This window comes from Carassius carassius, chromosome 46, assembly GCF_963082965.1.
Source record: "Carassius carassius chromosome 46, fCarCar2.1, whole genome shotgun sequence".
Taxonomy (NCBI): Eukaryota; Metazoa; Chordata; class Actinopteri; order Cypriniformes; family Cyprinidae; genus Carassius; species Carassius carassius.
The window spans coordinates 10,191,300-10,263,388 of NC_081800.1; the positions used below are offsets into that span (position 1 = coordinate 10,191,300).

General features: G+C 39.4%; 1 protein-coding gene across 1 annotated transcript; it reads left to right on the top strand.

Annotated features, from left to right (window-relative positions):
- Positions 1 to 16,996: 16,996 nt before the first annotated feature.
- LOC132129611 (delta-type opioid receptor-like) lies at positions 16,997 to 56,700 on the top strand. Its single transcript, XM_059541250.1, has 4 exons — positions 16,997 to 17,244; positions 18,375 to 18,591; positions 44,428 to 44,780; positions 55,337 to 56,700. The coding sequence occupies exons 2-4, from the start codon at positions 18,383 to 18,385 to the stop codon at positions 55,858 to 55,860; spliced, it is 1,086 nt and encodes a 361-aa protein (XP_059397233.1). The 5' UTR covers positions 16,997 to 17,244; positions 18,375 to 18,382; the 3' UTR covers positions 55,861 to 56,700.
- Positions 56,701 to 72,089: the final 15,389 nt, after the last annotated feature.

Below are 72,089 nucleotides of genomic sequence, written 5' to 3' on the forward strand. Positions count from 1 at the left end.
TCAACCGGGAGAAGAGCAAGCTCTCCCCTGTGCAGAAAATATCTTATCTCGGTATGGAGTTAGACTCGGTGAGTATGACGGCACGTCTCACCAGCGAGCGTGCCCAGTCAGTGCTGAACTGCCTGAGTTCCTTCAGAGGCAGGACAGTGGTACCACTGAAACACTTTCAGAGGCTCCTGGGGCATATGGCATCCGCAGCCGCAGTCACGCCGCTCGGGTTGCTTCATATGAGGCAACTTCAGCACTGGTTGCACTCCCGAGTCCCGAGATGGGCATGGCGCCGCGGTACACATCGTGTCAGCATCACACCGATGTGTCGCTGCCTATTCAGCCCCTGGTCGGACCTTGCCTTTCTACGGGCCGGCGTGCCCTTAGAACAAGTGTCCCGGCACGTTGTTGTCACAACAGATGCCTCCAACTCGGGCTGGGGCGCGACATGCAAAGGGCAGGCAGCTTCGGGGTCCTGGACAGGACCTCGACTGCTTTGGCACATCAACTGTCTGGAGTTGCTGGCAGTGCATCTAGCTTTACAACGGTTTCGTCCGCTGTTGCTGGACAAGCACGTGTTGGTCCGCACGGACAACACTGCGGCTGTTTCGTACATCAACCGACAGGGCGGTCTACGATCACGTCGCATGTCTCAATTCGCCCGCCATCTCCTCCTCTGGAGTGGGACTTCTTCTGGATGGGACGCGGCAGACCTAAGTGATCTGCCCCCAGCGGTGGTAGACACTATCACTCAGGCTAGAGCCCCTTCTACGAGGCAGGCCTATGCTCTGAAGTGGAGTCTGTTCACGAATTGGTGTTCTTCTCACCGAGAAGACCCCCGGAGATGCCCGGTCAGAGTCGTGCTTTCTTTCCTGCAAGAAAGGTTGGGGCGTGGGCTGTCACCCTCCACCCTGAAATTGTATGTGGCTGCCATAGCCCATCACGATGCAGTGGACGGCCGGTCCCTGGGGAGGCATGACCTGATCGTTAGGTTCCTGAGGGGTGCCAGAAGGTTACATCCTCCTAGGACACCCCTGATTCCCTCCTGGGACCTCTCTATTGTCCTGGCGGGACTTCAGAGGGGTCCCTTTGAGCCGCTGGATTCAGTCGAGCTTAAGTTCCTGTCTCTCAAGACAGCGCTCCTGATCGCGCTCACTTCCATCAAGAGGGTCGGGGACCTCCAAGCATTTTCGGTAAGTGAAGAGTGCCTTGTGTTCGGGCCGGCCTACTCTCACGTTGTCCTGAGACCCCGGCCTGGATACGTGCCCAAGGTTCCCACCACTCCCTTCCGAGACCAGGTGGTGAACCTGCAAGCGCTGCCCCTGGAGGAGGCAGATCCAGCCTTGGCGTTGCTGTGTCCCGTAAGAGCGCTTCGCATATACGTGGACCGCACCCAGAGCTTTAGAAGCTCTGAGCAGCTCCTGGTCTGCTTTGGAGGTCAGCAGAAGGGGAAGGCTGTCTCTAAGCAGAGGTTGGCCCACTGGATAGTGGATGCCATCGCCTTGGCTTACCATTCCCAAGGCGAGCCGTGCCCCCTGGGGGTGAGGGCCCACTCCACACGGAGTGTGGCCTCCTCCTATGCACTGGCACACGGCGCCTCTCTGGCAGACATCTGTCGAGCTGCGGGCTGGGCGACACCTAACACCTTTGCGAGGTTTTACAACCTCCGTGTGGAGCCAGTTTCTTCCCGTGTGTTGGGTAACAGGTAATTGGCGGGAAGGGCTGGCCGGGTGTCACGCTTGCTGCGCCATTCCCACTAACACGGGGATATGAGCGCCTTTCTTCTCCCAGTAGAGTTCCCCGGTTTGCGTACCCTGGTCGAGCATCCTCCAGCACCCTCGGCAGTCAGACTTGGCGGAGCAGTCTGTCGCCAGGCCCAGTACTGGTGTTAGCATGCCCGGAGTTCCGGTCAGCCCCTGTACTGGGCTAGGTGTTCATATGGCTTGGTTCCCTACGGGTAATCCCATATGGGTATTCTTCCACGGTAAGGTTTCCCTCTTGGCAAACCCGTGTCTTCCCTTGACAGACCCGTTCTGTCAGTCTCTTCTGGCAGCCGTTCCATCCCTACTCCAAGGTAGGACCTGCCTCAGAGACCCCTTCCATATGTAGTACTGCCCCCTGGGTCAGTCCATATCGGTATATCCACATGTCACCTCCCTACGGGTAGGATGTGGTCTCCGTAGCGACCTTTTCCTAGGCTCGCTTCCCCATTGTCTTGCCAAAGCTGAAAGAACAAATAGGGAAGATTTGAAGCAATCTTTCTCTGAAGGTTGAAATCCCTTCCATTAACTTATGTGGGCGGAACAGCAGCGTGGCCTTCTCCAGCAGCGATGTACTCACCCTTTGGCCCCTTCGGTACCAAGGTCAGTGAATTTGCGCTGGGGCTTTGGGAAGGTTACGACCTTAAGCGTAGCTTTTGTGGCACGCCAGGGCTTGTCGACAATTGCAGCGCCACAGGGTTGTGACGATGTTCAGGTTGTGGCGTTTTCCATAGGACCCCATATGTCGTTCGACATAACTCGTAGTGACCGACAGATAGGGAACATCTCGGTTACGTACGTAACCCTCGTTCCCTGATGGAGGAAACAGAGACGTTATGTCCCCATGCCACAACCTTGAACCGTTCGCTGTTGCCAGGACACGTTCTCGGCTCCTCAGCGTAAAACCTAATGAGTGGATGCACCTGTCGCACTATTTATACCCGTGGCTCGGGGAGTGGGTCAGGTGTGTTAATCCACTAGCCAATTTTCATTGGCGTTTTCTCTTAAATTCAGAGATGATTGGCCTCCCAAGTGAGACCCCATATGTCGTTCGACATAACGTCTCCGTTCCCTCCATCAGGGAACGAGGGTTACGTACGTAACCAAGACGTTATAAGTTCATAGATAATGTCTTTTAGGGTGAAGCTGACCAGATAACGTTGGGTAAAGCCAGTCATAAATGTCAGACCATAAAGCATCCACATACTTACAATGAAAAAACAGATGATCTGTAGTTTTGATGTCATCACAAAATATACATTTATTAGAATCAAATCCAAATCCAAAGTCTTAAGTACTCACTGGATGGATATATCCCATATAACATTTTAAAATGAACTTTATTAATCTTAGGAGATATAGGAAATTGTATGTATTTAGTTCTAAGAATATGAATGGTATCTTTTTGGAAATTATAAGAAATTGAATTTCTGTAGACTACGATAGGATAAGAAATGTTGTTAAACCTATTTCTAATAATTTTGTTGGAAAGTTGACCTCCTTTAAATTCACAGCCTTCAATTAACAGTGGAGGTAAACACACGGTCATGGGGTTCGAATAAAAGAGAGTTTCTTTGATCAAACAAATAATAAAGTTATGGATAGCTTTAACAATAGATTCAAATTTAGCCTGACTTGCAACTTAAATATTTAACACAGAAATTCTACCACTATTCTCCATTAAATTGGACACTGACCAGATACCCTTTTCCATCCAATCCTTGTCATACAATGATGACAAGAGATCTTGGAATATGAAACCAAAAATGTTTGTTAGTTAAAAGTGATTTCGACCAATTATTTTTAACGGTCCCATATATAGATTCAAAATCTTTATATTGTTTTATCATCTCTACTGTTTTCATATGATGAGTCTTCTTTTTCCAGATGTAGTCAAAGTTAATTTGATAGATTTTTTTAATAGCTCTATTTGAAATAGCTATTGTGTATGCTGGATAGATTAACCTTGAAATACTTTCCATCTTAGTCAAAAATACACTACCTAATAAACTTATATCTCTCAATAACCAAGAGCTGAGTTTAATTTGATATTTATCTATTGCAGTGTTTCCCAACTTTTTCAACTCGCGGCCCACACAACCAAACATACGTTTGCGCGGCCCACTGCAATAAAAATTACTGACCCCACTATTATTAAGTTAATAATTTAGTACTCAAAAGCTAGATTGTTAACTGTTTTGGTACACACATTTTTTTCGTATTGCTTGGCGGGAAAGTAACATATCCTACAGAAAAGCATTAAAAACTGCTAGATCCGATTACTTTTCTTCTCTTTTAGAAGAAAACAAACATAACCCCAGGTATTTATTCAATACAGTGGCTAAATTAACGAAAAATAAAGCCTCAACAAGTGTTGACATTTCCCAACACCACAGCAGTAATGACTTTATGAACTACTTTACTTCTAAAATCGATAATATTAGAGATAAAATTGCAACCATTCAGCCGTCAGTTACAGTATCACATCAGACAGTGCACTATAGACCCCCTGAGGAACAGTTCCACTCATTCTCTACTGTAGGAGAGGAAGAATTGTATAAACTTGTTAAATCATCTAAACCAACAACATGTATGTTAGACCCTATACCATCTAAGCTCCTAAAAGAGGTGCTTCCAGAAGTCATAGATCCTCTTCTGACTATTATTAATTCCTCATTGTCATTAGGATATGTCCCCAAAACCTTCAAACTGGCTGTTATTAAGCCTCTCATCAAAAAACCACAACTTGACCCCAAAGAACTAGTTAATTATAGACCAATCTCGAATCTCCCTTTTCTGTCCAAGATACTAGAAAAGGTGGTATCCTCACAATTATATTCCTTCTTAGAGAAAAATGGTATATGTGAGGATTTCCAGTCAGGATTTAGACCGATCATAGTACTGAGACTGCTCTCTTTAGAGTTACAAATGATCTGCTCTTATCATCTGATCGTGGGTGTATCTCTCTATTAGTTTTATTGGATCTTAGTGCTGCGTTTGACACAATTGACCACAACATTCTTTTGCATAGACTTGAACACTTTGTTGGCATCAGTGGAAGTGCATTAGCATGGTTTAAATCATACTTATATGACCGCCATCAGTTCGTAGCAGTGAATGAAGATGTATCCTATCGATCACAAGTGCAGTATGGAGTACCTCAAGGCTCAGTACTAGGGCCGCTACTCTTCACGCTTTATATGTTACCCTTAGGAGATATCATCACGAAACATGGTGTTAGCTTTCACTGTTATGCTGATGATACTCAGCTCTATATTTCTTCGCAGCCCGGTGAAACACACCAATTTGAAAAACTAATGGATTGCATAGTCGATATAAAAAACTGGATGACGAGTAATTTCTTACTGCTAAATTCTGAAAAAACAGAGATGTTAATTATAGGACCTAAAAACTCCGCTTGTAATAACCTAGAACACTGTCTAAGACTTGATGGTTGCTCTGTCAATTCTTCGTCATCAGTTAGGAACCTAGGTGTGCTATTTGATCGCAATCTTTCCTTAGAAAGCCACGTTTCTAGCATTTGTAAAACTGCATTTTTCCATCTCAAAAATATATCTAAATTACGGCCTATGCTCTCAATGTCAAATGCAGAAATGTTAATCCATGCATTTATGACCTCAAGGTTAGATTATTGTAATGCTTTATTGGGTGGTTGTTCTGCACGCTTAGTAAACAAACTACAGCTAGTCCAAAATGCAGCAGCAAGAGTTCTTACTAGAACCAGGAAGTATGACCATATTAGCCCGGTCCTGTCAACACTGCACTGGCTCCCTATCAAGCATCGTATAGATTTTAAAATATTGCTTATTACTTATAAAGCCCTGAATGGTTTAGCACCTCAGTATTTGAATGAGCTCCTTTTACATTATAATCCTCCACGTCCGCTACGTTCTCAAAACTCAATTTGATAATACCTAGAATATCAAAATCAACTGCGGGCGGCAGATCCTTTTCCTATTTGGCGCCCAAACTCTGGAATAACCTACCTAACATTGTTCGGGAGGCAGACACACTCTTGCAGTTTAAATCTAGATTAAAGACCCATCTCTTTAACCTGGCATACACATAACATACTAATATGCTTTTATTATCCAAATCCGTTAAAGGATTTTTAGGCTGCATTAATTATTCCGGAACCGGAAACACTTCCCATAACACCCTATGTACTAGCTACATCATTAGAAGAATGGCATCTACGCTAATATTTTTCTGTTTCTCTCTTGTTCCGAGGTCACCGTGGCCACCAGATCCAGTCTGTGTCCAGATCAGAGGGTCACTACAGTCACCCGGATCCAGTACGTATCCAGACCAGATGGTGGATCAGCACCTAGAAAGGACCTCTACATCCCTGAAAGACAGCGGAGACCAGGACAACTAGAGCCCCAGATACAGATCCCCTGTAAAGACCTTGTCTCAGAGGAGCACCAGGACAAGACCACAGGAAACAGATGATTCTTCTGCACAATCTGACTTTGCTGCAGCCTGGAATTGAACTACTGGTTTCGTCTGGTCAGAGGAGAACTGGCCCCCCAACTGAGCCTGGTTTCTTCCAAGGTTTTTTTCTCCATTCTGTCACCGATGGAGTTTCGGTTCCTTGCCGCTGTCGCCTCTGGCTTGCTTAGTTGGGGACACTTCATCTACAGCGATATCGTTGACCTGATTGCAAATAATTGCACAGACACTATTTAACTGAACAGAGATGACATAACTGAATCCATGATGAACTGTCTTTAACTATCATTTTTGCATTATTGACACTGTTTTCCTAATGAATGTTGTTCAGTTGCTTTGACGCAATGTATTTTTTTATAGCGCTATATAAATAAAGGTGACTTTGACTTTGACACATATATGCTAAATGCATTCAGGATGAATTTGAAACATATTTCCAAAGAAAAAACAATTAGAGCTTTCTCAAAAAGTTGTAATGTCTCTAGAACAGACATAAGTCAAAATTATCACTATAGTAAAGGTGTAACAAAATTTAAAGACTTATGGCAAAAAACATAAATAAATAAATCCCGTGTCCAGGGATTTTTTTGCCATGCATTGTTCATAGAGCTCATTAATTGTAGCGGTGCCTCAGGTGTTGAAATAGATTTGTTATACATTATACAGGTTCACACATACTCCGTTTGCAGTACGTATACAGTATGTGTAAGCGGTGCAGAAGCAGCAGCGAGGTATTGTAATGCGAAAGCACATTAAAATAATGCACAAGCGCGAATCTCAGAAAAAAGCGCATCACAGACAGTGTGTGAACCTGGAGTTAGGCATATGCCCAGTCTGTTCTGTTCTCGCGCTAGGTGCGCTGCATTCTGATTGGATCATCGGATAGTATACTGTGGGAGGTCAGGGCAGTGGAAAAGCGTGCTATAAAATGATTTAGAGATCGCGCACGCTCAAATCGTGATTTTATGGCGATTTCGATTTATCACTCAGCCCTAGAATGGACTGGAAATGAACAAAAAATAACTCGAGCTGGTACCGCTCAGCAAAATGGGAAAACCAGATCCAGACAGAGCTCAGCAGTGGGTAGTGAGTCAGCGGAGCAAGCAGTCAGAAGGGAAAATGCTGAAAGCCATTTATGCATGTTTGAATTTGTTGTTTGTGTAGCATATGCAGCAAAAATATCTAAGATAAATTGGCGGTTTATTCTTAAACCAATCAGCGAGCTCAAATAGTAGAAGCATAGTTACAGTTTAGTATTTATTTTTTGTTATTTTGTTATATATATATATATATATATATTATGAAATGTTGTTATGACTTAGACATTTTTACATATATTAACAATATTATTATTTATTTTAAAAGTAATTGGCGGCCCACCTGCAATACCTCCACGACCCACTAGGGGGCCGCGGATCACAGGTTGAAAACCACTGATCTATTATTCATAAGTTCGTTTTCAGTGGAATCTTTTGAAATAATCATACCTTATTTTTTAACTTTAGATCTTATAGAGATGTTATAAGCCTCAGTTAATTGACATTGATGGATTGGCATTAATTCACACTTGTTCAAATGTATTTTTAAACCAGAGACTTTAGAAAAAAATGTGAATAGATTGAAGTATTTTGGGGACTTCTGATAATTGCTTTATAAAAAGGCAGTATCATCTGCAAATTGACTGATGATTAGTGTCTGACCAAGTACCTCTAGTGGGGCTGTCGTTGAGTTTTTGATAAAGATGGAAAGCAGTTCTGTTGTTATAATAAAAAGAAATGTGGAAATAGGACAACCCTGCTTTAGGACTGTTGGAAAATCTGGGTGATGTACCTCCTGGTAAGCAAAACAGAACTATTAGAATTTTTATACAAATATTTTATAATGTTTCAAAATTATTTATGACACTTTATTCGTCTGGAAGAACACCTCCGTACTTTCCAGTTTCAGTTTTCAATTCGATCTAGTGTTTACATGTCCTCTTGCTCGGATTACAAAAGGAATGAACCACCCTTACAATCCCAAATTTTAGCCAATTCAATCCGATTGACATGTTTATATGTGACTTTTTTATTCTGATTGTGCTTCTAGTTCTATTACGATCAGATTAGTAGGGTCCATGTAAACGCAGCTATTGAAAAATTTGCTCAAATTATTATTATTATTATTATTATTATTATTTGTAAAGGAACAAAAATCTGTAATTGAATTGTTCACTCAACAAACTTGTTTAAAAATATTGATTAATATAGGAACGAAACAGCCATGGCTTTGTTTTAAACTGTTTTATTTGCTGGAGCAAAAATAGACAACTAGCAATACTGTGTCTAAAATTGAAGTCACTTAATATTAGCTAATTGTTCATTAAACTTGGTGTGGTGGTCTTCTGAATATCACCTTCTGTGATTACCATATTCTGGGAAACTGCGTTTCTGCTTTTCAAAGTTAATTAATGTAATTTGATTAAGATAAATGAATGTGAATCAAAACATTTAATGTGAAAAGTACAAACTTGTTGGGCTAGCATTATATAATCAATAAAAGGTAGTTTAGAACTTTAAATGAAGATAAAAATCAATAAGCACATAATTTGTTAGGAAATAGAGTCGGAATAATTTTAATGATTTGTCTCACTCAATCTTGTTCTGTCTCTCTGTGCTTCCACTTCTTTTGTCTGATAATTGAATTTAAATGGAATTGATCCCATGCTGATATTCTCTGAACTCCATCTGCGGATTCAGTGTGCAGTTCTGAAGAAATGCAGTCATACTCCTTCTGTCTTCCTCAATCAATGTCACACAGCTCCATTCTCCTTGTTCTTTTATGATGTCCTTCATATTCACTTGGCTTTGATCAATAGGTCTTATGTGTGCGTTTCATGTTCGTGGGTTTTCCCACAGGACATTTCACTTCCTTGCAAATCATTAGGGCATATTGTAGGACGTTTATAGACATGCTTAGTGCCCAATGACAACATGACAGACTGCTGAAAAATTCATGTACAACAATGACGTTGATAGACAAGTGTCAAGAATGGCTTTGACAACCTTACAACTCATTTAAAGATCTCTTGAGGAATAAATGGCATTTTGAAGGACTGTGAGTTGCACAATTATCTGCTCATGGGAAGTAAATCCACTTATATAATGCTTTTGTGATTATTATTTTGCGGTACTGTGATAAAAGAGATATAAGGGCTTTGATAATTGGGCAGTCTTCCACGAAGAGAATCCTGAAACCCCATCAGCTAATAGATATGAATAGACTAAAAAGATTGTTTTGTTGCTGTGAAGAGATTTCTTCAAGTGCGTTGTTGAAACAGTGGAAAGATGGACGGGAGTGAGCCAGGCTGGAGGGTTTGAAGGGTGAGATGAAGCATTTCTGTCTTTGAGGATGGATGGCTGAAGGAGATGATACTGCATCTCTATTTCAGGGTCATCATTTCACCACTAATTACCTCTTACTTGCCTCTGTAAGCCCTCCATAACACCCTTCTACATTTTATCCCCCCTAATAACCAGAAATTGCTGACGCAACCACCCACATCTCCATTCCAAACACATCCTTCTTTTTAAAATTACATTATTGCAAGATGAAATATTTGTGGAAGAGTAGACTGACTCCTCAAGGCCTTTTTACTTTTACTAATGCATGTCCCTGCTGTTATTATGAACAATTTATTGGTGCATGTTATTCCAAAGGAAAAATAAATAAATATATGTTTTTTTTTTTTTCATTAAAATGTAATAACTTGCTCTGCCTCCAAAATCGTCCACACCCTTTTATTGATTTTCAGATCCTGACCTCCAAGTACCTGTGATATAAAAACCACGTTTCACAATCCAGACAATTCCAGATGGATGAATAAGTCCTCACTGGAAAAATTGTTTTGTCAGGTATCCTAAAACAATGTGTGGTAACATCTAAATCGATATTCATTTTTTTATTGTTGTTGTTGTACTTTATATACATTGGTACATGTATATATAAAAAGGATATTTAAAATAATCTGCATGTTGATTTCTGAAGGATCATGTGACCCTGAACACTGGAGTAATGACTGCTGAAAATTAAGTCTTGCATCACAGAAATATATGTATGTAATTTTTAATATGTTAGAATTACAAAAAATTCTTTCAAGTTGCAATAATATTTCACAGTATTAAAGTTTGTGCTGTAATTTTTAATCAATATCTTTATATATATACAGTACAGACCAAAAGTTTGGATACACCTTCTCATTCAAAGAGTTTTCTTTATTTTCATGACTATGAAAATTGTAGATTCACGCTGAAGGCATCAAAACTATGAATTAACACATGTGGAATTATATATGGAATTATATACATAAAAAAAAAGTGTGAAACAACTGAAAATATGTCATATTCTAGGTTCTTCAAAGTAGCCACCTTTTGCTTTGATTACTGCTTTGCACACTCTTGGCATTTTCTTGATGAGCTTCAAGAGGTAGTCACCTGAAATGGTCTTCCAACAGTCTTGAAGGAGTTCCCCGAGAGATGCTTAGCACTTGTTGGCCCTTTTGCCTTCTGTCTGCGGTCCAGCTCACCCCTAAACCATCTCGACTGGGTTCAGGTCCGGTGACTGTGGAGGCCAGGTCATCTGGCACAGCACCCCATCACTCTCCTTCTTGGTCAAATAGCCCTTGATGCCTTCAGTGTGACTCTACAATTTTCATAGTCATGAAAATAAAGAAAACTCTTTGAATGAGAAGGTGTGTCCAAACTTTTGGTCTGGACACACCTGACCAAAAACCATGCTGTTTGTACTGTGCTTGTGTTGTTTTACCCCTGTTTGTATACTAGATTGAGATTGCTTGGATATTTGTTGCTTTGTAGTGAACCAAGCTTATTTGAACCTTTTGCCTGTTGTACGATTTTGATTTTGGATATTCCTCTGAACTTGGTGTTTCTTTGTAAATCTTCATTGTGAATATTGTAAATAGTTTTGGGAAAGTAGGGAGTTAGACGCCACCTTTTGTTTTTGTAATGTTTGGATCTCTGTTTTTGGATTAGGTAGTTAGGTTCAGAGAATTGTATTTTTTTTTTGTTTGCTTCCTTATTTTGGATAAGTAATTTAGAGGGTTTAATATTTAGCACATTTTGTTTATTATTTTGGCACTGGCAGCTCCTGAAAGTGGACTCCAAAATAAAATTCAAAAGACGTTGATGGTTCACGCTTGTTTTTTCCCATGTTATGCTCTACCCCTAGACGGGCCATAACAATATATATATATTGTCAGTTAACTGAGGCTTATAACAGCTCTATAAAATCTAAAGTTAAATACCTTTGCCATCATCTAACACTTTATTCCCTTGTTTATTTTTGTTTTAAATGTAATCTTTTGCGAATTTTCTTCTCAAGGTACTGTATCTACCACTCCATATTTTCAAGCTTTTACAGTAATTACATTACATTATGTTTCATGCTGACTACACGCTTGTTTTCAGTCTTGCTGAAAATAAAAAGAGCAAACAAATTCTCAAAGCACACTCATATTTTTATGTTAATGAGAATGCTGTGACACATCTTTTAGATATGCTCTCCATTCCACCATTTGAAAAGCTTTGAGTCGCTTGAATGAAGCATCACACCCATGCTCCATCACTCTCTCAGCAGTCACTCATTGTTCCCCTCTTTCATTTTTTAGTGTCTTCGCTCCTAGTTTTAGCACTATGTTATAACACTTAACTTCTGATCTTTCTTCTCATCCATTAATTGTCATTTACTGTTCTCACCATGTCACTTGGCAGGCATTATTGTTATCAGTCATCCTGCCCCCGCAGGTTTCCTCTGTTCCTCTTTTTTTTCCTGCTCTTCAGTGCTCCATCACCTTCTCTTCACCTCACACAGCCTCTCGCTGAGATTTCAGATTCCCCCCAGAACCCAACATCAGAAATGACACCTACTCTTCAAGCAATAAGTGAACTAAATTTTACAATCACAGTATACTGACATGATTATAACATAAAAAAAGAAGAGACTTTTGCACACCATCTTGTTTTTGTAACTTTTATTCAGGAAGGATGCATTACGTTGGGAGTATAGTTGGCAGACATTTATAATGTTACAAAATAATTCTGTTTTAAATAAATACTGTTCTTTTTGAGCAGCAAACAAGCGTATTAGATGAAAATTCAGCATTGACATCAAATGAATAAAATTACATTTTGAAATATATTTAAATAGAAAACAGTTATTTTAGATTGCAATAATATTTCACAATATACTGTGTTTTTGATCAAATAAATTCAGCCCCAATCTTTTGAACAGTAGTGTACATATGCAAAAATAATGTATATAATATATAATAGCCATATGCTACATAGGAAACATTGTTCCCTTAGGAGATCAACAGTATATTGTACTGTATAAGTAAAGCTGTATGGCTGCTCTATAATAAAGAGCCTTGTGGTAGAGCATGGGTGGATACACTAATTTATTGATTGGGATCTGTGTGTAAAAGTACATGTAGTTTATCTGAAACCTATTACATGAACCATTATTGTATTTAGTGGAAGTGATTCAAATGTGTTGCCTTGGAATACACAAGAGAAAGGAATATAGATATATAATAGTACATGACATCAGAGATTACATCAGCCCTCATCCAATGCTGCCAGGTTTAACAACATTGTGAATTATGGATTTTATTGCCACTTGTATGGTGCAGCATTTTCACATTTTTATTCAGAGTGACATTAATAATGCAAACAGATTTGCTACATATAAGACAATACAAGTGATCAAATTGATCCAAGCAGAACATGCCACTAATTTCCTGGCTTGTAAAAGCACAGCAGGATATAACATCTAACAGGTTTAATCAGCAGAGATTAAAATGGTGTGTGTAGCAATGCAATAGGAATACAGTTTGAATGATTTAAACAAGCCAGAATAAAAGACTGGGCAAATTGTCACATGCACAAAACATACTTTTGACCTGAGAACATAGTTTGATATTTTTGTTAAAATCAACGTTTATTTAACAGCCGAATATATGCTAGGGTTATTTTACATTTGTTTACTAGCAAAAATATGAACATCCTGAAAGTAAAATGCATAGTTAATATTAATATTAGCTTAAAATTTACTCATCCTTAGGCCATCCCAGATGTACAGCAGGTAAGTTTTCTTGCTCATCGGAACAGATCGGGGAAAAAAAAATAAAAAATAAAAATCACTTCACCAATGGATCCTCTGAAGTGAATGGGTGCCATCAGAATGAGAGTCCAAACTGCTGATAAAAACATCACGAATTCATAAGTAATCCACACCATCAATTCACATCTGGTGAATTGAAAGGCTATTTGTAAGAAACAAATACATCATTAAGATTTCACACAAGTCCTCTATTCATAATACTATTTCTCCTGTGAAAAAGATTCCTAGTCTGAATCAGGAGAGATATACAGTACAGACCAAAAGTTTGGACACACCTTCTCATTCAAAGAGTTTTCTTTATTTTCATGACTATGAAAATTGTAGAGTCACACTGAAGGCATCAAGGGCTTTTTGACCAAGATGGAGAGTGATGGGGTGCTGCGCCAGATGACCTGGCCTCCACAGTCACCGGACCTGAACCCAATCGAGATGGTTTAGGGGTGAGCTGGACCGCAGACAGAAGGCAAAAGGGCCAACAAGTGCTAAGCATCTCTCGGGGAACTCCTTCAAGACTGTTGGAAGACCATTTCAGGTGACTACCTGTTGAAGCTCATCAAGAGAATGCCAAGAGTTTGCAAAGCAGTAATCAAAGCAAAAGGTGGCTACTTTGAAGAACCTAGAATATGACATATTTTCAGTTGTTTCACACTTTTTTGTTATGTATAAAATTCCATATATAATTCCACATGTGTTAATTCATAGTTTTGATGTCTTCACTGTGAATCTACAATTTTCATAGTCATGAAAATAAAGAAAACTCTTTGAATGAGAAGGTGTGTCCAAACTTTTGGTCTGTACTGTATGCACAGATCAAACACTGTTTACAAGCAAAAACAGTCAAAAAAAAAATGTTATGAACAAATTTATTTATATTTTTTATAAATGCAGAGCTTTTCACTCTACAAGACATTAATCAATGGACTGGAGTCATGTGGATTACTTGTGGATTATTGTGATGTTATAATCAGCTGTTTTGACTCTGATGGCACCCATTCACTGCTGAAGGTTTATTAGTGAGCGAGGGACTGTAGTGATTTCTCCAATGCTGTTCTGATGAAGAAACAAACTCATTAAAATATTGGATGGCCTGAGGGTGATTATACTTTCAGCAAATGTTTATTTTTCTTGTTTAAAGGACAGAATTAAAAACAAGAAGTGTAGTATGAGATGAATTTCAAGCTAAATATCTGTATCCCAGCATGCAAATCTACTGCTGGATTAAACATTTGGTTCAAAATATTGTAAGCCCTAACTGATATTTTGCCCTGTCTCCCCTATATTACAGTTTATTACTGTAGTTTTATCTTTTGTCTTTTGCTAAGTGGTCTGAGAACAACTGAACGCTTCTCTGATTTACTTTTGTAGGTTTCAGAACCATGGACAGTGATCATCCTGACAGTTATGTAGTAAACAGGTTTGCAGTGCAGAAGTAAAGCATGTCAAATTTTACATTTCGCCACTCTCTATTAATATATAGCATTTTGCATAATTATTTAACTCAACTAGGCCCAGAGTCTAAGAAACTGCTGATAATGAGACCACATTAATGCACCAAGTGCTCTAAGCCACCAACGCATGCTTCATTCAGGCATTAAAAAAAAAAAAATTCAGCCAAAGCTTATGTGAATGATGATTGTGACATGTTGTCAAAGTAACGACGCTGTGATTTATCACCGGTGTGTTAATACCTGAGCATGAGCTCCCCCTGTAGCCAGCACTCCCATTTATACTCAAATTAAAGTTCTCAGTGCTGAAATATTTAAGGACAGCACATACAACATTCATCACTGACATTCAGCTGAGAAAGCATTCGTGCACTTCTCAATTCTGTCACACGACTGAGGAAACAAATCTGCATGCAAAATCGGCTGCATCCTGCAAATAATTCAAACAGTATTAATATCCATTAAATCTATTGCACTTTGCAATTGAAATCGGTTGCAATTATAGCAAAATATGCTTGATGCACAAATGAAAACAAAAGCATGAGATCAGAGAGGAGCATCATATTTCAAGTGTATGTCATGTAAAAGTGTGACAAGTGACATTGTTTTCAATGACATTATTTATCAGCATCAATATTTTAGGTTAAAATGTATTTGAAAACACTGTTCAAGTCGAAGTGTATATTTTAGGTGCTACAATGGTCACCATTTATTATTTTTGTTTTTACCACATCCTTTTCCAATCCTGCACTGTACTGTACTTTGTTAAATGTATAGTAAAAATTGGCAGCTGCACTTGCCAGAAGGGTTCCAGATCCACATGGTGCCTGTGGTTATCTCATTTAAACATTGCTTGTACTGTGAAATGTACTGATAAGCAAACAGGGGACACAAGGAATACATTAGATTATATCAATGCAGTAAACATAAATTTAACAACAAAAAATGCAGCATTATACAGCCATAACTGTACATAACTTTATAAAAAAGAATTCCTCATAAATTGTAAGGTTATTACAGTATCATTGATATACTATTGTAGTCTTTGTTAATATTTTGAAATTAGATTGTATTATATTTGTTTTTCCTATATTTATTGTAATTTTAATTACTTTATTTTTTATTTGTATTTTCTTTTTTCCCATTGTCTATTTTTCTTTTCTTTCAGTGTATAATAATTTGTTTAATAATTTTGTTGTGTATGTTTTTGTCATTATTATTTTTATATAGTGGAAATGTCCTGGATGTAGATTTATTTACATTTTATTTTTTTATTTTTTCTGAAAATAAGAAATGTTACCCTTTATTATTAAATTAAATTAAATTAAATTAAATTAAATACGTTTTTCATAATGTTATCTATATTGTATTGTTATTTCAAGTAAGCATATTTTTTTCCAAATATGTTTTAAGGTATAAAATAAAATTGTATACCTTATAGTATATTTACTGAGCCAAGTTTATCAAGTTTTTCTCAAGGTTACTCTATTTATTTATGTATTTGTTTGTTAATGTATTTATTTATTTTAGTTCTGTTGAAGTTTATTTCAGTTAGTTCAGGTTTTATTATGATTTTAGTAATTTGCCTGTTTATTCTAGTTTATTTTGAACATTGTTTTCATTCAATTGATAATATGTGTGCGTGTGTGTGTGTGTGTGTGTGTGTGTTTGCTCTTGTTTTTGTGACATATCAGGACACAACTTTGTATAATGACATGGGTATGACACAGGTATTACAAGGAGAGGGTGACTTATGAGGACATAACCCATGTCCCCGTTTTTCAAAACATGTATAAATCATACAGAATGAGTTTTTTTTTTGAGAAAGTAAAAATGCACAAAGTTTCCTGTGAAGGTTAGATTTAGCTGTAGAGTTGGTGTAAGGCCATAGAATATACAGTTTGTACAGTATAAAAACCATTACGCCTATGGGATGTCCCCACCTTTCATAGAAACAAACAAGTGTGTGTGTGTGTGTGTGTGTATGTAAAACATAGTTACAATGTCTCTCCTTCAACACAAGACACCTGTTCAGACGAGCGCGCGCGCGCCCCTGACCCCTGCATGCGCGCGCCACACCGCTGCGTAATCAGCCTTTGAGTTAGCGCGTGCCAGGAGAGAGAGAGAGAGAGAGAGAGAGAGAGATGTAAGTCGCTGCTGAAGATTCGCAACAACAAGCAAGTGCTTTAGCGTACCTCCCTCTCCCACTGCGCTCGCAAAGAAAGAAAAAACATTGTTTCTCTTTTGCCTAAAATACACAGTGATGTGAATATCTGTGTTCTGTTGGAAACAGAGCTCCGAGGCTGCTTAAAACAGAAAGAATAGCGGAAACTAGAATTCCTTGCGTGCTTGCAGGACCCGGACGCATAAGCGATCACACGGGATTTCTTCAAACAGCGGTATGTGTTGCTCTATTTGAACCATACTAAAGCGATGTGATAAATGATTGGACCGGTGTTTGGACTTTTGCTTGGTGTGAACGTTACCGGGAATTTGGCATGTGTGGTTTGTTTTATCTATAGCCAAACAGTGTGATGCATTTCATGCGCAAACTGTTGACAGTACAGTATATCGTTCACTATACGCCTTGCATATCACATGGACATCATCAACTGTAGCAACATCTATGTGGGTCAATGACGATAAATATTGTCAGAGATACAAACGGAACATTTTTAAAAAATGTATAATATAAAACACACGTTTCAAGTTCTTAATATTATTATCTTTGTGTTCTTGTTGGTTTTGAAGTAAACATTTTTCCAAACATGTTTTCTAAATAAATAAATAAATAAATAAAAATCAAATTGTTTTCGTTTCATGAATATTAACAGTTACTCCATGTGACCTGAACTAACAATCTTCTTCTTCTTTTTTTTTTTTTCTTTTTTTTTTATATGGTCAAAACCTTGAGAGTGGTTTGTTTTCATGTCACATGACAACAAAATGGCTGCCAGCATATTGGTTACACTAACTTAAATTTGGCAAACAAACTTTTTTTTTTCAAATATTAATAATATTTTAAATCAGTATTGGTTTAATGTGTATTTTTTGTTTCCATTTATACATTTAGAAGACACTTTTATCCGAACTTACAAAAGAGGAACGAAAGCAATTCCAAAGAGCCAACGATATTTATTATGTACTGTACGATGACAACTAGATTAGGAAACAATCTAGACAATTTTATATGTACTTTTATTTATTTGTGTATTACTTTTGGTAACACTAGTATCCTTGCTACATTACTTGCAATACTGTATTATAGCAATAACAGTAAATCAAGCATGATTACCAAACACTAATCCTAACCCAGCAGTAAGTACATGTTTTTAATTCAATTTACTAAGTATTAAATGTATAATTACACAATAACAATGACACCTTAAAAGTATAACCTTACTTTTTTTATACACAAAAATGTGAAAAAGAAAACTGAAAACGTGTTAATCATAGAAGATGTGAGATAGATAGCATGGAGAGTGTGCCTCACTCAGCATTTTATTTGTATTTATTTTTTTTGTAATAGCTGTATTCATGGAATGCACAAATGATTCCACCGGCTTTGCTGACCCCAGACGCTTCCATCTGTGCAATGATTCCCTGTTCCAGAACAACTTCAGCACCTTCAATGGGACTGACAGCTTATTCCCAAGGGGTGTCAAGATCACCATAGCAGTGGTCTACATGATCGTTTGTGTGGTGGGGCTGGTGGGAAACTGCTTGGTCATGTATGTCATCATCAGGTAAGCTGACAAGTCAAAACAGGATGGAACTTAATATATTAATTTTAATAAATTATAGGTTATGGATTCAGTAATGGTAATAGTGCAATGCACCGTTGTGGATGTTTTTTGAGAGCCATGAGGAAAACCTCGTCATCCTGACAGTAGACAGACCTTCGCCACAGCGACTGAAGAGATTATTTGCTGCGGTGGACAGTTCAGTACTAAAAGTGGTCATTCTTTTTTCTTATTTTTTTTCTTACACTGTCTCATCCAGTGGCATAGATATAGGGCAGGACTTCTTCTTTGAATAGGAAACCTGTTGGAATTTTGCAGTTCTGTTTGGTGCACACTGATATTTCACAAATTAGGCGCGGTACCTTTATGAGATGTTAAAGCAAAACATTTAAATTCTGCCCAGACCTGTTAAACTTTCTTTACAGAGCTAAACAGTCAGGTTTCTGAAGTAGAAATAGATTTTTAACAATATCTTATAAACCATTATAGTCAGAACTGTTGTAAGCTGAGGTTGTTAATCGAAAGTCGCAGTGTTCAGAGACCACCAAAATAACTCCACCCACTGCCATGAAGCATCACAAATGATCTAAGGAACGTGTCTCTCTTTGCTTTCAAAATACTTTAATATGTGTGTATAATTTTTGATTGAACCATCCGTTTAAAGTAATTGAGAGTCAGTAGACCATATTTAACATCCACTGTACTACAGCTGAGACCCCAAATGCACAACCATCTCAACCAGCTGGCTTTGATCTCTATCGACAGCTCGTTGGGGCCTAGCGACGTGAAATAAATTTTCACCCTCCATCCTCAGTCTTTGTGTTTGTTTACAAGCTTTCTCTCAATTACCTTAGCTTTCCACCCCCTCATTCCCCACCCTCTCCCCTTTCTCTCTCCATGCCTGTGTTGTGTTACAAAATGTATATTCACTGTACGAGTAGAAGCTACAATCATAGATCAGAAATCTATATCATAACTAATCATGACAATTTGTCTTCCTTTTCCCGATTTTGTGCCTTCCTATTTCCTTTTAATTCTTTTCCGTTATTATTATTTATGGTTTCAACATGTTACTACTTCTTTACTAATATAATTTCAATACGAGGAGCCCAATATTTATACACCATACACCATTACTCGTGTAACTACTCATGTAACCGTCTTTAAATAGGGAAAACATGGAAGTGTTTGGTGGCTTCTAAATGCATCCCTGTTTGGACCCTAAGGAATGAATGGTGCTAAGCTAAATACTAGCATAGTGGCGCTGCGTGCTACAGTGATTGAGTGCAGGCACTATCAACTCGTATAAACTGAGGGAAGAACTTAGTGGTGTTTTCCTTTAAAAATAAAGGTTCCTTATTGGCATTTATGGTTCCACGAGGAAGCTTTAATATCCACAGAAACTTTCTGTTCCACTAAAGATTCTTCATAGTTCTTCATTTTTTTTTTCACACTAGGAAATAAAAAAAAAGATGGTTAAAGAACAGTTCACTGAGAGGTTATTTTGGGAGAACGAAAATGGCTCTGCTGTGGCATTGCTGCTGGAACCTTTATATTTAAGAGTAAATGGAATGATGTGCTGAAAGTATATAGTATAAAGTATATATATATATATATATATATATATATATATATATATATACCGTAATAGATGTTTTAAATTTCATTTACCTTGTAGAATTGTGGGATAGGCAGCAAAGGAACAGGATGTTGTGCCAAATTTAGACCTGTCTTAAGGGTTAGTTCTCTCAAGAATGTTACCTCTGTCATCTTACATCATACTATCATACTCACCATCATGCTGTTCCAAACCTATATGTTTCTTGCTTCTGTGGAACATATAAGATGATACTTTGAGGAATCTTATGTCTTTCCCCCCAAACAGTGGAAATCGATGGTCATCATCAAAATGTTTGGTCACCAACATTCTTTAAAGTATGTTTTTTTTGTGTGCTTCACAAATGATGATGAGTAAATGATGATGCAATTGTCATTTTTCAAGAAGGCAGAGTCATTTTGGTTTTGTATACTGACATGGTCTGAACTGTCCATCTGGCTGTACCGTAATGATATTGTACTGCACATGGCGCATAGTGATGTACCAGAGACTAATCATCGGGCAGCTTCAGTTTCCTGTTCTGTCTTTAGGCCGTCACCCACTCAGGCCCAGCTCAACCACCTTCTTCATCTGCCAGCATGTGTGGAGGCCACGAATGTGTTTACGGTCCCTCCCTCATTGAGGGAAAGTGTATGATTATGAGTCTGATGTATCATTGCTTTTTCTTGGATGAGTGCTGTTGATGATTTCAGCTGTGAAGGCTGTGATGTTTTCTTTTTTTTCACTGTCATAATGTATTGTTTTGTCTCCTTCTTGTATGTTCTGCTGTGTGAATCAATCATGTGTTTGCGTGTAGGAATGTGGATGTAAGCGGTTTACTTCTGCAGTGCTGTTTCTTGCCTCTTTAAGAGAAGAGCTTTCCTGCTAGACCAGCGTTTTCACCAATCTCAGACAATCAGAAGCATCGACCCAGTGGCAGGATCAAACCGTATACGCATCATTCTAATCAGTTTGTGTTGTACTGGTCTAAATGCTGAGTCAATGCTCTCTCTGAAAGTAGTCATTCCGGGAAAGTTTGAGCGATTTCCGTGAGTTTTATCTCTGTTTGTGTCTAGGTTGTCTGATGACATTGACTAGTGTCTTTTCGCAGTTAAAACAGATTGAAGTGTCAGATGTTTGACTGTTTTTCACTCTTGAGGAAGTTACTGGATGGCTGATTATTTCATAAGTGTCATGATGTAAGGGATGAGGAAATTTAAATGATGGAAGATGTAACACTGTCCATCCATCCATTTGTCTGTCTGACTATCCCTCTGTCTGACTGTCTATCCATCCATGCATCAATTTCTTTGTCTGTTTATCTATTTGTCTGTCTGCCTTTCCACCCATTCATCTTTCTGAGTCAATCCAACCATTTTTCCATTCATGGATCCGTAGATCCATCTATTCTTGGGTTTTTATGTGTATCTGTGTACTTCCATCCATCCATCCATCTGTCCATCCATGGGTTGTCTGTCCATCTGTGTGCATTCATCCATCCATCTTGAATATTCACATTCAACCATCCATCCATCCCTCTGTTTGTTTGTACAGTATGTTCATCCATCTGTCAATTCGTCCATCCATCCTTTCTGTGAACTTATGTTCATCTGTCTGCCTGTCCATCCATCCATCCATCACTTATTAACTTTTTCATCAATCTATCTTACTCCTCCATCCCTGCAGCCATCTATCCATCCATTCATCAATCACTTATTATCCCATCAATTCATACATCGATGGATTATCTGTCTATGTGCATACATTAATCCATCCCTGCATCTGTCTGTCTGTTCGTATTATATATTAATTTGTCCATTGGTTGGGTGTTGTGTGTTTATCTCTGCACATGCATCCATATATTTGTCTTCCTGTTTGTTTGGAAGATAAATCCATCCATTCATTCATCAATATTATCACATCCATCCATCAATGGGTTATATATCTATTTAGGCACATATATCAATCCATCCATCTTTCTGTCCATTCCTCTATTCTTCTGTTCATCCATCCATTGGTCTATCCATGCATATCCATTCATGTGTCTGTCTTGCTGTTCTTTCGTCCATCCATCCATCCATCCATGTGGTTGTCTATCCATGCATTGTCATTGTCATGCATTATCTATCCTTCCATCTGTTCATCCATCCTTTCATTGGTTTGTCTGTCTATCCATTTATGTCTGTACGGGTATGTACATCCACCTGTCTGCTTGTTCCTCGTGCTGTCTGTCCATCTGTCTGTCAATCCATTTTCCTACTCTGAAATCCCTGGAACAGCTTTCAGGTAAAGGTGTGTATATGGACATTTGGAGAGAGTTCTCTTCCAGTTGGCTCAGCTGGGGCCTGTCAGATCAATACAGGAGCTGTAATGAATTGATCCTCTCTCACTGGACTGAAGACAGTACATTACAAGGAGGAATGAATATGAAGCTGCATAACAGCATTAGCACTACCCTGCCATGCCTTAAATTAAGAGTAAATGCTGTTTGGCTGTTGTGATGCTTTGTGACTGATGGTTCTGTTTTTTGATTTTGGGTCTTATGTGTAAAATGTTTTTAATAATTATATCACTTTATGACTGACCTCCATTAGCTGAAAGATGCAATAATGCTATATGAAGAACACAGTGAGTTTATTATTTACTCATTGGTGTGTAGTCAATGTGCCAGTGATTCAGGGTGTCTAACTTCATTGGCTCATTAAATATGAGTTTATACGCTATTAGTCCCATACCATTATTAAAGCTGATGAAATGAAATTGTTACCAATAAATTAGCAGGGCTTGCAAAATATATACAGTACAGTAGCATACTATACAGTAGCTGTGCATATTATAGTGTACAGAGTGTGACTGATTATAAATTATTCATGTGTATTTCATGTATGGACAGACACACATACAGAGAAAAAAAAAGAAAATGTCTTTTTCTCAGTGCTTGGAGATGTATACAGTAGCTGTCAGAAGGTATTCAATATTTTTTTAAATTTTTTTTTACATCTCTGACTGCACATGCTCACATAACGTATGGTCTGCTCACTTAACTAAAAATAAAATCACCATGGATTTCAAATGACTCGTCAGGGTCATGGTACATTTATTAAGGCCATTTTCGATACATATACGTCATTTCAATATGATGTTAATCTACATTAAAAGTTCAATTCAGTTTTTGTCAGTTCGGGGAATTATTTTGAAGCCTGACTTGAGAGGCCATCAGTGGCACTACATCAGTTAATTTCTGTCAGTTGAATAAGGCTGAATATCCAGAACATCGGGTCATTCTTGCAGTGGATTCAAGGTTTGCTGGATTAATAATGTTAAACTTTGTTTGCACTCGTTGGAAACACAGAACAGAAGACAGTGAGACTCTTTGAGTGCTTTGTGGTGCTGTAGTTATCAAAAGTCTAACTAACTAAGGCAGGCATACATTGTGTTTTATTGGCATTCATTGGGCAGTCCTTAAACGTGCAGTATGGAATTTTTGGCCACCAGGGGTCACTCAATCAAAATAATAACATGAGACGTACTTTGATGACGTCGGGAAAGAGCGTAGGCTCATGGGAGTTGTTGTTCATTGGAACACACGCTCTGTCGCTCCCCACATTCCTCACTCATTTTAACTGAGGCCGGCGACACACTGGATGCGTGGCGCAAGCGTCTCAGCTGCATGGCGTGTCAGTTTTTAATTCGGCTCACATGTTAATAGATTAGAGCTTGCAGACTGCCTGCGTGAGACGCGTGTCTCAGGCCCGGCTCGAGCCGCGCAGAAAACGTGTGCATGCTAGAAATAGAACCGACGCCTATTTTTCACGCGACACGCACGCGTGTTGGAAGCGTATCCAGGCAAAATATAATAGGAAAATATGTTTATATGTAATTTTGTACACAAATACATATTAATTCATGACATTTTGATGTTTGAAAGTCTATAGGTTGACATAAATTCAGATACAAATGTAATTTAAAAAATAAATAAATAATTATCGATTTTCAAATATTGCACCTGTCAAACATAGTCTATTTTGCCGTCAATACTGTTGACGGTGTCCTTTATCAGTAGGCTTTATATTTATGTTCAACATGAAGTATAGATATTGTTGTCATGAAGACAAGAGCCTGGTCTGTTGGCGGTCTCCCTCTATGTCACCTACAGCAGCAGCAGCGCGCCACGCTTCTGGCACACAGCAGAGACGCCACGCAGCCAGTGTTTCACCGGCCTTAGTATTTTGACAATCACGTATTTTCTAACAGAGAGATATATGAATTATCAGACCCATATCAAATCAATATTCCATATAGCTAGTAGTAATATATGTTAAAAAAACACGGTTGCCTTTCGTTAATAATTATAATTAGGCTACATTTATACTATGATATCGAACAAGATAGAGAATTGCATTTGAAGCTACTTTATCCAGCTAGATATAGAACACATGTAGATTTACATTATACTCTACATGAGAGCTAGTCCGTCTGCGTTTTACACAAGACATCATCGTTTCACAAAATATACGGATAGATATATTTAGCTGAATGGATGCATACCTGTTTATTAGAATGCAAGCATCTCTCTGTAGTTTCAGCTTGTCACGAAGCTCTCTCTATCTTGGAAATGCAACTCCAATATTTACCCGTGTCTCGTTTCTTCTTCATCCCAAAACCTTCTCAGGTCATTTATTTCACCCGTACGTTTGCGCTTCACAGAACGTGCAGGCAAAGCATAATCATGATCCATAACTAAGTTATTGATTGAGGTATAAATACGAATATAAACAATATAAATATAAAATATAATAGTCTCGATCAAGGCTAGCTACTACTTTTTCTTCTTCGTCTCGTCTTTGCTTCTGTTCACCTTTGTATTTGGCGGTTCCGCAGGAAGTTAGATAAACTAGAGGGGTCAAAGTTTATATGACGCCATAGACGGGCGACAAAATGGAAATAAAGAAACGTGCCGTGTCTTCTAATTAAACTATAATTTTCTCCGGATTTGAAAGTTCGTGGAAACTGTCGGGATAATGTAAGTACCCAACAAAAAAAATATATAACATAGATATAGTGATATCTGCTATTTTTAAAGCAGAAAAATTACATATTGTGCCTTTAAAGGTCTCGAACTAACACATAGCCTCAAAAGTGACAACTTAAACAAAACATCTAAAGACAACACAGGAAATCAACCCACGACTGTAAACTTCAGCAAATCTACTCCCCAAAGATAAAAGCAAACCAAACGGTTTATGCTGCACCTGACCACGAGAACTAAAAATGTATAAACATTCACATGTAATTAACTCTCAGCATGGAGACTTGAGACTTACAGAACTCCCTCACTGGAAACTAAATTGAATTTAATCAGTAAACAGATGCCATCATGTTCACCTTGAATGTCCAAATGTAATGTAGATCATCTTAATTTTTCATATGATGTTATGTCAGGATAGAATCAGCAGATGTTAAAGATATTCTTAAATGTGTAATCCCACACACTGGACAAAGTTTTAAAGAAGTAGTTTAAATTTAAATTCTCTCATCACATACTCAACCTCATGCCAAACCTGTATGACTTTAGTTATTATGTGAAAATATGATAGAAGTTTTGAACAAATCACTCGTTTGTTTTCCATACTAGCAGGTATTTTCTTCAATAATACTATATTGTTTATATACATTTTTTTTTTTATAAACGCAGCCTTGATGAGTGTGAGACTTCTCTTAAAAAAATCTTACTGACCCAAAATGTTGAACTGTATTCCATATTTAATATATAAGTAAATGGAAAATCTGGATGGAAAAAAAATGTTTAGAGCATGAGGGTGAGAATGAATGTCTTTGTTTGTGTGAATTATTCCTCATTTTAATCCAGTGTAAGATGTTGAAGCAGAGCGCACAGCAGCTGATATAACCTTCCCCTTGTGCGATCTCTGCCATGGACTTTACTGCTTCAGTGACGCTATATGGCCTAAACACCTTGCCGGTCACTTAGGTCAGCACTTTATTTGAAATCCTGAAAAACACATTCATGCATGTATGCCTGGCCCTCTTGAGTATAGAAGTGCTATACTTGAAGATCTATAAACAACAATCAGGACCTCACATTTCTGCAAATGCACAGGTTACCCGAGTAATTCACCATAGGAGATCTTTCGACTGGCCTTTGGGCAAACTGGTTCCTTCTTACGCGATGGACCAGGAGGTCTAAATATAATTAGTTTATTTATCGTGCAGAAAAAAATAGTTATACATGCTTCACAGAACCTTATGATAGTCTCTGTACAAACATATTTCATAAATTGAATCTAATTTAATTAAACCTTTTATTGCTGACCCATTCGCTGTCTACATTCACTTCATTGTTTTTGTCTTAATTAGAGGCACATGTTGACAAAATTTCCAACCTTTTAATTAAAATGTAAAGAGATATTCTTCTCTATCTGTGATCACTTTGTCGTTATGCGTATGCTTTTATCTTAACTGTATTTCTCTTAGTGCCTTTCATTACAAGGTGGATGCTCATTACAGCTGGAATTATTAGTTTTGCTTGATTGTGTCAAAGTGTATTGCAAAAAATAAATAAAAGGCTTTTATGAGTAAGTGCATTGTTGCATTTAAATCATGAGCTCCAATGCACAATTCATTAGCTGTGATCAAAGCTGCATCGCTGAAAAGGAACACTCGAATGTGGCACATAATACTCAGATCAAATCTACTATTCCACCTAAATATTTCAATCATATCTCTTGAATAAAACAATATGCTTTGAGGTCTTAGTGTTGGAAGGTACGCACATATTTAGTTCTTTGGCTTCGTCATGTTCCACAGATCATCAGAAATGAGCCGGTCACTTGATGTTGAACATTTAGAAGAATCTATAATGACACTGACGGTTTTAATAGTAATGTTCACCCTGGTGGAAACAGTTTCACTTAATGACCAAGCACTGGAAAGTCATTTTGCAAAAAAATTAAAATAATAATAAAAAAAGGAGACAAGTCATTGCTCAGTCACTGAATCATCCTCCTAAAAAGAAGACTGAACAGACAGAACAAATTCTGGGAAAGTGGCATATTGTATATGAAGGGAGATAACAACAACATGACTCTTAACAGATGGGAATGTCAGGACAGCATAACTGTATGTGATATGTTTGGCCTTCCTCATTCGGCTTGTACTATAGGAAGATAAAGTCTCAGGTGTTATTGCAATTAATCATTACATAAAGAAAGACACAATTTGATCAGAATCGGAACATATAGGGCCCTATCATACATCCAGTACAAGGCTAGGCACCAGTGTATTAGCTTGTTTCTGCCTGACACTTTGTTTAAATAGCAAATACATTTGCACTCATTTGTGCGCAAATGGGTGTGCTGGATGAGATCCGCCCTGAGTACCTCAAGTCTCTGGATGTGTTATTGCAATTAATCATTACATAAAGAAATACACAATTTGATCAGAATCGGAACATATAGGGCCCTATCATACATCCAGTACAAGGCTAGGCACCAGTGTATTAGCTTGTTTCAGCCCGCCACTTTGTTTAAATAGCAAATACATTTGAACTCATTTGTGCGCAAATGGGTGTGCTGGATGAGATCCGCCCTGAGTACCTCAAGTCTCTGGATGTTGTGGGGCTGTCTTGGCTGACACGCCTCTGCAACATCGCATGGTGGTTGGGGACAGTACCTCTGGACTGGCAGACCGGGGTGGTGGTCCCTCTTTTCAAGAAGGGGGACCGGAGAGTGTGTTCCAACTATAGGGGGATCACACTTCTCAGCCTCCCCGGGAAAGTCTATGCCAGGGTACTGGAGAGGATAATTCGGCCGATAGTGGAACCTCGGATTCTGGAGGAACAGTGTGGTTTTCGTCCCGGTCGTGGAACACTGGACCAGCTCTATACCCTTTCCAGGGTGCTGGAGGGTTCATGGGAGTTTGCCCAACCAGTCCACGTGTGTTTTGTGGATTTGGAGAAGGCATTCGACTGTGTTCCTCGCTGAATCCTGTGGAAGGTGCTCTGGGCTGTTTGGTCCCTGTACGACCGGAGCAAGAGCTTGGTTCACATTGCTGGCAGTAAGTCAGACCTGTTCCCGGTGCATGTTGGACTCCGGCAGGGCTGCCCTTTGTCACCGGTTCTGTTCATAATTTTTATGAACAGAATTTCTAGGCACAGCCAAGGGCCGGAGAGTGTCCGGTTTGGGGACCATACGTTTTCGTCGCTGCTTTTTGCAGATGATGTTGTCGTGTTGGCCTCCTCAGACCAGGACCTTCAGCGTGCAATGGGACGGTATGCAGCCGAGTGTGAAGCGGCTGAGATGAGAATCAGCACCTCCAAGTCTGAGGCCATGGTTCTCAGTCGGAAAAGGGTGGATTTCCCTCTTCAGGTTGGTGGAAAGTTCCTGCCTCAAGTGGAGGAGTTCAGGTATCTTGGGGTCTTGTTCACGGGTGAGGGAAGGATGGAACGGGAGATTGACAGACTTATCGGTGCAGCTTCAGCAGTAATGCGGTCGCTGTACCGGTCTGTTGTGGTGAAGAAGGAGCTGAGCTGTAAGGCAAAGCTCTCGATTTACCGGTCAGTCTACATTCCTACTCTCACCTATGGTCATGATCTGTGGGTCATGACCGAAAGGACAAGATCCCGGATACAGGCGGCCGAAATTAGCTTTCTCTGTAGGGTGGCTGGGCGCTCCCTTAGAGATAGGGTGAGAAGCTCGGTCACTCAGGAGGAGCTCAGAGTAGAGCCGTTGATCCTCCACATCGAGAGGAGCCAGCTGAGGTGGCTCGGGCATCTATTTCGGATGCCTCCTGGACACCTTCCCAGGGAGGTGTTCCAGGCATGTCCCAATGCGAGGAGGCCCCGGGTAAGACCTAGGACATGCTGGAGAGACTATGTCTCCCGGCTGGCCTGGGAACGCCTCGGGGTTCCCCCGGAAGAGCTGGAGGAAGTGGCTAGGGAGAGGGAAGTCTGGCCGTCTCTGCTTAGACTGTTGCCCCTGCCACCCGGCCCCGGATAAGCGGAAGATGATAGATGGATGGATGGATATATATATATATATATATATATATATATATATATATATTCAAAGTCGAAGTTATGGTCTTTTACCTTTGTACGGCAGTATATATATATATATATATATATATATATATATATATATATATATATACTGCCGTACAAAGGTAAAAGACCATAACTTCGACTTCCATCTAAAATAAGTTATTGATATTTTAGGGACATTCAAGACATCCTTTATTATGTGTATAAGTACCTTGAGTCAATCTCGTTGTTTTTCTGAAAAAATCATGGGCTGTCTCAACCGTAACTTCGAAAAGCCCCGGAGAAACCAAGGCAGAGCACAGTATAACACCAGTTACCATTCTTTCACTTAGTTTGGAATGCTTAAATTGAGTTAAGGCATTGTGCCTTTGTTTAGCCGCACGTCAATATGAAGTTACGGTGCCAAATTGGAGATACAGTGTTCTGCCTTTGTTTTACTGTCAAATAAAGTCTTCCACATTTTAATTATGGTGTAGACAAGTGAATTAGATAGTTTGCGGTCTACCAAACAGCTCCATATAACAAATGACTGTAAAGACCAAATACCTTGGCAGCAATACGTAATCATGAATAGCCTTTAAAGATTTTTCTTTTCTTTTTTCTTTTTGTAATGCAGATTATTCATCAGGCCGTCACTTCTAGTTGGACGCATGTGGACTCGAATGCCATAGCTAGCATGATAAATTATACAATCAGTAGCCTATAAACAGTTTGCAAGTCGTTCTTTTAGGTTACAAAGCTAATACAAATACAAACCAATATAAAAGCAATTACTGTATGCTATGTCTAGCATCCTTTTACGTTACTGAGCATAGCAAATAAATTGGTATCCACGGTATCCACTCATGTTTTCACTTTAAGTCTGCTTGTTACAAAAAAAACAAAACAAATAAAACCTTAATACAGTCACATTACATTACAGTTTTTACTATAACCATTTTGTAAATGGTGATTATCAACCAAATATTGATGATGTGCAAGATACTGCCTTTTGCCTCGGTGGGACTTCTCACGTTTTGCAGAGGCAGAGTACATTAACTCCAAAATAGGGGTAAAAATAAAGTTTGAGATCACCATTTTTTTCATGTAGATAATTGTCATTACTAAAATATCTAATTGTTAAATTTCCAGTGTCCCGCCTATATATATATATATATATATATATATATATATATATATATATACATATATATATATATATATATATATATATATATATATATATATATATATGTATATATAGTCGCTGTCGGGCGGAATCCTCGTACCTCCAAAATCATTATTTTTCAGGAAATTAAAAAAACAGCATATTTTTGGAGTTATTCAACATTGTATTGTTAAAGTTGGTATTATACCTTATATTGCTATCATATACTGTTGTGAACCAACATTAACACAACATTTCCCCAAAATCATGTTTTATCGGAGATACAAGTTTTACGACTTGGGAGCAGGGAGATACGAGTTTACGCCGTCATTGATAAGAACGGTACGGACACAGACGTCGCTGCTGCCAGCAGTGTTCATCAAAGTCTGCAGTCACTTTGAGCCTTTTGACAAGAGACAAGGCTTTACGAGCTAATCAAAGCAAATGATTGTGGTTACATACATTTTCCTAAACTCTATTTTAAACGTTAAAGCTATTAGGGATGCAATACCAAAAAAAAAACGATAAACTGACTAGGCTGTCTAACAGGCGGAATTTAATCTGCAAGCAAAATTGTCAATCGCATTGAACCTTTTGACAAGAGAAAAGGCTTCAATAGTTAACCAAAGTGAACGACTGTGGTTACAAACACCTTACTAAACTCTATTTTAAAGGTTTGAGAGCTATAAGCGATGCAATACAAAAAAAAAAAAAACAGATGAGCTGATTAAGCTGTCTAATAGTAATTTGCCTTATCTGCTCGCAAACTTACCTTCGAGGCTCATAGGCTTCCTTCTGCACCGAAGCATGTATCTAACCTAACTATTTTCACTCGTTATTGTATCCAAAGAGGCTTACTTGGCGCCAGTAGACAGCCTTTTTTTCTCCCATAAATAAAAACCTTGCTACTTGGGGTGTTTTACATGCACAGTGCCAAGAGAGGCATAATCTATAAGTAGGCCAAACAGTTGAACTTAAAGTCAGTAAAATAATAAAAACAATAATTTTATGCTGTGTTCACACCAAACGCGAATAGAGCTTCTGGCGCAAATGATGTCAATGTTAAGTCAATGCAAAGACGCGTCTGCCGCCCGAGTTGAAAAATTTGAACTTTGGCGTCAATTCGCGCCGCGTTAACCAATCAGGAGCCTGCTCAGGAGTCACTCATTCAACATGGAGGAAGGACTGATGTTGTCAGTGAGCAGTCAACCGGAGCTTTATGACACAAGTATCACACACAAGTTCATATTTCAGGAATAAAAAGGACCTCGCTTGGAAGAGTGTAGTAAATACACATTTAACTTTTGAGTCACGTACACATTTATCGACCCGCGGCCTTCCCGCTGTTTTTTTACAACTCTTTTCCCCCTAATATAGCCTACAGCTACTTTTCGCGAACAAGATAACGTATTTATTCAGAGGACGTGTGCAGGAAAAAGTGGAAAAGACCCGAGTGCTAGATCAACATCAGCCATCTTGCAAACAATCAACCTCTAGTACTTGCCCCTCCCACAACAAGCGGATATCGCCTCAGATGCGCCTCAATTTCGCTTCAAACTTTTGCTTTCTACATTCAAAATGTTCAAGCGGCAAACTAGACGCGGTAGACGCGAATTTGACGCTCTATTTGCGTTTGGTGTGAACACAGCATAATGGTGGTATCCAAAACATCCAATTTAATTCAAGTATTATATTAGATATATTTTAAAACTTCAATGCACATGCATAATAAGCCTAGTATTAAGTAGATATTTGAAATACATCAATAACTGATATCATAGCGTATCACAGATGACATTGACATCATATTGAATGTGTTAATACTGCATCCTATATTAAGCTAGTGAAGCAAATTGTCGTAAAATCTTTTGGGATGACTTCCTTCAGGTCTTGGAGGTGTTTGAATTTCAGCTCTTTGATCTTCAGGTGGTCTGAATAAGGGCCACATCTGACAGAGTTCCTCGAAGGACACAGACAAGGTTGCCTGCAAAAAAATTAAATGAATAAAAGTCAAATGATCGTTAAATTACGTCAATTATGATCGTCAAATGTTCCTTAAATTATACGGCATGATTACTTATGATAACGAGGCAAGAAGCCAGCTAGCTTGCTGAACATAACGGAATGCCTTGACATTGTAAGATACAATCCAGTTTTATCTGCAATGCACAGGGTTTAGTCTGCATTGCAGTGGATTGTCTTGCACTAAGTTCAGATCCTCCTACGAGTGTGTTTTATTTATTAAAACTAACAAAGTATGTTTTTTTTTTACATTGAACAATGATGGAGCTATTCTTTACCCATCTTCTATGGTGTTTTCTTAGCAGCATACTGTATAAAACAAAAACGGCTCCTAATAAAAAAAATTAAAATGTTATATTAGTTATGAACAAATACAAAGATGTAACTTTTTATATGGAACTCTATAACTCTTTATATTGAGTGTGTTTTTACTCAATTGGTTCTCTATAGGGCTTATGTTTTTTGGAACAAAGCAGGAATTACGGTCTGTCTAAAATGGGCTCGTGAAGGAATATTGTAACGGGGCTCAATTACATTAAGCATGTTCTTAAAACCTACGTTTTCCACTACAGAGTAAGGCGCTCGCTCACTCAGTACGCGCTGAAGGCTCGTTGCAAAATGGCTAATGCGTTTAACAGACCAGAAATAGAAGATCCTCCAATAACCAACAGGTCTGGTGTTTGGGTGCACTTTGGATTCCCTGTAAGCTATAATGGTGATGATAGAATCAATGGTAAATAGGTCTCATATCCGCGGCTATAACGTAAATGTAGCCTACCAATCGCCGTGGTGATGTCTTTTGCCCTGTTTGAATCCGTTGGAAATGTCTGTCTAAATGCTGCGGGGATAGTTTTGTTGCGTGTATGTTTCTCCTTTTTTCCGTCTTTTCCCAGATACTGACACACTAAGGTGATGTCGGCGTAAATGAGTTCACATGTTTCAAGTATTCCCGCTGGTGTTTTTTTTTATTTTTTTTTTTATTCCTGCTGTTGTACCCTAGATGCGACATATTGTTGTTTTTTTATCCACCACTCTCTTGCCATCACCATTATAGCTTACAGGGAATCCAAAGTGCACCCAAAAACCAGACATGTTGGTTATTGGAGGATCTTCTATTTCTGGTCTGTTAAATGCATTGGCCATTTTGCAACGAGCCTTCAGCGCGTACTGAGTGAGCGAGCGCCTGACTAAGTAGCCTAACATAAACATATAAGTTGGTATTTTTTTCTTCTTCGGGGGTGTCAGGGGCTTTGCCTGTTACGTCGTTTGGATTACCTTGTTGAATGCATATCATTATATTTCACAATTTTTTTTATTTTCCAAATATAATTAATTAGTCCAACGAACCGTTCGGTCCATAATGCGTACCGCGTACCGAACCGAAAGTCTCGTACCGAACGGTTCAATACGAATACGCGTATCGTTACACCCCTAATAATAAATTATTATTATTATTATTATTATTATTATTATTATTATTATTATTATTATTATTATTCAGTGATTTAAATACTAAATGGCATTTTGACAGTCTTTGATGTGGTATGACAGATCACTGTTTAAAAGCATTGGAGAGCCGGTTCTGGGACGGTTTAGAAATGTACTCGTATAATCCCAACACAAGAACTGACTAGAGCGGCGGTGAACAACTCCGGTTCCCGTGTCTGAGTTGTGATGCGTCGCAGACTTGTGCAGAGCAGAGCGATGCCTCATGTAATTGCTCAATCAGTTTTTCAACCGCGGAAGGACATCAACAATACAGTGTGGAAATAAAAGGTCGTGTAGCATTTCATTTACCTCAGCAAGCCATCAGTGTCTACAGCTCGCTAGAAATTAAGTCTAGAGAGGAGTATTTTGCAAAATATTACACCATATACTCATTATATTTTACTAAACGTTAGTCTAAATTATTTAATATACTGTATGTTTAAATTAATCTTTCATGAAACATGCTATAACAGCCATTGTGTAATCACTAAACAGTACATAAATTTTATTAATTTAATTAATTGTCATCTGCACATAAATGGCTCTGGCACTGAACTAATTCCTTGATGGAAAACAAATTTTTGTTTTTATGGTAATGAAAATGTGCCATCCCCGCCCCTACTTAAAATAATTTGTATACGTTAACCCTTAAACAGGCAAGAGTGGAAAATGATAAGCAAAAAATATTTTCATGTCATTTTTTACATCATCTGAGCTTAAGTAAAACATATCCAAAAGAATTTTTGAAATATTTGATATATTTTGGATTTTATGAGTTGTGACTCCCAGGTCAGTTGCCTGATTAGGGTATAAAAAAAGGACCAAGTCATTAATCTGTTAACTGTTACTGGCCTACTTGCCACTGCATGCTTAAAACAATTATATCCTATACTTTACCTGATGTAATGTTGACAAATTATATCATTTATATATCATTTAAAAGCTTACGAACTCAAGATTCAGCCTGTGAAAACCATTTTGAAATCGGACCTTGCTTTACCATAAAAATGGTACTCTGTTACCCCCCATTTTTTAAAAAGGCATTAAAGTGCACTATCCAAACTTAAATTGCTGTAATTTATGAACACTTTGGAATATAAACCTAAAGTTGGTCTCTTTTTAAAGAAGAAAATAAGCAGATTCTGTCAAAAGTGGATTTTTTTCAAGAAATTGAAGTATCAAAAGTTATAGAAGTTTAAATGTACTGTAAATAATATGCGCTATATTAATTTTATTATATTTTATTTATTATAAATATTTTACATAACAGGTTTTACTCTAAAATTGGTATAAAATTAAAGCCTTGTGTCTATGTTATGTTACAAATTTGAAGTTGATATGAAAAAAATTAAGGTTCATGTAAGATTTTATTTAGGGCGTGATACCACACACATCCACTGGGAGTCATCAAAACTATTTTGAATTTTGCTTAATGATTTTTCTCTAGATTTCTCCGTGAATTTTCACTTCTATCTCAAAATATAAAATCCTGAGACTCAGACCTTTCCAATGATATGTTTGTTGCCAAGATTATAAAAAGTTTTGGTTCTATTAGACCGTAATGCATGATATTTTAAGACACTTGACCCTGCCCACTAAGGGGAAGGTGACCGCCATTAGATTTTAAAGTACCATTTCCATGGTAAAGCAATGTCAGATTCCAAAATGGTTTTCACAGGATGAATCTTGGGCTTCTAAGCTTTCAAATGATATATGATTTATGATGATTACTAAAAGATTTAGTAAAAGACAACAGAGAAAATGACAACAACAAAAAAGAGTTCCAAGCGTCAGTGACAGTTATGGGGTTAATTTCTTTTACCAAGCTCCTCACTTAGTGGATGGTGTCAGGTTTTGTATTACACAATTTATTTAAACTACTTTATAAAAAAAAAAAAAAAACTTTTCTAATCTTGACAAAACACATATCATCAGAAAGATCTGAGTCTTACGGTCCCATCTGCCAACTGTTTTTTGATATTGAGACTGAAATGTATAAATTGGATACAGGAGAATGCAGAAAAAAACACCCAGTGGCTATTTTTGGTACAACGCCTAAAAATCTCATGGGAAGTTACATTTTGTGATATCAAATTAAAATTTAGAACACAAATTGGTTAGACATATGACTTTGACTTGATAGTAATTTTAGAGTAAAAATTATTTTGTAAAATATATATTTTATATAAAATATTTAGAGTACATTTGATTTACAGTAAATGTAATCATTTTTTGAAGTTACTTTTTCTTTTTTTTTTTAACAAGACCAAACTTATGTCTATATTCCAAAACATTCTTAAATTACAACCATTTAAATTTAGTGTAATGTTACGTATATTCTCAATATACTCAATACTCTCTTTTTTTAAGTTTAACTACCTCAAAATCTGAATGATCTCCACCACTGGCAGCCATGTCGGATTTAGATCAGGCTGATTAATATACCACTGAAAACTTGAAGCAAATCATGTGACCAGCATACTTGAGACAGACCAGGCATTGATAAATGATAAAAGGATTTAATAAAAAAATTGTTCTTATGCCCCAAAAAAGACAATAAAAACTATGTGACTCGTGGGTCACGTTGCCTGATGTAGGGTTAAATTGGAAAAAAATTATCGCCTTGGTTAACGAGCAAATTTTGACACTTATATATATAATTTTTTTATTAATTTTATATATATATATATATAATTTTTTTTTTCAAACACCGCGTCACCGACGGTTGTTGGTCCATGACTACCGCGGTGGTAAAAATCAGCCACCGTCACAGCCCTACATCTATGAGTGTCAGAGTACAATTTCAAGAAATTGAATATTTTGTATGACCTGTTCCTTTAAGATGTTTATAGTTTGTTTTCTCCATTGGTAATTTCTCTATGCCATACCTGAATGCAAAATGTTGTGCCTTTATTTTCTGTTGCACTAGACTTTGTTTCAGCCCTTCAATATGTGGACAGATATGACTCAGTGTGTGTAAACACTTACATACAGGTGTGTGAGTTATTAATGTAGAGTGTTTGGCAAAAAATGCAGAAGCATGCGTCAGACGCAAATACGCTTGGCAGACAGAAAATTGTTATTCCCAGCAGCTTCTTGCCAAACAAGCGGCAGTCATGCACTTGGTCTGTTTGGATGTGTAAATCATTAATTATGTACAGGCAGGGGCTAATTCAATTAACTTCCCTTTCCAGGCTGTTTGATTTTTGAAGTCACTGGATGCGTTGTGTCTGTAATAAAGATGCCACAGGTTGACGGCTTGTGTTCAGTCTCTGGGTAATAGTTATGAAATCTCAACTCAATGTGTTAATGTGAAAGAAGCAATTCTCACTTTCCATGAACAGGAAAAAGTATTTTGTTGACTCTGTTGTTGTTTTTCAGCAAATGATCGCTAAAAGAAGGTACTTAACTTTCAAAAAAAGTCAACTGTCAACCTCAGCACTAAATTTTGTATGAACTTAAATTTTTTTTTTTTTTAAATTTCCAGTCACAGGAAATAATTGCATTTAAAAATATTACAGCTATTTTAAAACATTTTTAAATATATATATATATATATATATATAAATTCATTTGAAAATATTAAAACAGAAAACAGTTATTTTAAACTGTAACAATATGTAATTTTACTACTGTTTTTTTTACTGTATTTTTGATAAAATAAATACAGATTTAAGAGCATAAAGGACATTCAAAAACATCAAATAATCTTACAAACCCCATTATTTTCAATGGTAGTTAATGTGTAAAATGTTCTATGAGTCATGCTTTATTTATTTCTTAGTAGATATAAGTTTATCTGATTTATCTATTTAGAAGCATTTATGCCTACAGTATAATTATTTAAGAAGTTATGAGTTACCAAAGTGTTCCAAATTTGTGACATCCCCATTTTATCTTTAAATTTCCCGGCTGTAAAGAATCCCATAAACTGATTGACTAGTTAAAGTAGAATGATTATTAACGCTTATTCAATGATTACTTTTCTTTTTCATGCAAGTTGATTTAATTATACCAAGTTAAAATCTTATGCAATTAATTGTAAAATAATTTTGGACTTTAACATTTGCATAATAAGTTGTTGCTGACAAGCAGTTTATTAATTTGGTTTGATTAATTAAATTTTACTTGCACAAAACATCTGAATAATTCAAAGTTTATTGTTTCTGTTGAATTCTAAATTTGTCATATTACTACTCAAAATGGTTTCGTGCTGCATTCTCAATAATTTTGATAGATATTTGAAAGCAGAAGAGTTTGTTTTTCATGCTTGTTTGATTGTTGCCCACACAGTTTTAATTGAGTTGTTTGTTGTCTCTTCATTCTCTTGTCCTTTTCCATGCATAGTAATCCTCTCAGGGCCTGCTGGGTATTATCTGAACCGCTGGCAGAGACTGGGACATAAGAAATTTGGTTTTTGATTATACTCAATCAAAGCAGAAGCTTCACACAAGCAGTGATGGACTTCACCCAGCATGACACGAATTGTGCACAATGCCACAGCAAACGTCTGGAACCACCAGGCTTTTGATTAGACATTTACAATCCTACATTACTAGGATCAGCACAGTAACAAGAATGCCAGTCACTAACTATTTTGCAATAAAAGTTGAATAATTGGACCTAAAACTGTGAATATAAAACAGAAACAGACATTGGGAAGTGAGTGCTAGCTGATTACTGCTTACATGTTTGTTCTGCCCACTGCCAAAGCCTCCATTTGAGGTTTTAGCTTGATTTTTAAGTTGGTGTTTACGTTACTATAATATTTTTTTTTTCTTCACACTGCGGCCATCCAAAAGTTGAAGGGAATTAATTGAGCATTTCTGTCCTCCCTAGTTATAATGATTGTCATTACGCTAATGGTACCAGTCATGCAGTTTGTTTTGCTTCGTTTTGGCGAAACATAATCTGAGGTGCCAGTCATTTTGTCAATCCAGACTCTCTTCCCAGTTCATTTTTATTCTGTATTGAGATGATTAATGTGGTCCTCATGGACTGTCCCTCACATTGCCCGAGATTATTAACAAAAGTTGGGAATTTATGTATTTATTTATTTATTACTCACTGTATGCTTCATTATAGTCAGTTTTGAAACAAATCTTTTTATATATTTTTATTTTTATGTTATTTTATTTACATGCCAAGGATAAGGTTAAACAACAACTTCTTACTCTCTCTCCCTCAGAATATGGCCTCATGGAACTCAGAAGAGTATACATTGATTTATATGTGTGTTTGCATTATTTCTGGTTCAGCGTGTTTCTTTTTCAATTCCTTGTATTCCAAGGCACCTCTTTTGATGAAGGACTCTGATGAGCCACTGTATTTCTATGTGTGTAGCGATTCATATTGGCAAAGCACATTCAATCTCTAATTTTATAGGCGTCCTTGCAAATTTGTGGATGTAGATGTAGAATGAGTGGCATTTGATGGAACTCTACATAATATATATATATATATATATATATATATATATACACCCACCTAAAGGATTATTAGGTTATATATATATATATATATATATATATATATATATATATATATATATATATATATATATATATGTCTAGAATGCTTTTTTAACTGTTATTAATACACATACAGCCACCATGTGGTTTTTGTGATTTACTTACTATTACAACATTATTTGGTGTTCAGAAATAGCAGTTTACACAGATTTATTAGAGCAAACATTTGATGAGGTAACTTGCTTTGTGGTTTTTAGTTTATGTTTGTCTGCTTTGAGATTATCTGCTATATAACCATACTACAGTGTAGTCAACATCAACAAAATACACTTTCTAAGCAGATATAAACATTTATTTATGTATTTATAACATTTTAATATGCTTTTTAAAGTCCAGTAGGCTTTAGAAACTGTAGCCTACTTGCTATAGGCTACAGTATAAAAGTTGGGCTTGGTTAGATTTTATGTTTTTGAAAAAAAAATATCTTATGCTCACAAAAAGATGGATTTATTTTTATAAAAAAAAAAGTAATATTGTGAAATATTATTACAGTTTAAAATAACTGCTTTCTATTATAATAAAATGCAGTTTCGTCCTGTGATGCAAGCTGAATTTTTAGCATCATTATTCAAGCCTTCAGTGTCATGTGATGCTTTAAAAATTATTAATTTGTCATGTGTCAATATGCAAGAAATATTTATTATTATTATCACACGCATACACACACACACACACACACACACACAAACACACACACACACACACTCACTCACTCACCGGGTCTGCATAACTCTGCTGCTTTATTAAGATTTGAGATATCACTCTGCACAAAATTTAATTAAAATACAGCAATCTCAACCCTTCCCCCTGTGACTTCAGTGGCTGCAAGACAAAAAATAAAAATAAAACAATAATATATACTGTGTGTATATATATATATATATATATATATATATATATACAGTAAAGACCAAAAGTTTGGACACACCTTCTCATTCAAAGAGTTTTCTTTATTTTCATGACTATGAAAATTGTAGAGTCACACTGAAGGCATCAAGGGCTATTTGACCAAGAAGGAGAGTGATGACCTGGCCTCCACAGTCACTGGACCTGAACCCAATCGAGATGGTTTAGGGGTGAGCTGGACCGCAGACAGAAGGCAAAAGGGCCAACAAGTGCTAAGCATCTCTCGGGGAACTCCTTCAAGACTGTTGGAAGACCATTTCAGGTGACTACCTCTTGAAGCTCATCAAGAGAATGCCAAGAGTGTGCAAAGCAGTAATCAAAGCAAAAGGTGGCTACTTTGAAGAACCTAGAATATGACATATTTTCAGTTGTTTCACACTTTTTTTATGTATATAATTCCACATGTGTTAATTCATAGTTTTGATGCCTTCAGTGTGACTCTACAATTTTCATAGTCATGAAAATAAAGAAAACTCTTTGAATGAGAAGGTGTGTCCAAACTTTTGGTCTGTATTGTATATATATATATATATATATATATATATATATATATATATATATACTGTATATAAACATACATCATCTAGCGTGGTAGGTCATATAATATTTATAACAGATCAAGTGATTATTCATTCTTTTTCCGTGTATGGATATATAATCTGTGGAGAGACTGTTTCATGAACTAAAATAGAAATGAACTCATGCTACAGGAACAAAATAAAGCATTAAATCACAGATATTGATATTGATAACTTTGATGCATTGTTTTGTTTTTGTGGATTTTTTGGTGAAAAGGAAATTCAAAAGAAATATAGTTTTGACATCTAGGCCAAGATTGTGTAAATGAGCCGAGGGAGAGAGAGGATCTGCTGTGTATGAATGCATTCCCACTGGTTTCCCCAAAAGCTCATTGCAGCCTCATCAGATCTGAATGCTCTTCTCCCTCCCCGATGTCTCAGCCTTGATTTCTCTCTCTGCACATCCCTCCACTTTATTGATCTCTCTCTTCTGCACTCATCTCTGCTGCTCTCAGGCTCAGGGTCTAGCACTGTCTGATCCCAGTCAAGGAGTTGAAATGCTGTCAGTGCAAGATCAACCACAATTCTCACGAGTCCTTTGCTGTATCAATCCCAGACTAACGGAGACTGAATCTCAGCCTTCAGTCTACACATTTCAAAGCAAACTCTCTCTGTCCAGTGAGATTTTCATTTACTCATCCAACTTTAGATTTTCTTGCTGCAACCATGCCTGCTGTGAAATGTTTAATCTCTCTAGTTTTAGTTTGACTTGGTAACCCTGCGGAAAACCAACCTACTGTAGATCAGCTCAGCTGGTGGCAAACACATGGGACACAACGTGATCCATGACTTTATTTGCCATTCGATTCGAAGGTAACAACATTTCAACTTTGAAATGAATCAGAGACAATCATTAGAATATTCTTAACCCAAATGCTCCATGCCATTTTATTCTCTTTTTTTATTATTAAATATATAACATCAAATTTTATCGCTCAGTATCGAGAAATCTAACTGTCCTCACACCTGCATCATTAGAGACCGTACGTACATAACATTTAAGAAATGTATTCTATCAAATGTAAATCAAAAACATATTTAAAACATAAAATGATAATATTTAACATGCGCTTTGTACCAAAACCTATATATAGTTCCCATTCACTGTAAACTTGTCAACAACAACAGATATTTATGAAATCAAGCAATGTCAAAGTCAGCCTTCATCCCAGAGGTCAATTTTCCATATTTCAACTGCTGCAATAAAGTCACACAGGCTCTGGTCAGGTAGATTTTCATAGCTTTAAAAACTGATTTGTCAAAACCTATTATATTTGACATGGCAGTACAGACAAATACTGAGTAATAGAAACACAAACTTTGAGAAAATGGAAGAGGAAGCACGAGGTTACACCAAAGTGTAGGTGAATACATCTAAAATCGGTCCAAGATCATTTACTGGCATATAGATTTTTTTCTGAAATCCATTCAAAAACCAGTAAAGATATGAATGGAAATTGAGTTTGTCCAAACAGGTTGTCATCAAAATATTAAATACATTCTCTGAGCCAGTTGTAAGTACCATTAACTTCTAACAAAGAAATCTATTTACTGCTTATTAAATATGACATATCACTGAAAAAAGGGTGTTATTTTCATTAGCCAGCTAACTTGTCACAATAAACCCAGAGGGACTCATAAGCGGTGTGCTAACATTGCTGCTGAAGCTCTTGCACAAACATACAGATTCATAATTAGGATTATGAAGCCCAATGAAAGTATCATCATCTATCAGTGTTTGTATTATACTTTCATATAGCTGGAGATATGAAAACACTTGAGTGCGAATTCAATTCAAATCTTAGCTGATGGTAAGTTTTGACAGTGCTTACTGATGGATCCACAGGCCTTGTGTTTCGATTCTATCTCCTTTGATTATTATTTTAATTTTTCTCCATGGTGAAGTTTGTGGTGTTATATTATTAAAATGGCTTTATAACTGCATGACTCAGGACTGGAGGAGGATGTGTTGCTGTCTTTCCTATTCACTTCTTCACCGTACTCACTCAGTCTGGCTGTCCCTGTTGCATAACAACCTGAAGGACAGCAGAGGAGGCATAAAGCATCGTTTCATCCTCTGATGTTGCCTTATTAGAGAAGAGAGAGTTCATTTTGTGTTATTATTATTCCGTTTATTTATATTTTTATTTATTTAATAAATTTTTGTCAGTTTCATTGGTTAATATTACTTGTTTACTGGCACTAGTGGGATTATACTTTAATTTGCATTGCACAATTTCATATTGTCATGCCATTAAAGTGCACTAAAACTGAAAATTGAAAATGAGATTGCCCTGTCTGCTTACTCCGGATAAACTGCTAACCTAAACTTCATAAAAAAATAATAAAAAAAAAATAGTGAAAATGCATATTTGGACCATTGGCAGAAACATATTTTGCAAATACATCAGTTTATTTAATTTATTGCTTTATTTTGTATATTATTCTCTCTTTTTTCTGTCAAGTTTTGTTTGTATATTTAGGCTAATTCATTGTCCATTAATCCATTGTATACATGCTTACATGCAGCAAAACTGATTTAATATATATATATATATATATATATATATATATATATATATATATATATATATATATATATATATATATATATATATATATCCAGGCTTATTATCTGTATAGATAGTAGAGGCATCAGACACAAATTCTCATCTGCTGAACCAGTCCAAATACCACTTTTTCCTGTCATTACTGTTAAATGTCAGTTTGATTACAGAGGAGCAAAACATTAGATTAGACCAGGCAGATATTCTAAAGATCACTTCATGTCACAAAACGTTGGTTCTCAAAATAAATGAATAATTTCATTTTTGATAAAATGTTCGTTCTTATTGTAATTACAATAATTAAATTGACTTAAATTTGCATATAGTTCTTTTCACAATACATAATGGCAAAGCACACATTAAAATATTAAATACATTTATATACAGATATTTTAGTTACATAGTTATTTGTTCATTGAATTAATTATTTATTTATAATTATCTCATATGAATTTAAGTTGGCAGGGATCATTTATAATTACTTTTCAGATTTCATTTCACCTTGTTATCTGAGTGGAGTGGAGGTGGAGCTGTGGTGAATTATGGGATTGATGGTACAGAACAGCAACTGTTATCAACCTTTCTCAAACATCATAAAACAGCTGCCAACCAAATAATTCCTGCTTTTCATGCATTTTCATGGCAGTGCTTTGCTCACATTTGTAATTGTTTATGAATCTTGGTGTATTTGCGCAGAGGGGATCACAGGTTCTTGCTTTCAAATAAAACAAGAGATTGCCGACAAACCATTAAAAAGTGAAGCCGATTTGATGTGAAATGTCATTTTAATGCCATTGTTGCGAAGGGCCCAGGGGAGTGACAGCTGATCTGTTTCTTTACAAATACAGAGTGAATTTTGTCATGATAAATATGTTTTGCTGTTCATCCTGATTTATATTTCCATACTCTTTTTTTATTGTCTCTTTCTTCCGTCACTTTTCCCAGATACACCAAGATGAAGACAGCAACCAACATCTATATCTTTAACCTGGCACTGGCCGATGCACTGGTTCTGGCTACACTTCCCTTCCAGGGCACGGATGTGTTCCTTGGTTTCTGGCCTTTTGGCAATGCCTTGTGCAAGGCGGTCATCTCCATCGACTACTATAACATGTTCACCAGTGTTTTCACCTTGACCGTGATGAGCATGGATCGATACGTGGCCGTGTGCCACCCGGTGAAAGCTCTGGACATGCGGACACCCCACAAGGCCAAGGTGGTCAATATCTGTGTGTGGGTCTTGGCTTCAGCAATAGGGGTCCCAGCTATGGTACTTGGAGATGTGGAAAATGACAACGGTTAGTGTGTGTGTGTACAGTTATGACTCTATTTATTTTATTTTATTTCATTTTATTTCATTTTACTTAATATTTACTGCAACTCTTTTATTTGATATTCATCATTGCACGTTATTACAAATGTAAGAAAAAAAAAACTCTCAAAAGAAAGTGCAGTAATCATTTTAATTGAATATCCGATTTAAATTTTGGAAATACACCATCGTCAAGTTTGGAATAATTACAGTTTTTGTTGTTGTTGTTTGTCTTTAAAAGAAGGCTCTTTATGTTCACCAATGCTGCATCTATTTGATCAGAAATACAATAAGAGCAGTAAGCTGAATTTAGTTACATTTAATGCAACTTTGCTGAATAAAAATTAATAATAATTATTATTAGAGACTTCTTAAAAATGTTCATATTATAAAATTCATTATTAATTATAATTATTAGAGACTTCTTCAAAAATGCTCATGTTATAAAATGAATTATTCCAAACTTTTAAAAGGTAGTGTATGTCAAATGATGAAAGTAAAATAGGTTGTAAAAGCTATTTCCTGTCAACTTTAATGTAAAAGGTTCCCTCAACTGCAGAAAATATGGTTATAATCACAGCAGCACACAGTCCAGTCAGTAAATATTAAACATTTATGTAGCATTCAGTTGGGAGCAGACATTTTACTACTACAGGATGCACCAGCATGCCGAATAACAAATTGCAACACCTAAGTCCTACAGGGGAATCATAATATGACTGTATATGTGTGTGGGGCTTGACTGTCAACAATACACTTGCTGTTAAGAGGCTTTAAAAGGCACATCCAAAGCATTACAGTGTTAATCATTTTGCTGTTATTGAATCCATTCAGGTTACAGTAATTGCTCTGCACACTTTTCTGAAAGCAGAACCACGGGTGACCCAGAAGGGCCTTTCCTCCCTGTGGCTTAAGTTCTTGATAATCATAACATTTCCTTATTGAATGGTGTTTCCTTTTATTAGAAAAGAGCATGAAAGTACCTTGCTACATTAATTGTATTAGCAGGAAACAGGTTGAACACCATGCTGAGCTCACTTTTCTTCTAAGTATATAAATGTGTGCATTCAGCATGTGAGTGTGTGTAATGAAGGTCTACTGAGGCGAGCCAAACTAAACCCAAGCACAGTACCTGTATTTATTGAACAGAAATGTAAGCAAGATACAAAACAAATATAATCCATAAAATAAAGACCTGACTTGACAACATGACATGAACATCACCAACAGAAGCACAGGAACAAAGCTAAATAATAAAAGATAATGGCAACACTAGGGCTAATAATACACAAGACGAAATGACTACAAAGGAAATATAACCATAACTAAAACAACAAAATAAGACATGAACACAAAACCAACCAACGTGGCATAACCCCCACACCCCCCAAGAGCAGCTCCCAATTGCCAAACAAACCACCCAAAACCAACAAAGAGTTTGGAAAGGTGGAGGATTTGAGGTGGGATGGAAGGCCAGGCCAGAACAGAAGAACTTGACCTAGATCATGGCATGGAGGCAGTCCTGGTCCATGGAGTGGTGGTGGGCCTGGACCATGGAGCAGTGATAGAGACCATGGATCGTGGAGTAGAGGGCAAGACAATAGGTCATGTGGCAGTGGGTCTTGGTGCAATGATGGACCTGGGCCAAAGAGCAGAGGTGGAGCAACAATGAAGGATTAGGGAAACCAGGAGGAGCCAACAGAGTAGGAAGCCAGGGCAGAGCCAAAGACCATCAAAGCATGGTGGAAGACTACCAGGGCAGAGCGGAAGACCACCAGGGCAGAGCAGGTGGGACCGAGGATCCCCACAGTGGAGTAGATGACAACCAGAGCAGAGCAGAGCAGGTGACCAAGGTGAAGCCTGCGGAGCAGAAGACCGCCACAGGTGAGGAGGCAATAGCAGAGCAGATACTTGGATGGACCATCTGGACATGATTGAACAGACAGACATCAATCTTTGAACAGGCTCAGTGGCCGTAGCATTATAGGCAGAGAGTTCGTTAGTGGCCTTAACAGCCATTACATTACCCGCTTAAAATACTTGAATGGCCTTATTGGCAATACTATAGGCCCGACTGTGAGTTCAGTGAAAGCCTCCTTGGTGTTGACAGGGAAGGCTAAGAGCTCAGAGAGCGCCCCCTTGGCCATGATATGGCAGACTGTGAAATCAGGGACAGAGTCCTTGAACATGACCATACAGGCTGAGAGTCCGGAGAAAGCACCCTTGGCTGTGACAGGGCAGACTTTGAGTTCAGAGATGGCCTCTTTGGCTGTGACACGACTGGCTTTGGAATTACATATGACCACTGTGGTCAAAACAGGACAGGCAGGAACCTGGAAGACAGGTGCAAACACAAGATTGATCTCTGGGTCTAGAGCATGGAACAGATTCATGCACAGGAGCACAGTGTGCAGCCCAAACACACAAAATGGCAACCACCATCATGGGCAGTACAGCTGATGGCGGGAGGACCTCCAGGCTGAATAGCACTGAGGCCATGGGGTTTGAGAGCATTGAGGCCACCGGGATTCCATGCAGCCACTCACACTGACATTACTGGTGGATGCATAACACTGGCCATTATTCTTATCTTTCATGGCCCAAGCTCAGCATCTACAGGAGCATGTGTCCTATATTCCCTCCCCCAAAAAATCCTTAGGGTAAACTTGCATGGGGGCTGTGACATGAGGAGGCTCTGGCATGGTGCCCATGACATGAAGAGTCTTTGACTTGGCAGGCATTTCCTCCTGGCATCCATGACTGAATGGGCTCATTTAACCCATAGCAAAAAAATTCCTTCAGAGCCACGTCATTAAAATTCACTAAATGGCACAGTTCACAAAAGTTCGCCACATAATTCTCTATGCAAAGATTACCTTGATGAAAGCAAAGCAAAGAAACTGCTGGGTCCATTATAACGATCTAGCTTTCTGTAATGAAGGTCTACTGAAGCAAGCTGAATTGAACCGAAGTGCAGTATTTAAGCGACATACAAAACAAACATAATCCATGAAACAAACCAGACCAGCGAAGACAAAGGAGACTCAGGAAACTCATGAGAGTTCTCATTCTAGAGCGAATTCTGGACAGAGGATAGGGGCCATGAACTCCAGAGGCAGCACCATATTCAACAGTGTTTGGCCTAAGTCATCGGTGGCCGGCTGTCCTGACTGATGATCGGCCAGCTGTCTTGACTTCCGAGCAGCCAGCAAGCCTGGGCTGAGGACTAGGGAGGAGCTTAGGAGAACATGGGGATGCCTCAGTTTGGGCAGTTGGTCGGAGTCGTTGGCGAGGTATGTTGGTGTTCCCGGCGTGAGGTGAACTGAGGAGACACGGCTTGTTCCAGAGGGGTTGGACAAGGAGACTTGGAATTTCTCTTGACCTCTTTCCACCTCGAAGTTAGAATTATTTAAATACAGGATGAGATTAATCAACTCAATCAGAGGAAATTCACACGTGAGGAGATCGCAGCAGATTATATCCTCTTCCAGCTCCAGCTGGAAACACGATCCAAATGACGAGTCATGCCAGCTCACCTCGTTGGAAAGTGCAAGGAATTCCTCCACATATCTCTCCAACGTCAGACCGCTCTGCCGCAGTACACACATTTTGTCCTCAGCCGTCAACTTCTTCTGTAATTCGTCCTGGATTCTGTTACGCGGTCGTGGTTGTAGTAATTGAGTGCATGAAGAAGGAATACAGAAATACAAGAGAAATACAGAAACTGAAGGCTTATAAACATATGGAAACAAAAGAGCAAACTAGATTATTATTACACACAGGTGAACTGAATGAATGATAATTGACTAAACGAGAACAGGAATTGAACCAAATAAGGGCAGACAGGAACTAAACAGAAACCAGCACTTGACAATTATTATTATTATTATTATTTTTTATTTTTATTTTTATCATGCATTATTATGCATTATTTTCATCTTTCTGATTAGGTTTTCTTTATTATAATACACTATATTTGAAATTAATCAGCATTAATCAATGGCAGTAAAAAAAATATACTACCATGATTTGCAAAAAAAAAAAATAATGTCCAGCAAATAATGTCATTCTGGATAATGAATTTTTTTTTTTTAATGATCTGTAGACTTCACATATTTTGTGACCTGTAAACTACCATTATATTTTTGTCTGCTCATTTCTAATTGTGTATTTCCTGAATCTCTGCTTTGCCCTCTGCGCCATCTTTTCAACGTCCTCTTCTCTTTCATAATCCATTATTCATGAACCTAATAGATCCTGTATAATAGTGGATAAGCCCATTTAGCTTTATTGTGTTGAAACACCTTCTCTGATCTCTAGTTCACTCTAAACCATTAAACCAGCACTTTAGAAATAGAACACAATATTTGCATGCAGATAAATTAGAGGTTAATTTTACATTGAAAGAGTTGCTTTACAGTAACCATAAAAATTATAAGCATATGCTAAGCAACCTACTTATACTGGTAGCTGACATGTAGTAGCAAAGTTACTTATAGTAAGCAGAATGAATTAAGTGGACTATCAAAACAAAGTGTTACCAGTTTTATTACAATGAAAAGTTTATATATTGTTTTAAAAAAACAGTTTTAGGATTCTTTAATGAAAAGAAAGTTCTAAAGAACAGCATTTTCAGTATTGTCTTGGCGTCTCACTTTGTTGTTGTTGTTATTGTTTGGATCACACTAAAAAAGTTAAAGTATTATGTTTTCTTCTAGATAGTGGCAGAGTGATGAAAAGTGTACCTTAATGCACCGTTTACTTGCTCCGATAGCTTACTGCACCTTTGTTCACCAAGCATTAGTTGAGATCACATAATCACTGATTTATAAGGGTTTTGACGGCTGAATTAATCGCAGATCCCTTGGGGGGCTAAGATGAAAGACAGGTTGTAGAAACCCCCATAAATAGGTTCTATCAAAACTAGTGTGCTTTACTGTATATAGAGTTTGATGAAAATAACTCAAACTCTTTGGACACGCAGTACTCAGATGATCAGTGTTCCTCCCAGCAGAATGTTCAGACAGCTTTTTTTTTTTTTTATAACACACTCTCTCCTCTCCTCTACTGCCAGGCTGCAACATATTTATTTATTCATCACTTCATGCAAGTTGTGTTCTGCTGCCTTTGGCACTGCAGGGAAAGACAGACAGAAGCAGAGGGAGGGAGGATGACAGAGATGTGGGATGTGGCTGAATGTCTGTAAACAAATGTCCAGCAGTATAGTTGTTAAATTCATATTAAAGTTCTCAGCAAAGCTGTTCCATCTCAAAATAGCCTTCAAACAAACAACTGGATCTGCAACAATGATTCAGAAATCACGGTGGAAGCGCTTGATTCTGCGGAAGTTGCTTAGTCACAACATGGCAAATGATGAATCTGAATGACATATTCCTTGTTGGTGAGACCATATAAATACAGAAACACTGCAGTAACATCTGCATGGTTTATATGTAATTCTATTATTTGAATATAACTAATGTTGACCATTTGCAAAACTATTTTTCCAATCTGTTTCCGCCAGTCTGTGAAGACACATGGAAATATGTGCTTGTCAAAATCTTGCTGTTTTACTGATGCGTTTTGAATGACTTGTTTTGGATGAAAAGATATATTATAAAATTGTTTTATTATTCCTTTTTTCCCAAAATGCAATAGATCCATTGAATCAGAATAAAAGTTATTTTTCATATTGATACTGATGAAAATACACAACATAGTAAGTTGATCCACATATGACTACTTATATTATATCATAATTAATACTTATATACAGGCACTGGACTAAAAATACATCCATCAGTCATTCCTTTCAAAATGAATTCAGTGGGTCATCTTGTTAATGCTATAAATTAATTACAGCAATAAAATAAAATTTCATCATGAACAAGAACATGAACAACATCACATTAGACCACAGAAATTCCAAAATGATATTTCCTTTACATTTTCTAAAAGTGCATTCATCTTTGCCATGTTACATTCATTTAGTTGACTAGTGCTATGTGCTGTATTAACAAAAACATAAATGGCATTAATAAAAACACTAACATTGACAAGCTACTTAATATCACGTTCATAATTGAATGCGATTCATCAAATGAACGCGATATAATGCAGCTTATTAAAGTAGGCTATACCTTCTGTAAGTCATACTTTCGTAAGGTTGGTCTAGACCACTCCTAGCTATACCTTATCAATAATTTAATAATTGAACCATTTTTAACAAAAGAAAATTCAATAAATAAATAGAAAATAAAAACAGGAAACACAATCTGGTAATAGTGCTTTCCAACAAAAAGCACTTCAGAAATAGTTGAAATTGCATTCATAATCCAAATTGCAAATTAATACAACCCTTAATATTTTAAATAATATCACAATGGCAGTATGCCTTCTCTGGTCTTTGAAAGGGCCATTTATATTATCATAATATATTTCCCATATTGTCTTCATTTACTCCACAAATAGGGTTGATTGCCCAGCAGCCACATCACATTATTGGTGTAAATCACTAATTTATGTTATTGAACGACTTACTTAATAAAAGCGCAAAATGCTAAACATATAATAGACAGAAAAAAAAGAGAGAAAGAAGAAAGCAGCTGATTTGTGGTGCTGTAGGGGGAACATTAGCTCTTGTCGAGTTTGTCTCAACAAAATCGGACCAACAAACTAAAAGCCGCTGAATTTGCTGCTGTGGGAGGCTAATTATTATTATTATTATTATTATTATTATTGCAGTTTCTGACATGGTAGCCAGGAGACTAAAGTTTTAGTGCATATACAATAAATGGCTCCACTGTTGGCGACATCTTTGATTTAGCACAACCATTTACTGTATTGCTACCATAGTTTGACCAAACTTCCCACCACAATCATTCCCTTTAAATTGACTCAAAAGCCTCACTGCCTAATGGTTTGCTAGCTGATGTAGCTTTGGAAAATATAATAAAAACGCTTACAGCCATCAGTTTAATGACAGTTTCATTCTTTGCATGAAAACGCTTAGTTTAGTTAGTCTAATTGAACACAGGGTGTTTTACAACTTCAGAATTCGTATAGGCAGAGATGTTATGATCTGTAAACTTTGAACAGGGATAAGGTATAGCTAAGGGTAATCCAGACCAACCTTACAAAAGTATGATTTACAGAAGGTATGCTTAAACAATAACACAATAAGGCACGAATGATAACTCAGTTTGGTACTCACGCAAAACGAGAATTGAGTTGTCATTGTGCTTTCTTGTGCTTCAATAGACACATACAAACACAATTCTCAAAATCTCAATCAGCATTCATGTAAACACAATCAGTTATGTCTTACATGTATAACAGTATACTGGATTCATGCATGAGGATTTAACCTGTTAGCCAGCACCCCCCATTATGGGACTCACAGCTGAAAGTGCCTTACTTAACTTAAAATTGTAACAGTTCCTTACTTCAATGTGTTACACACATAACTTTTGTGTCTTTGGAAAGAAGACCCTTTGGGCTGTACTTTTTATCAACCAGATTTGATAATGCTCAAAAATATTAAAAGTTATAGACACTGAAGTGCCTTGAATTTATTTTTTTACCACACTGATTTTTTTTTTCTTTATATAAAACCACATGAAATCAGTCCTGGAGCAATCTAGAAAAGTACTGGGTTGAAAGTCGCATGTCTCATGAGTTTCTATTACAAATCTGAAGGAGATACCATGAAAAATGAGATTCCTGCAACCAATTTTCTGAAACTATGTCTAGCCCCCCCCCCCCCCCCCCCCCCACCTCCCTCCTCCCCAAATATACAAAAATATATTTACCAACTGTATTGAAGGGTTCTACAAACTATTTTAGTCCTTAAACATACCACTTCATTTTTTCAAATTATAAAACACTAGACAGAAACTTAGACATCATATAAGTGATTTATTTGAGCACTAGAAAAATACAATAAGAATAATTTGAGTAAGAAAAATAAAAAAAGATTTAACTTTGTATGCCAATTACAGAAAATCCTGAGATTGCTAGAAATGCAGCATTTACAATGAATTACAATGAAAATATGTGCTGATGTGCTGATGGCCAGTTCTAGATATTGTAATCAAAGAGATGCACAATAAAGTCATTAATTCGCACTATATTCATATAGATGGCATTCACATTGATAGCTGTGATTACACAGTAATAGCGAGCTGATTTGCACTCAAACAGATGGTAATCATGCAGATACAGGCACATTCAACATAAAGCACACTCATGCATATATGAAAACTGTTGAAAAATAAAACAAATAAAGAAAAAGGTGATCGCTAAGTTCCGCCTCCATCAGATGACAGGTGCGTCAGAGCGCATCACGAGCTGTCACGAGAGAGTGGCAAAATTCAAATATACTATCTTTCGCTTTTCTTTCAGTTTTTTTTTTTTTTGTGGATCGTTTCATTCTGTTTGTGACATTGTACGCTACAAAACCATGCCGTTTTTTTTACTACCAAGATGCAGTTTCTAAACGTGAGTTATTCCATAACGGACATAAACAGTTCTGTTTGTGAATAACTGAAATGTAAACAAAGGAATTATGATCCATATTACAATGTTAATGCTTCGTTGGACTAAACCTGCTCCATGAGATGTTGTTCAGTGGACCCTTATCTTTCTAACTAAACCGGGATTTACAGCTGTGGATGTGATTATGACTCGTTATTACGACGAATCTGGTATGTACTGCATTTTCATTCTAAATTTTTTGATGTGTACTGCTTACACAAATTTAGCAAATACATTCTTTATAAGTTTTCCATTGAAAAACAGTGATCTGTCGTCTATGCTTGAGGCTTAGATCTTTATAGTGTTATATAGTTTGTCAAGATTAAATTTGTCCTGTTTCATTTAATCTATTTGTAAATATTGACAATATTGGGAATCACGGCTAAAACATAAAAACAACAACAACAACAACAAAAACATACACAAACTGAACAGTATTTATATAGTTTTTACCTCTGATTCATGCAATGTCCGAACTGTTAGAACTGTCCTGAGGCAGGCGTGAGGCCTTCTTCTTCTTCTTGCTTTATGGCAAATCGCAGACTTATAAGTGCTTTACCGCCACCTACAGTATCTCTCAAATGGACCATTGACACTCCTAATTGCAATTGAAGATAGAGTGTCAATGGTCTTTTTGAGAGATAGGTGGCAGTAAAACACTTAAAATGTATATTTTATGATTTTTTTCTTGCAGCCAGTATTGTGCACTTAACACAAAATGATAAAAATGCAAACTCTTTACTAGCATTTCTAAAGGCAACCTTGAACTAGGTATGATCAATGCATTTATCGATCATACCTAGTTGAAAGTTGCCTTCTTAAGGAAATTCTAAAGGCAACCTTCAACTAGGTATGACCTATATGCTTTACACTGCATTTTTATCATTTTGTGTTTAGTGCACAATATTGTCTGCAAGAAAAAAAATCATACATAACAGAGCATTGTGCTTTTGAAATGTGAGTGAGTGGGCCAGGTCAGAAGAAAAATAAATAAACAAAAATAAATTAAATTTGCTTCAATGCCTTAATTCTTCTTTAAGGAAATATATATATATATGGTTTAAATGTCAATTTTTTATTTTTATTTTTAGGTTTGATTCATGGAAACTCCTATTTGAAGAGTTCTATTTTTTGTGTTGCTATTATTATTATTGTGGTATGATCTAATCTTGATTATTCCACCCTAAACAGCATTTAAAACAAAACAAACTAACGTTGGTCACTTTACATGTTGGTCAGATGTTTTCTTCTTGTCTAAGTTGGCAGTTCAAGGCCAAAATAAGTTAAGACCAGATATTAATCCACAGTTCAGCCAAGATGTGTAAAATACCACCTCTTGGCATTAATAATTGACAGCTGTTGCATGGGAGTGAGAATGCAGCTCACAGTAAATCCAAATTCACACATCTCAGGAATGGAGAGGCTTTTAAAGCTCTCAGAGGTAGGCTGTCAAAAATGTCAAGAGGAGTGGCAAGGAGAAAATGACTGACTGTGGAAAAACATCATTTTCTGAAAAGGGCATGTTGAAACTGTAAAGAATTCAATAGCATTGAGGGGCACTATTAACTTATAGATTTCAGATGAAAAACATTGTGATGTTTCAGATTTTTTAGATGTTTCAGATACTTTCTTTCTTTCTTTTTAATTTTCTTTTTAACACACTGTTGATTTGGAATTTGAATTGAAATGACAGGAAGAGGAAGTTACTGAATAGCCGTTCAAATCTGTCTGTCTGTTCAAAACATTTTGTTTTATATCTTTTGTTCAACTCTTTATATCTTTTTGCAACAAAGCAAGCTTTCAAAGTTTTCACGTCAAACATAGTTTTTCTATAGTTACATTAGAGTTGTATGACTTTCATTAAATTTCAATATATTTATACTTGTTTACATCCAAACTCAAATTACAATTTTGCATCCTGTTTGCTACCTCAATTCAAATAAAATTTAAATTTAGGAACAGAATCGTGACAAATATTTATTTACTTATTTTTTTATTTTCACACAGGTATTGAGTGTATCTTGGTTCTCCCGGATCCTCGCAGTTATTGGGACCCAGTGTTCGGAACATGCGTTTTCCTGCTCTCCTTTCTCATTCCTGTAGCGATCATCAGCGTGTGCTACAGCCTCATGGTGAAGCGCCTCCGCAGTGTCCGAATCCTGTCAGGGTCCAAGGAGAAAGATCGCAACCTTCGGCGCATCACGCGCATGGTTCTGGTGGTAGTCACGGTCTTCGTTGTGTGTTGGACGCCCATCCAGATCATGGCTTTGGCACAGTCGCTGGGCTTCAACCTGGGCAGCGTCCAGACGGTGGTGTTCATGCACTTCTGCATCGCCCTGGGTTACGTCAACAGCAGCCTGAACCCTGTCCTCTATGCGTTCCTTGACGAAAACTTCAAGCGCTGCTTCCGTGAGTTCTGCCACCCTTCACCGTTTGGCCTTGATGTGCAGCAGTCGGGCCGCATGCGCAACATTGCACGTGAGGTGGCCTACAACTGCAAGACTGTAGACGGGAACAGTAACCCCGCATGACTAGGCGTGGAGCTGCCCCTGGTCAGCCCTGAGCCTCAACCCAATCCAGGGACAGGAAACTCAAACTCTGAGTTGACTCAGATTACAACACTCTAGCACCATAGTCACCTCCGCCTGGTGGGCGGGGGAAAGGGTTGGGCTAGGAGTGAGGGCTGGGTCAAGATAAATGACACGCCCTTTTAGGGACAATGGGGCTCACTTTACAGTGTCTTAATTGGATTTGGATGTTATTGTCTACAATTTTGTTCTTAAATGAGATTTATTACACTTTGTCGTTTAGTGTTGCAGCCTTGTGCAGATGCTTCTCATGTCTCTCTGTACAACAATCAATGTTTATCTTGAAATTTAAGACTGTAGAATTTCATGGCCTTAAACATACATCTGAACCTATGGATTAAGTGTATCAGTCCTTTTTTGTGGTAATGCCAAGTATTGGACTGTACTAAATATCATATAACTATATACGGTTATGACACTGAATTTGAAACTACAAAGACTTGATATTTTTCCTGGTTTTACTGTACAGTAAGCAAAAATATTTTATATTCATGTATGTTTGGTAGCACAGATTGAACCTTAAAAATACTTGTAAAGAAATATTGCAAAACAGTTGCTGTAGTGTTCTATAATATACGTGCATAATATGAAGTTAATCATGTTCGAGGCTTTGCTTTGTTGAAGAAGTCAGTCAGTATCACCTCGAATATTTCTTGAATGTTTTCTGCTTCGCTCTGTTTCTTGCTTTGTTACTAATGGATTCTTCTCAATGAGATGGACAACAAAGAGCCAGCACTGTCATGGGTTTACGTCACAGACCACAGAATGTGAAAAAAATGACTATTTTCTCCAAATTATATATACATATTTATATATATATATGTATATATATATATATATATATATATATATATATATATATTGTCAGAGGAATATACGTAGAAATATTGTTCACCCAATGCTTATTCCTGTAAACTTTAACTTGATATTGTGATTGTTTGTTTACTTGCTGCATTGACTGGCTGTTGATCTACTTGCATATTTATTGACTGGTGGGACCATATTCTGATGGACTTAAATTAAATGCCAGCTAGTGCTATAGACATTTGAACAGCATATGTGGGAAATATTTTTTTTTCTCTTCTGCATACTTATTAAAGAGCAGTTACTAAAAGGCACTGCTATGGCTTCGTATGTCTGTAAAATACTGTTTGTGATTAAACATTGCTGCAGCATGATATTTTGAGAGATACCGATGATACTGTATATTTATTTATTTATTTATTTATTTATATTAAACAAGCTGATGATGTTGATTTAAGTTGGAGGAAAAATAAATTGAAGCCTTTGTCTGATCTGGGTCACAGCAGAAAAACATAGTCAGGTTAAAAAATAACCTATAAAAAATAAATATTTTTTTTGCCTTATTTATTTAAATTTTAATTTATTTAATTATTTTTACGCACTGTACACTTTCTCAGTGCAGGGTGAATTTAATAACAGTTTGAACTTTGGTGACAATAACCTCCAAAAAATGTTTCAAATATTTTCTTCGTTGAAACCATTCTGCTTTTGATTTTCTCTTGTGCTTTGGTCATTGTGCTGTTGCATCGTCCAAGTTCTCTTGAATTTCAAATGGAGGACAGATGGGCTTACATTCTCCAGCTAAATGTCCCGATAAACTGCAACAAAGCAACCCCAAACCTAGTGTTTCACTTTTTTTCCCCAATCTGCACTATGAATGTATACACAGTGGGATCAATATATATAGTTGTTTGTTTGTAATTGGTTTGAGCAAACTGTGGCTAAGCTGGATATAAAATAAAATTTTATGACAAAGGGTTCACATACTTCATCTTGCAACTGTATTTCACAACTAAAAGATGGGTAAATGAGATGCATTCATATTGAGTGACACCTCAATCGCTCTGCTCAGCATGTATGTCTGCCATTGGGCTTAATTTCAAAGATCAGATTGTGCTCTTTAAAAAAACAAAACCTTGGATGTGAAAATGTTCCTTAGGATTCACAAAAATGATTGAGATTAATCATTTGTCAGTCAATTGTTGTTATCTTTGTAATTCTCTACTGTAATTTTCACACCATTTGGAACCATCAACGTTTAGGCACACAGCCCAGATCTTTAATCTTTACCTCCTGTTTCACTCTTTCAGTAATTGCAGTTTCATAATGAAAACAGGGATTCAGCTATACTGCTATTTATAATGTAATTCATACATAATGTACACAGTTGCTTTACACTGCTTTACAGATACTTTCACTGTTGCTTTGCACTTTCTTGTTGCTTCATATAGAGTCATTACTTTCTGTTTTTTCTGAAGCTCCAAGTCAGGCATATAAAAAATAAATACATGAAAATAATATATTTCCTTATTTTGCACTTACAGGCTAAAACACAACATTGTAAATGGCTGTTGGTAGGTTGAAACCCACACATACTTCCGTTTGTTTAAGTGCTAACTATGAAATCAAACAATCACGCTCTCAAAATGAGACATATGTCCAACTCTAGAAAGCCCCGTTTCCTATTGCATTTCATCAATATTTGATTTTTTCATTTCCGTTGCCATGGCAACACTATTTCTCAGCACCATCTTATTGCCATTTCAGTTTAGTGTGGATTAGGGGAAATGTTTTGAAATCATAAATTTGTGATTTAACAGATTAAATTAGAAGTAGTTCTCAGCTCTTGCTGCAGACCCTTTTTGTTTTATGAATGATGATCACGTGTGGGATTAAAGGCTTGATGAGTTTAACTACACTATATAGCCAAATGTATATGAATAACACCCCAATACCATACATAAACGCATTTAATTTTGAAACCATGTGCATTAGTGAGTTGGTCCTCCATTACAGCTTCCCCTCTTCTGGAAAGACTTTCCAATTGGTATTGATCGAACTATTTTAAGTTTTGGTGAATAATTGGCTACTTCTATCATACAAAGTTCACAAGAAATCACTACCTCCATAAAATAATTATGTTTTACCTTGAGATTGGGTTGGGACTTGTTCACACTCCCAATTCCAGTTCATTCCAAAGGTATTCAGTGGGGTTCAGGTCTGGGCTTTGTTTTTCCACACCAGCAAACCGGCTCTAGGTTACGTATGTAACCCTAGTTCCTCGAGGGAACGAGACGCTGCGTCGGACAACGCTTTGGGGAACGCGCTTAGCGTGAGCAACTCTGAATATCGTGTGTAATCAGTCCAATGGAAGAGCGTGACGTCACAGGCGGGGTGACGTAAGCGACCAGGAAGCTATAAAAGCACGAGCTGGCGTCAGCTTCGAGTACCAGCAAGCGCCGGCAGGGGTGCCGGGGGTATGGCTCTGAGACGCAGCGTCTCGTTCCCTCGAGGAGCTAGTGTTACATACGTAACCTAGAGACGTTCCTCTTCAGGAACTCGAGCTGCGTCAAACAACGCTTTGGGGAATGAGTACCAACGCCGCCAGACTACCAAACCCCTGCCTAGTGTGTATCCGAAGAGCACAGCTTAGGACGAGAGGACAGAAGCACCTGGAGTGACTGGCATGTCTAGGCCATAGAATTTAACAAACGTAGAAGGCGTGGACCACCCTGCAGCATTGCAGATGTCCAGCATGGAAACACATGCTAGGAAGGCCTTGGAGGCCGTCATACCCCGAGTAGAGTGAGCCTTGGCTCTCGACAGCGGGGGACGACCAGAGGACTCATAGGTGGCGTTGATAGCCTCGACTATCCAACGACTAATAGTCTGCTTAGAAGCAGGAGAACCCCTCTTGGGGGGACCGTAGCATACAAGCAATTGGTCAGTTTTTCTCCACAGGGCAGCTCTGTGGACGTACAGCTGTGGATGTGGATGACCAAAATGTTCATCGCCCGACCAAGCGAAGCTAAATTGTATGTGTCCAGTTCGAGCGCTGGACACATACAATTTAGCTTTGCTTGGTCGGGCGATGAACGCTTTGGTCATGCCAGGTGCAAACTCAAGATAAACTCATGGTGACCCCTTAGGTCTAGGAGGAAGTGCTTCAGTGCACGATAAACTGCTAGCATTTCTAGACAATTGATATGCCATGTTAGGTGGTGACCGCTCCACAGACCACGTGGCCACTCATGACTGCACCCCAGTCGGTGAGAGATGCTTCCGTCGCTAGTATTACACGGCGACAAGGAGCTCCCAGCACCAGGCCCTGACTCAAGAACCAAGAACCAAGGTTTCTTCTGATTCAAGAACCAAGGTTTCTTCCACATGTCTAAGGCATGGAGGCAGCGCCGCGTGACCTTGATAGTGCGATAGTGTTTGGCAGTAAGTGACTGGCCTTCTCTGGCTCTCTCAACTGAGCTGAGGATCGACTCAATACAAGCAGGGGACAATCGTGCCTGCATCGCGGTCGAATCCCATACTACGCCTAGATAGGTGGTTCTCTGAACCGGAGAAAGTACACTCTTCTTGGCGTTCAGTCTCAAACCCAGCTCCCCCATATGTACGAGAACGACATCTCGATGCCGAGTCGCAACCTGCTCTGACTGAGCTAAAATCAACCAATCGTCGATATAGTTGAGAATGCGGATGCCCTGCATGTGCAGGGGACCAGAGCTGCGTCTACACATTTTGTGAACGTGCGGGGTGAGATGGCCTCCTTCTCTAATAGGGTTTTCACTTCCTGTTCCATAACCAGACCCTGCCTGGGGCCGACTATCGTCGGGATGACCCCGTTGAATATTGGCGGCGCAGAGCCGAACTGAATACGTTAGCCTTTTTCTACTGTGTGCAGGACCCATTGAGATACATTTGGCAGTAGTTTCCACGCTGCTAAATAATCTACTAAGGGAATCAGTCTCTCGAGACTGACTTCTGGTGTAAGAGGCCCCCGCAGGGGCGGCGAGCTTCTCAGCCCTGCTATGCGCACGGGCGGAAGATACTGAGACCGATGCTTGCTGGGGACCGTTGCGCCCTGGAACACTGGCAGAGTTGGCAGATCGGCCCCCAGAGGGCGCTGAGGCGAGACAGGCACTGTGTACAGCGGTGTGTACCGCTCTACCCCAGCAGAGGCTGCCCTCTGAAACCCTGGGCTTTTGGCATCAGGGTTTCTTGGCCGAGGATATCTTAGCTTCTATGACTGCCCTAAGATCTTGTTTAGGCTTAGAAGACCTCGGTTGAGACGCTCTGTTTCTGGGCCTCATGATACGAGGAGCTAGGGTGCGGCTGGGGCATCTCCCGCCCAGATGCCCAGAGAGAGCGACGAGGGAGGAACTTATAGAACGCCGCCGCTTGTTTGCAGGCCTCCTGAAACCTGTCGACGACAGAATTGACTGCGTCGCCGAACAGGCCAGTTGGCTGAATCGGGCCGTCCATGAGGCAGACCCTGTCCCGCTCTTTCATATCGCACAGGGTCAACCATAAGTGCCTCTCCGCGGCCACCATAGCTGCCATGGACCGCCCAATCGCTCGGGAGGTCTCCTTGGTGGCGAAGAGGGAGAGATCAGCGGTCCTTCTTAGTTCTGATATATAATGGGACTTGATCTCCTCTCCCTCATCTAGCTCTTTAAGCCGGGGCATTGCTCTATAGCTGTGCTCTCCCATCCCCACTACATTGCCATAGTAGTCAGACGAGGGGATGTAGAGACAGGCTGAAAATGGGCGTTTCCACGACCTGGCGATCTCATCATGCAGGTCGGGAAAGAATGGAAGGACCCAGCTTGGAGGTGGCTGACTCGCACGCAGGAAGCGTTCATCGAGCTTGCTTCGCTGCGGTTCAGTCGTTTTTTCTGCGGGCCACTCAATGCTTAATTTGGCCACCGCGCGAGTAACCACCTCCAAGAGCTCCTCATATTGCGGCGGATGTGGTGGCGAATCCCTGTCGACCGACTCCACATTGACCTCCTCGGAGGAAGAGAGGCGGAGCGTCGATCCCTCTCCCTGGGTGGAAGGAACCGCAGAGCGTGCTTCCAACTCCAGGGATTGGGCGCCGGATCTGGCGGAAGTGAAAGGAGATAGGGACCGGCCCGTCTCCATTCCCTCCACCAAATCCACTTGCGAACCCCACGAGTGCAGCCGCCGTTCTGCCTCGGCAGAAGCGGGACCAGCACCGCGGGGAACGCTGGCGAAGGCCCCCTCCTCGAAGAGGGCCCTCCGGGAATGAAGCAGCCACACCGACATATGCTCACAGTGCGGACAGTCGGCCCCCTCGAGAGCCCACTCAGTGTGCTTCGCTCTCAGGCAAACCACGCATAAGCAGTATGTATCCCCACCCGTTATATATCGCGGGCAGGGAGGAACACACAACCTATAATGTGATTTGGAATCGCCATCAGAATGCTTGGATTTCGCCTTGCTCTTCGGCATGACTTGGAGCTCTAACTGGACAGACAACAGTAAATAAGACTCACAAGACAAACAAGTGACATTCACACACAGAGTGCTTGCTGAAAGATGCGAAGCTGACGCCAGCTGCGCGGCACATGCTTTTATAGCTTCCTGGTCGCTTACATCACCCCGCCTGTGACGTCACGCTCTTCCATTGGACTGATTACACACGATATTCAGAGTCGCTCACGCTAAGCGCGTTCCCCAAAGCATTGTTCGACGCAGCTCAAGTTCCTGAAGAGGAACATTTTTTATTTGGACCTCGCTTAAAAGGCCTAGCCGAATTAAAACGGGGTGTTCACAGATGTTTGGTCAAGTAGTGTAGTTGCATAATGTGTAAAGAAACCTGAAAAAAAATTATTTCAACTTTAGTAGTAAGTCAACCAGGTACTTTCTGTCTACTGGTTTATGAATAGCCCTACTATGAATCTAAACATACTACCCTTCTGTGGTTTTACGCATACTGTATAATAGGAAAGTAGGCATACGGACACATGGCCTGTCTGAGGTGCAAAAATAGAAAAAATATTATAGACAATTTAGGATAAAAACAATGCCTTTCTTTAATTAAAAAAAAACAGCTGAAACTAAGCTGCAACCACTAGGAGGTGCAACTACCTCCATAAATCGCCCCTGCGTGATCCAGTAGATCACGTTGTTTTCTATTGGCCCACACATCAATGTATGGTCACGAGCTGCAGTGTTTATTTGGTTTTGTTTTATGTTTTTTTTTTTTGTATGTTTTAACCATGATTCCTATTCACCTCCATTATAAGACTGACAAACTCCAACGGTTTGTGTTAAAAATTGTTGTTTTTGTTCTACTGAAGAAACAAAGTCACCTACATCTCGGATGCCCTGGGGGTAAGCAGATAAAAAATCACATTTTCATTAATGAGTGAACTATGCCTTTAAGTAATTAGATTTTGAGGTAAAAATGATACGCCTTCAAAGTCACTGCAGGACAAAAACTAGATGTATGAAAAGCATTAGCTTTCAAACGCGGGCTGTGAGAATCAATTACACACAAGTTTATTCATGGACCCTTTTTATGACCTGCTCATGCTCTCTTGATCTCACAGAATCATTATGGCAGTAACAAGCAGCCTTCGCTAATGCTTCAATTAAGAGCTTGGATCTGGCCACCTGCCTCACTTTAGTGAGTAATTATATCATGTTCGTGCAACTGTTTGTTTGTGTGTATGTCTATGGTGTATTAGATCACATTTGATTTTACGTAAGGCTCTCCAAATCTGTTCATGGCTTTTTATTCTCTCTCTCCTTCTATCACTTTATCTCTCTGATGTATTTTGATCTTGTGTAAATCGTTCCCCTAGGGTTACATTTCTAACGCCCACAAACATCAACATCAAACCCTTGCCGCAGCGAGCCCCATTATGCTCACATGCCATATGCACACACAAATACACGCTATACGCATTATAGCGTAATAATACACTTCCCTGCATATCCTGTTGGACTGCTAGATTCTCATGCGCTAAGATACAGAGGCCACTTTCACATTAGGCTACAGTGTGATAGTGAGCAATGTCAGCTCTGAGATTTTCATGCACTGGTTCCACACAATTTCCTTGTTTGGGTCTTTGCTGTACCTGTTTTGTCTGGAAATGGGTTTTAATGAGGAGTCTTTTGGATTACAGTATAAAATATGCATGCCGCACACACACAAAATATATTCCCCCTGTTGCTCATTACCTAGTCATATTCTGTGCAATGTGTTGCATTGTAGCCATCTATCAATCTCTTTTGCCAACATTCTAATAGATTAGTCAAGTTAAAGGGATAGTTCACTCAGTAATAAACGTTCTGTCATGTACTCACTGTCTTCTCATTCCAAACCCATATAATTTATTTATACTGTGGAACACAAAAGAAGTTTAGCAGGATGTCAGTGTTGCTTATTTTCAAGTTGATCTCATGATTATTTCTATGTATTTTTGTGTATAGTGTGGTTCTACCAAACATAAATTTATTTATGTTTGCATAGACACTGAAACATACAAAATTGATATATTGATTGGGGCTATAACATTCATAACAAGTCTCTTTTCACGAAATACTGAAGCAAAAAATTATCCTTAATTTTGTATTTTTGTAAAGCGCATTTGCAGCAGTACACAGCCATAGGCGAGACGGCTCGTTCACTCATTGGTTTGTTCTGCGGCAACTGCACAGCCTATCGAGCGCAGGCTGATGCAACATCAGACCAATAAGGGCGCTTCGCGCCCTTCTTGCCACTTCCCGCCGAAACGGGTGTGGCCCAACCTATAAAAGGAGCTCGAAAAGGCCGACTCACCTGATTTATTTCATCGCCGAAGCGAACCAGAGTGAATCGTGCGCACGGCAGAGAATGCAGTACTTGTTCGCTCTTCTAGAGAGAACCGAGGTTACGTTTAGTAACCGAGTACGTTCTCTTACGAGAGCTCTCTCGTACTGCGTCTTAGCTAAGACGCTACGGGAACCCAATGTAAAACGCCGTGGGCGCAGGGATCACACACCAATAAACCTGAAGCAACGCCCAGGATTTACAGTGCACAGTCACCTGAGGGACTCACAGAGAGTCCAGGACAGAAAAGGGGGAAAGCCCTCCGTCCCATATCTAGCAGCATCCGTAGATGCGGCAATATGACATCACACAGCCGAGGCAAAGCCTGACCAATGTGGCAATGCGGGTCTTACGCAATACTGCCCATATAACAGTCGGCAGCGCATAGCGCTCATGAACTCAGAATTCCCCTCAGGGCCCTGATTCGACTATACCGACAGCAGCCTTGCTTGCAAGGCGGGAACCTCCAGGTTATAGAACCTGATAAATGTAGACGGTGAGGCCCAACCTGCCGCCATACATATATCCTGCAAGGAGATCCCAGTAGACCACGCCCACGACGAGGCGACGCCTCTTGTGGAGTGTGCTCTGACGCCCAACGGGCACTGAAGGCCCCTGGAAGCGTAAGCTAACGCTATGGCGTCAACTATCCATCTGGATAGAGTCTGTCTCGAAACAGCCATTCCCTTGGAACGTCCACCGAACGAGACAAACAGCTGCACCGTCTGCCGAAAGGCAGCAGAGCAAGACACATAAGCTCTTAAAACCCTGACAGGGCAAAGAAGACTCGAGTCTCTATCCTCTCCTGACACCGGCAGGGCAGACAGGGCAATAACCTGAGCCCGAAACGGCGTGTTGAGGGATTTCGGCACATAACCGTGCCCAGGTTTGAGTATGACCCTTGAGTCATTAGGCCCAAACTCCAAGCACGACTGGCTCACTGAGAGCGCGTGCAAATCACCCACACGCTTCACCGAAGCGAGAGCCAACAAGAATACTGTCTTGAACGACAGATGCTGAAGGCTAACCGATTGGATAGGCTCAAAAGGGGAACCCTTTATGGCCTCCAAAACCGCCGCGAGGTCCCGCATAGGGACTGACGGAGGTCTGGGAGGATTCAGCCTCCTAGCTCCTCTGAGGAACCGGATGACCAAATCATTCCTTCCTATTGACTGACCGAGCGCTGTTTCAGAAAACGCTGCGATGGCCGCCACATAAACTTTGAGCGTGGATGGGGCTCTGCCCTTATCCAACAGCTCCTGTATGAAGGAGAGAACCTCCGTCACATCACAACTAAGGGGTGAATATCCTCGAGCTGTGCACCAGCTGGAGAACACCAACCACTTCGAGGCATACAGACTTCGTGTCGACGGAGCTCTAGCCTGAGAGATGGTATTCAGCACTCCCACTGCGAGATCAGCGGGTAATCGTTGAGCGCCCACACATGGAGGGACCACAACTCCGGTTGAGGGTGCCAAATCGGGCCCCTGGCCTCCGAGAGGAGGTCCCTCGTCAACGGTACTGGCCACGGGGCGACATCTGCTAACTGCATCAAATCTGGGAACCATGGTTGGTTCTTCCAAAGAGGTGCTACAAGCAGTATTGAACATCTCGTTTCTCTCACCCGTTCTATCACCTGCGGAAGGAGGGAGACGGGAGGGAAAGCATAAAGCGGGCAGCACGGCCATTCCCGTGACAGCGCGCTTTCGTTCTTGGAAAAGAACGCAGGGCAGTGAGCGTTTACGTGGGACGCGAAGAGGTCCACCTCCGCCCTGCCAAATCTCTCCCACAACAGCCGGACTGTTTGCGGGTGTAGAGACCATTCGCCCGTAGGAACATTGCCTCTGGACAGCCTGTCTGGACCCAGATTCTGTAGCCCAGGCACATGCACTCCCCTCAGCGAACGCACGTTGCGCTGAGCCCAAACCAGGAGGTGTACCGCTAGCCTGTACAGGTTTCAGGACCCGAGACCGCCCTGGCGATTTATGTAGGACACCACAGACATGTTGTTCGAACGGACCAAGACGTGGTGATCCTTGATTTGGGGACAAAAGCGCATCAGCGCGTTCTCCATTGCCAGCATTTCTAGACAGTTGATATGATGGAGCTTTTCCCGTTCTGACCATAGGCCAAAGGACGGTCTGCCCTCAAGCAGCGCTCCCCATCCCGAAGTGGAGGCGTCCGTCGACACCATCTTCACATTCGGGGAAGTCCCCAGGCTTACACCTGATCGGTACCAGCCGTTCGCTGTCCAAGGTGCCAGAGCTGTGACACAGCTCTGATTGACCTTGAGATGCAGCCGGCCAGACGCCCACGCTCTGCGCGGCACCCGCGTCTTCAGCCAGAACTGCAGGGGGCGCATGCGGAGCAGGCCCAGCTGCAGAGCCGGAGATGCTGAGGCCATGAGGCCCAGCATCTTCTGACAGTGTTTGAGCGACACGGTCGCGCCGCAGCGGAAAGAACTCGCTGCGCGCTGAATGCCCATCACGCGCTGTGGTGACAGCCGCGCCGTCATGGAACACGCGTTCAGAACTATACCCAGAAAGAGACTATACCCAGAAACTATACCCAGAATCGTCTGACTGGGGTTCAGCGAACTCTTCGCCTGATGCCGAGCTTCTCGAGGTGATCGAGTAAAACGGCCCAGTGGTCCACGAGCTCCGCTCGTGATCGAGCCAGAACCAGCCAGTCGTCCAAATAATACAGCACTCGCATGCCTCTGAGTCTGAGAGGAGCGAGCGCTGCATCCATGCACCTCGTAAACGTACGAGGAGCCACGGACAAGCCGAACGGCAGGACTGTAAACTGGTATGCCTGGCCCTCGAAGGCGAATATCAAATATCGCCTGTGGTTTGATGCTATCTGTATTTGAAAATACGCGTCCTTCAGATCTATTGACATGAACCAGTCCCCTCTGCGAATCTGCGCGAGGAGCTTCCTGGTCGTGAGCATTTTGAAACTGCGTTTCATCAATGCCTTGTTCAGCTGTCTTAGATCCAGTATGGGCCTGAGACCCCCGTCTCTCTTGGGCACCAGAAAGTATCTGCTGTACAGCCCCCCCTCGCTTTGAGCTTGAGACACAGGCTCTACAGCCCCTTTGCTCAACAGTTTTGATATTTTGGCCCGAAGTATGTGTGCTACTTCTGTTTTGACCGTAGTTTCGACGCGCGCTGAAAAGCGCGGAGGGCGTCGAAAAAAACTGTAGCAAGTAGCCTCTCACCCAATAATGCCTAGCACCCAATCCGAAACCCCTGGAAGCGCTGACCATGCATCTGCATGAATGGCTAAGGGCTGGATGCGAAGCGCGCTCTGTTGACTGGGCAACGGCGGCGCTCGGGTGTGCTGCGCATTTGAGGCGGGGAGCGCGCTGATCACAGCGGGCAGATCGCTCCTCCTCGACCCCGTCCCGGCGCTTAACCGACTGGGGGAAGGCTGAGCAGGTCCCGTGGGACTCGATATGTCTGCGAGTAACTGTGGGCTGCATATGTGCACATTTACCACTTTCAACTCGCTGTCTGCCTGTGCAGAGCGTACGTGCACGGGCCTCGTTTTTACAGAAGCCATGCGCTGTATGTGACATAGTGTATGTGGGCACTGGGGAGTGGGCACGTTTACTATGCGGCGCGCTCGACCGATCTGTGTCGATCTTATGTGCGCGAGCCCTGCGTGCAGGGCTGTGCTTACATGTGGAGATGGGCACTGAGGAGTGGGCATCGTCACTGCATTTATAGCACCATCGGCCGTGGCCGGACGAGCGTGCACGGGTTTCGTTTTTACAGAAACCACATGACGCGTGTGACATAGTAATTGTGGGCACTGAGGGGTGGGCACGCTTACTATGCAGTGTGCGCGATCGACTTGAGTCGCTTTTATGGGCGCAGGCCCTGTGTGCAGGGCTGTGCTTACATGTGGAGATGGGCACTGAGGAGTGGGCATCGTCACTGCATTTATAGCACAATCGGCCGTGGCCGGACGAACGTGCATGGGTTTCGTTTTTACAGAAACCACATGACGCGTGTGACATAGTGATTGTGGGCACTGAGGAGTGGGCACGCTTACTATGTAGTAGCGCGCTGTGTGAAGGGCTGTGCTTATATGCGGAGATGGGCACTGGGCAGTGGGCATCGTCACTACATTTATAGCACCATCGGCCGTGACACCAGACACCAGAAATTACAACTTTTTCGGGAAATATCTGGGTAGCCGTGATAACGGTTTTTGTGTGCAGGCAAGCGGGCAACCGTACAGTCTTGCGCATTGCAAAAGACGCTGAAACAGTCACAATCTCTGGAACTGAAACAGCGGCGTGCTTAGGTGAGAGCCCGGCCACAGCAGAACTCGTACACCGGCGCTTCGATGAAGCAGCCATCGTGTGTAGTGCAGACGCAGCGTCATGCAGCATGCATAGATGGCTTTCCTAGGATGGCTTCGGGGCTCCCGGCCTCACCGTAATCCTCTGCCGCGGTCCCCGCGGCGCGGGGCGACGGCCGGTTGAGCGAGAACGGGGGTCTCGAGCTGCATTGCTGAAGCTGTTGTGATAACGGCTTTTGTGTGCAGGCAAGCGGGCAACTGTGCAGGCTTGCGCGTTGCAGAAAACGCTGAGACAGTCACAATTCCTGGAACTGAAACAGCGGCGTGCTTGGGTGAGAGCTCGGCCACAGCGGAACTCGTACACCTGCGCTTCGATGAAGCAGCCATCGCGAGTAGTGCAGCCGCAGCGTCACACAGCAGGCTTTAGATGGCAACACCGCTTTTGCCGCCGTCCAGCAGAGGGCGGACAAAGGTGCGTCGCTATTGCCTGTTCCACCGGCGGAAGTGACTGGTAGTTCCTGTTTTTAGCATCATCCAGTGTTGAGAATGCTAGTGAGACAGACGAACGAGTTCGCGCTGAATATGGAGCGTTCCAAGCCTTCGCCACCTCTTCGTGAAGCTCAGGAAGAAATGAGGCGGGCTTTGAAAAGTACGCTCATCCGAAAGGAACATACCATCCAGCCGGGAACGAGAGGGGGGGCGCTGGTGCAGACCACTCGCGGCCGAGACTCGTCGCGGCCAAAACGAGCACTCGCCCTGGCTCCTTCTTGATGTCAGCTCGTCTGCTGGGCTTCTGAACAGAAGGCGCGAGATCTTCAGAGCTCGCCCAGCCCTCACTGCCCGAAGCTAGCAGAGAGCGCGTGTCCACTTCCCCCGACGCGGCCCTGAGATCGACTTCCTCGACCTAGAAGGCTTACCTCTCATGATGGTAGAGGAGCAGCAGGCATGCAAGCCAAAGCCCAAAACCCCAAAAAGGGTGACAAATGCGTGAACGAAAATCCAGTGGTCACGGACCAGTAATTTCTGATGTCATAGGATTTTAAACTCAGTTGTTAGACACATCCCTAATGGTGTTTTGACCTATTCGCACAGGATTAGTATTACTATTACTATTATTGCAGTAATTGTGGAGGTTGTCTGTGATCTTAATCCCATGCAAAACGTCCATGTCTGTAATTTGTAAAGTAAAAATTCCCCCGCAAATGACCTACCGATGTCCTTTGAAAATATTAGTCCCGTGCGAATCAGCATCTATGTGATTTGGACAGTTTTTAATGAGTCATATTGCATTTTTCAAGGTTTTTTTGTTTGTTTTTTTGCACTAAAAATCTTTTATCTGCACTGTTGTTCACTTCATTGATTTGCACTCTATCTGCCATTTGCCTTGCGCTGCTTTATTTAACTTTATTTTTAATTTTATTATATGTCTTTTTTACATTCCCTTATTGTATAGTTGTATCTACATTTTATATTTGATCTAGATTTTTAGGCTTTAATGTTAATGTTATCTGTATGCACCGGGGGTCTGAGAGTAACGCAATTTCGATTCTCTGTATGTATACATGTGGAATAAATGGTGGGTGGGTAGTAATTTCAAAATCACACAAGGTCTCCAGATATTACTAATCCTGTGAGAATAGGGCTTTAGCTCAGGGTGTTGCTATATTTCTCCTCCCAATACATAAATCAACATATTATCTTGTTAGTCAAATGGTTGAATTTCCACGCTCTTGCAGAGTATAATTTAGACTTTTATAACAATAATCTGAAGCATTTTACAAATAACTGATTTATAGTATTGTTTCTAGAAACTCAAGTATAAGCTAAACTATTCAATAGTTATTCTAAAGCACATACAATGAGTGATTAGAACATGATAGCGAAATTTTTGATTTACATACATGATATGGGGTTATGCAATGGCTTGATTTTTATTTAGAAGTCATTGTAGCATCATTTTAAAACATTTATATATGTAAAAGACAGTCTCTGTGCCATTCTGTGAGTGTGAGGATGTGTTCTGTGTTGGAATGAAAGGTTGAAAAGGTTTAGAATGAGTCCCAGACTGGTCTCTGTCCTGGGTGGGGAAAACCAATACAAGGAAGTCTTAACTTATGTTTTCCTCATGGTTTTACTCGTGATGGTCATGATTTGTTGTCTCTTTGATCATTAATCTTGGGTTGCTCGCCCCAAATTTGATAATCTCCTTCCTGAGTTGGAATTATCAATAAGTGTTCTTTTGTTTTAATGCTGCAAGCTGTTTAAATCTGCAAGTTAGTTAAACTTGTAGCTCCAGAATTTGGGACAGATTTAAAGTCATCCATGTTGTTGGGCCTCCTTGTGGAATTTAGGCTCTTTGTGTTGGTTCAACACCGTTCTGAATCTTACATTGTCTGATTTGCTTTGATATCCTAAATTAAATCCATTAAATCACACAATAGGTCTGACAGTGGTTTCATTGTTTATTTATTTATTTATAAAAAAAATATATTAATTTGTGTATGTGGATGGGCTGAAATCCAGTCAAACCAGGTCGTTCTTACTTGCATTGTCCGACTATTTAAATGGATGTAACGGTGACAATGACAATGACCATGAAGCTCTTATGATTAGAAAAGCATGCTTCACCCTGTTATCTCCTCTCATTATCCTGTGGGAAGCCAGGAAGAGCATTTAAGAAACATGCTGAAATGAGAGAAAATTGCACGCAAACATGTTAATTGATGGTTATTTTATTTTCCTGTCTCTGCAATCTAATTGAGGTTACCAACAAAATTACTCTTCTAGTGTGCCTGGCAAATTTTCTGATGCATTAAGCTCAGCCCTTTAAGTGACCACTTGGGAAGCTAAACACGCAGAGGTGTAAAAGTCATCCCTTCCTCCTGCAATTAAGGCTGTGATGGAATGATCGGTTTTCTCCTCCTTTTACTTCAGATTCTATGGATAATGTAGCCTACTGTGTTTACACTTATGCCCAATGTCAAATTACTGTCAGTGAAGACTCTGTCTCACTTAGCCCCTGCATGCCTTCTCCCCACAGGTGTTCTTGCTATGCAACTGCCAAGTGACAGAAATGTCAAAGCAGAAGGTCACAGAGCCTTTCTCCTTGATTATGACAAGCTATAACGACCTCCGGGAGAGAGGAATAACATGAATGACTTGTGGTAAAATTTAAGTGATGAGACTCTAAATGCTAATGCTTTTG

What these genes read in the sequence shown, in the direction of transcription:
- LOC132129611 (XM_059541250.1), top strand. Translation starts at nt 18,383, where the DNA reads ATGGAATGCACAAATGATTCCACCGGCTTTGCTGACCCCAGACGCTTC. An exon ending in GTCATGTATGTCATCATCAG is followed by an intron (nt 18,592 to 44,427) that starts GTAAGCTGACAA and finishes CACTTTTCCCAG; the next exon opens with ATACACCAAGATGAAGACAG. An exon ending in AGATGTGGAAAATGACAACG is followed by an intron (nt 44,781 to 55,336) that starts GTTAGTGTGTGT and finishes ATTTTCACACAG; the next exon opens with GTATTGAGTGTATCTTGGTT.